Consider the following 70,864-nt stretch of genomic DNA (forward strand, 5'->3'; position numbering starts at 1 on the left):
TGGGCAGCTTTCCCTCTGTCTTTCTATATTAAAAAAAAATAAATCTGTTTTTCAAGTAGAGAGATTCTAGACAAAAGTGAAAGAAAATTTTCCCACAGAAATCCTCTTGGAACTGGAACGAAAGAGGGGGAAATCCAGTAGTAGCAGCACCCCCTCTCTGTCTGAAGGGGCTGGACATCAGACAGCAAAAAAAGGTTCAACTCCAGTGAAGAACATTATTCTCCTGATCTTCTCAAACTGTGCCCTTCATTGCTGGTCTTTTGGGCACCTCCTACAAAGCTGAGGGGACCATGCGGGAATTTCTCCTCCAGATCAGGGCCAAGCAGGTGCGTAAGGTAGGAATGGAGCTCACCAACAACATTCATCCCCAAGAAAATGTTCCTCTCCTACTCCAGAATTTGTGCAAAAAACCTTCCCTCCTCTTGTTTTTTTCATAGACATTCTCCCCTATTTTCCCTTCTTGTCCTTTGGAACTTAAAACTCTTCATTTTTGGACTTCATTAACTCTTCAGATAGGGAGTGATGGGTTGAAAAAAGTGTCGTGCAGTGCCTGTTCCCTACAAAGAGTGTGGGAGATGAGTGGAGGTATCTGTGTCTGGTTGGAAATCAAAAGGGTTTTCCCAAAACCACTGAGTTACTCAAAAAGTGCCGGGGACCACAGGGCTGTGGCGCACACCACTTTTTGGATGAACCAGAGCCTCCTGCCCTCAAAGCCTGTCAAGGCCAGCGATGGGGAGGGATGATACAGGAGCAGCATACACCATCTGACCAGCACCTCTGCCAAACACATACATGCCTTGTTTGGAGAGCACTGACGGGCTCGTATGGATCCAGGATGGCTCTAAGCATGTGCTTAGCGTGAGATGTGGAGTCGGTGAAGATGGCAGTGAGCTGGCAGACACGGGCTTGTGTTTTGCCCTAGGCTGGGGTCTTACCAATGCAGTGTGTCCCACAAGGCAGCTGCCTCTACTCTCACGAAGCTGGACAATATAATCATAATTTAAAAAAAAAAAAAAATAATTTATCACCAGCTTCTACATGATAAGAAGTAATGGAAGACTGAGGAGCTGTATCCTATGATTGACCTGACGTTCAAAGACATCTCTCCAAGCTGGAACAGCTCCAGGACCTGCCAGTGCACATCCTCCCCCTTTTTCGGCTTAATTCTTCCTGACAGGCCACCTGAATTAGCAGCCCTCTGGCAGTAATTGTTCTTCAGCAAAAACACAGACTAACAGCATGTACAGAGCTTGTTGCGCTCCTTCCCGGGAAACTCCCAGCTGTGCCTTGAGGCATGAGGCGAGGGAAAGCCAGAGAGAGAACACTATGAAATAATAACAAGCAAGAAATTAAAAAAGCAATGGCTCTGCCTCCAAGGACCTCGTGCTCCTCACCCTGGGTTGGGATTATTCAGATAAAGGTTATTTTATATGGGCAAAGCACGAGCTGGCAAGGCACTGCGTTGAGCATCCTGAGCATGAGATTAGTCTCGCACAATTTCTTCCAGTGGGACTTCGTCGTCCTTACAAGTAACTAATGCCCAGACAAACAGCACAGGACATGTATTTGGCACCAATTTACTGCCTCCAGCCATAGTCCAGACCCACTGTTTTGTATGGCAGCCAGAGGATTATTTTCAGAGACTGAAAAAAAGCTGAGAAATTTCCTTGCCAGATTATGTTAAATTAATGAGACTCTCTACCCACGTGTTTGCCTTGAACACCGCTGACGAGTCCTTACTTCCTGAGCGTTTCCATGCTGATCTGTCAGAGGTCACTGCAGACCCTTGTACCAAAGTACAGAGAAACACTACAGCATTGCAGACGTTACACGAGGGCAAGGATGACCTCTGCAGACATATATGCTCAGGTTAATATGTAGCCTGTGCTGGATTTCCACAACTTAGAAATATTTTTTGCAAAGTAAACCCCAGATTTTTGTCAAAAGCCAGACTGGACCACAGCTAAGCCAAATCCGGTTTTATGAAGCATACCTGAGAGACCCTGGAAAATACAACTATGTTCTTTTTTTAAAAAAAATTCAGTTTTCTTCAACAGTCAGACAGAACTCAGTCAGTGTTGGGAAGCGATCTCTAACTTTTAAACGTCTGTCTCAGATGTATCACTGGAGTTGGCTCCAGCAATTTGCGAGTTTTAGGCCCGAATCAAAATAACCACACACAGATCAGGTATTATTGCTATTATTGAAAAACCTTCTCAAGTAAAGATTACTTATAGATGAGATGAATATTGAATAAATGTAATCCATGGATTAATTAGCTAAAGACCTATGTTAATCAGAAAGCAAGAAAGGGAGAAACACTACCTCATTAAGCATTTAGAAGCATGTTGTGTGTGCTTCCAAGATTCAGTTACCCTCTCGCCATAACACAACTGCTTTTTATTTAACACTCGGAAGTGTGTGAGAAGTCCAACGTCCTCGCACATTAAAACTCAAAACTGTCAAATTATATAGCGTTAGTCCCCAACGTGAGGAGAAAGAAGCTGAATAGTATAGGACAAAAAATTAGCACTACAACTCCACAAATTGCTCGCACTCTGCATACAAAGTCTGACATTTACATACGTAATAGCTGGATTCGTGGTTGTGCATTACTTATTCATACCTTGTGTGGAATAACTCAAGGTAAAAGACTAATTCATTAATCCCCCCCGATCCATAATCCTAAGAAATCATAAACCCTGCAAGACACTTTATCCTCTTAAGAACATCAGGCTCATAAGCTGAGGGCAACAGCGCGCTCGGTGCTGAAGAACGGCAGCTTTTCCCCATTGTACAGTTATGGAAGCTCAGGTCAGCCCTACACAGAGCTATTTTGGGACCTGTCATCTGTTTGATACACATGCAGAGACACGGAGAGTCTTCATGTGCGACCTCTTCTCACAGCACACGAGACATCTCGTTGCTCTCCCAGGCCTGCCATCCTTGCGGGTTGTTGTGAATTTTTTGTATAGGTTTCTTTTAACTAAGCACCTTCTAATCTTCAAAGAAAGACGGGTGTCAAAAGTACATGAAATGAAGGATATTTTTTTTACTTAGAATCGCAGAATCATAGAATAGTTTTGGTTGGAAGGGACCTTTGAAGGTCATCTAGTCCAACCCCCCTGCAGTGAACAGGGACATCTTCAACTACATTGGGACACTTTATAGAATATCCCGCCTTAAGTTTTTTCCATAATATTTTAATGTTTCATATAAACAGCTATATGGTTTTTTATTTAAACTTTATCTTTTTGACCAAGAGTCTTCTGTGTCCAGCTGGGCTACTGCAAACACAGTATCACACATGCAAAACCAGCCCAGAGGTACAGTGAGATCTCCACCAGCCTGATTCTGGGGGGAAATGACAGATCTCTAAGCACTTACCAAAAATCACAAGAGGCAAACAAGGCTGACAAGTCTGCGTTTTGGCAGACCATTTTCCTGGTCTCAGTTTGCATGACACCACTTTGTTGCACTGATCCCTGCTCCTGGAGGCTCCTCAGGCTCACCTGCCCAGACTGACTTCTCCATAGCACCCTCTGGCGCTGCCTGGCCCACCTCAAAAGTGATGGTGGCTCTGCTTCTCCCCCCGAGGACATGCGCCACAAAAGACAAAGACCTTGAGGTTTCTCATCATCCTTGTGTGGCTGCACATCAGCCACAGGTGGACCCTTGCTTCTGGAGGAGGAAGACATCAGCTAGGGTGGGTTATTTTGTTTATGCTGGTATTTTGTTCTAAGGCAAAGGGAGCAGCAGATCATACACAAAGCGGTTTGTTGTACCATAGGCCAAGTCTGAAAGGTAATGCAGGGGTTTCTCCTTAAGGGTAAGCGCTTGGGGCAGGCACTTCAATAACCCTCTTCATTAGGAAATAATTGCCAGCCATTACGCACCTCCACCCTCTCCGTGTGATGGAGTCCAACGAAGCCGGCATTGTGAAAGATGATGATCCCTACCCATGCAAGGGTAAAATGCTGCCAACCAGCCTGTAAGAGAGCAGGTTTGGCAGGGCCAATCTTCCTACGTTTATCAGCATAGGTATGGGGGGGAAGCAACATCCAAACAGAGCTTACTGCAAACACCTACAGCCACTGAACAGCCACACTGATGTGTTGCCTCACGAGCACTGTACGGTACAGCCACTGTTCCTGCTCTGTCCCCTACACTGACACCCCTCAGCTATCTCTGCTCCATGCAGCAAGGGGGGACACGTGGGAGCCACAGATTTCCTTTGAGTTTGTGGTGCCCTGGGTCCCTGGGACTGCATGAACAGCGATCACAACCTTGCCACCACGTCCATGAACCGGAGCGCAGATTGTAAAATCAAAGGATGGGAGTTTGGCCTTGGAGCAGGGGGCAGAGGTATTACCCGGCCACATATTTTGGTACTTTGGCATCCCATGAGCTGCCGTTCTGGGAGGCAGAGTATTTTTCATGAAGTGGGCACACAGGTCTCGAAGACGCAGCAAACTGCAGCACAATGAATCTGCAGTCCCCATCACTTTTCAAAATCGCGTACTCGGTACCCATGGGTATGCCAAGTGGCACGAGCAGGTCTGGAGCCCGCGGCTGCCCCAGCTGCAGTGAAGATGACAGATGGATTACTGACCATGTAGCAGGGTAGAAACCAGGACACTCATCTCACTCCTTCCTGAAGCGTTTTGCATACCTCTGGCAATGAGACGCTCACATGAGCATACCCTGAGCACGCAAACAGCATCTGAGTTTGCCTTGGTGGAGAAGAAGGATGTCCTGAGGCAGAAGCGGTGCCAGCACTGAGCGCGGTACTGCAGGGGTGTGACGGGCATCCACACCCCTTTCACCTCTTACCACCTGATTCTCCAGAAACCTGGCTTTCATTTAACAAGGAAAATTAAATCCTTAGATCCTCTGTTTGGGAAAGAGATGCTTTGGGCTGAGGCTTGAGGAAACTGAAGCAGTCTGCAGAAAATCAGTTCCAGTAGCCTCCAGCAACTGTGAATTGCTCCGTTTTGCCTGAAGCAGTATTAATGCAATGACCTAGTGATCACATTTGGAACAACTTTTCAACCCACCACATCGACACATAGGACTATAGGTGAAACTTATTCCCTGGCAAGACCTTCAAGGACCACTACTGTTGTCTTCAGCCCCAGTCAGACCCACTGGTGTGGGGACCACACAGTGGAAACGCTCTGTGTAATGAACTTGTACAGTTAGAGTTGTTAATAATGTATGGGTATATAATATACATTATATACTTAGCTCAAATGAGCTGAGCTAAAGTCAAATGCAGATCAAACAATCCATGGGATTGGACTTAAAATACTTGAAAGGTGCCTTTGGACCAAAATTCAGAGATCAAAAAGTAGCAGAGAGTCTCCCGTTCAGGCTGGCACCTCCTCGGGTGCTGCACCCAACCCAGAGCAGGAGTCATCTGCAAGGGTCACCGGTGGCAGCAACCTCAAGTTGATCTCCTCAACATTCCTTGATTTTGGGAGGGAAGGGGGAATTAACTCTCTCTGACAACACTTGGAAAAAAAAAATCTTTGTGTACCATCACCAGTCCAGATCTCCCAAGGGATGCCAGCACGAGCCAGGGGTCCACAGCAGACTTCACAGATAGTTTTCCTCTTTGGAAACTGTTCCTGTGCAATCCTGCAGGAGAAACCCTGTGCTGGGGATGCACCGGCTCCCTGACAAAGCTACAGCCGGGGCAGATGCTGCAGGTTTTACACCGGAGGTTGCTCAGACAAACCTATCCTTGGCCCATCGAAGGACTGCAAGCCACAGCATGCAATACAATACTTTGCGGTACTAAAGGACCTTCTGAATGAGGGTCTCGCATTAATTAATTAAGCCTCAGAGCACCTAGAAGGAAAATCTATCCTATTTTACCAGCAAGTGCAATGAGTATACTAAGGTCACACAGAATAGAGGAGCAAAGGAAAGAGAAATCCTGGTGTTCTGACTCCTGACTCATTGCTGCATCTATTAGCTCGTGAGTCCCCTACAAAGGACACACATGGAGGACAAAAGGTCACCCACAGCCGTGCCCTGAGGGGCACCGCACTGAGAGGTTTGATAAGGTGCAGGAGAATGAATAACAGGGTCACACAGATTGACGCAGGTCAGTAAAGAATATGGCATTAAGAAAATTGATCCTTTCAAAGCCTCCAGCCACATGCTTATGTCAGAACCAGACGTGACTTGTGTCTGTGTTTCATACGATACCACCAAGTATCCACCAAAGGGCTTTCCTTCATGTTTAAATAATGAAATGCAATGTAATGCCGACAGGTGCTTTTTCACAGGGAGAAGGGAGACGAAGGGAAAGTGTTTGGGTGGGCTGAGGCAGAGCCCGGGTCTTCCCAGCCTCTCCCACCCCTCCCTGCCCTTCCCTGCCCACATGGCTTGCAAGCCAGAGGTCACCAGCGGCTGGACGTGCCCATCAGTCTGCAAGGAGACAAGCACATGGACACTGGAAGAGAGAATAACCCGTATATGATTGGCGTGTGCGAGCCCAGCATAGCAGCTACGGTGTCCGTGCAAAAGACGGGAGGCTGTCATGGGGAAGAAAAAGAAATGTGCTTTGCAGGTCATCATGGAAGACGGTTGGTATCGCTATGGGATCATTTCAGTTTGGATGCTGCTGAATACTCGAGAAAATATCTCATGACTTTCCAAGCACATAGTTTTGCATCTCTCAAAGATCATGCAGTTTTCGTTTGCTCATGCAGGGAACTTTTGTCAATTTGCCAAACTAAAGTAAATATTAAGAGCGTCACTGTAGTAAAAGAATATAATGTATAATCAATAAGGGACATTCTGCCAAGCTCAGCTGGCACTTAAGGACTAGCTGTGTAAAGCATTGCGCATGTAAAACCCAGCAACAAATGCAATTACTCTTTGTTCTTTGTCTTGCAGCTGGAATAGAGATTGATGGACAAATCGAAAGTGACACAGAGAGTGAAGGTAACGTAGAGATTAAAAAATGTGGTCTTGTTTGAAATACGGGAGGTGATACCTTTTGTTTTTCTCTCTGGCTTGTGACTTGCTCTACAACAGGAATCACTTCATGAGCTACTTGTAAGCAAGCAGATTTTTCCCTTGAGGTTTGACTTATAATAGTGATATGTAAACCACTGTTCTTGAGCAGTCTGTCCCCTTTCAGCCATGCTCCTAGAGCAGGAGGGAGGCTGTCGGAGTCCACATCCCTTGGTGGTCATCCCTAGTGAAACAGGAGTAGCAGTAAAGTACCACCCTGTGCAGGGCCGGGACTGCTTTGCCCCGTGCCGAGGTCCCGCTTGCCCTCCCCGTACTGCTTGCTTAGACCATAACACACTGGTATCTTGATTAATCATGACCACGAGAAGATAAAAATAAAAATGGGTTGGAGGCAGACTGATGGCTGTTAGGAAACTCAGGAAGAGCCAGTGACAGGATTAAAAACCGCTTTAACCCTGGATATATAGTAAATAAAAAGAAATAGCTAAGGGGTAGGATTGTAACACCCAATAAAGCTAGCTAGCTAATAGGTAAGATAACAGCAGCACTGGATAGGTGATATGAATGTAGACACTACTGCAAAAATGGTTCACAGACATGTCTGTACGATCCATAAAATATGAGAAAGTAATTAACAAATGGCTGGGATGTATTTTTTTAATCATATCCACCTTTCCCATACAGGCAAAGAAGGAAATAAGATAAAAGTAACAAATGAACGCTCCACATTTATCTATTTGATAGATTGCAAATGAAAACCATGATAGTTGTCTGCCTAAAATGAACATTTTAGGGGGTGGTCTTTTGACCTTGATCACTAACTGAAATTCAGCTGAGATGCAGCATTTTACATAGTAACTGAAACCTATCGAGTTTGAGGCTCTTGAGAAATAAGTTGAAAGCTCCTTCACATTCCCAGAGACAAGTGTGACAACTACCTCCTACTAAATTTTTACCACTATCAAGCAAAAACTATTTGCTTGTTATTAATTTCTAACTATTCACCAAAACAAAAATGCAAATACTCAAACCCTTTTTGCTTCCATTTTCCTCACCTTTTAAGCTGCTCATTCGTCACTCTGGATCCCACTCCAGCACAATTTCCTTCTTCCATTACAATTTCTCCAACACTGGAGAAAATGCCAAAATTACAAATTTCATGGTTTTTTTGTTTGAACGTTCTATTTTCATCAGTAAGAAATTTTGGAAAATTAGAAGCCAAAAGAGTCTGGAAAACTTACTATTGATTTTAATGTACTTGCTGGCAAAAGGGATGGAGGGGCTTGAGGTTTTTTGAACGTATTTTTACCCTTTTCATAATATTCTGCAATTAAATCACACTCCATTTCAATCCTTCAAACTGGAAGCACTTCTGACTTCTGGTCAAATGAGGTTTTTAGCTTGCAATGCCAATAAGAATGAAATGTGCATCAGAGACTACCTGGTTTTGGTTTTTTTTTCCTCTGGATGTAGACCTTCCTATTGAAACGAAAACTCAGAGAAATGAGACCTGGTGCTGCCTAAGCTGTACCTTTTCTCTATATAAATAGAATACCTCCATCCCCAGCCTTGAAAAGTAAACAGCTTTCAAGGACATTGCACCAACAAGCACACTATATACTGTTTAACTGGCTGCAATTTCTCTTTCCGTTCCTCTGGTGTGTTTACAGGTCAAGAAGATATCTGCCTGTGCTCTCTGACAGATGGGCTTGTGCATTTGTAACTAACTTCCAATTTTCTTACAGTCACATATCAGTCACTGATATGCTGAAGTTAGTTGTGCAGTATTACTACATAACCAAAGAGTTGGATGTCGTTGTTGGATGGGGCATAATGCAAAGCCCACCAAGGTCAACAGGTATCTGCTCATTGACTTCCCTAGGGTTTGAATCACACATCCAAGCTGCCTGTGCTTTTCTGACGAATCCTGATTTTGCCAGCATGGAAAGCTAAGTGTTTCCCAAAGTACTTGTTTTTATCCCTTGCAGAAGATGAAGAAAAGGACAAGATGCCCAAGAAACAGTGCTGCAGGGAAACCAGCAGAGCAAGCAGACTCGAAGGGAAAATGCAAGAGAAAGACAAAGAAGATGAGAGCAAAGAGGAAGACAGTTGTAGCCAACAAAACAGAGCTTCTAGGAGAAAAAACTACCAAAGTAAAAACAGCGATGGAAAAAAGGCAGGAGAGGAACAAAGTCAGCAGAGAGAGAAAGGCAAAAAGGCTCCTACCAAAGATCAAAAGGAGTCAGAAAACAAAGGAAGGAGAACAAATAAGAAAGGAAAGGAGGGGGAGAACAAGCAGAAGAAAGACAGGAAAAACAGGTAATTAAACAATCCCTGAGTATGGTGCCTTGGGTCAGTCTGGCAGCGGTATCGACATGCCAGTGGCGTATGGGTCACAACTGCAAAACCACAGACTGTGAGACACTACTGCTTTCCCAAAAGAGATAAAACAGTGGAAAGCAGTAGTGTAAAATGCCACACAGCCAAACTGTTTCCAGGGTCTTCTATCATTGTAATTTCTCAGCCAGGATGAGATCCATGCATGTAGTGGAGTCCTAGTGGGGTAGAAAAGCACTCTTAAAGAAGACAGCTTGAGCGACTCGGATCCGGCCAGATTTTTTCGGTTGGTCTATGGAAATGTTCAGGTTAAAAGGGATCTCTCATGTTTCCAAGTCTCTTCCTCTTCCAAATCTTGCTTGTCCCAGCCCGCTGCTTCTCCCCATATCTTCCCTCTGAAGGTGTGAAAAACATTTCTCCAGAGCTAGCTGTAGCCCTAGGCAATGCTTCCATAGCTGAATCATGGTCCAAAGCACAATGTCGGGTGAGTTATGGTGGGACGCAATGGCCTCTTCGTTATCCTGGCTGGAAGCAGCCTCATTCTGAGCATGAAGGGGCCGCGCTGGCATCGCACCGAGCCAGGGGACGGCGAGGCACTGTGTCCACGTCAGAGGGGGATCCTTGGGGGCCAGCGTCGCTGTGCCCACCCTAAGCAAGACCTTCCCTCTCACTCCTGTGAGATTTTCCACTTTGTGCCCTTTATTCTGTGTCTCCCCCAGCACTTCTTCTGCTTCTTCCAACTCATCCGATGAGGAGTCACTCTCGGAGGAAGAGCTCGCGATGCTGATGGAGCAAGTGGAGCAAAAGAAAAAACTAATTTCCACCATGAGGAACAAACCCTGGAGGATGGTGAAGAAGCTCTCAGTGCTCAGGTACCCACAACACCTGGAACTCACACCCCTGGGGTCTTTGCTGACTGTCAGATGCACATTGCCTCTCCTAGAAATTGCATTTTTGCTGCTGCTACTGTAACACCCCCGTCTCAGAAAAAGCTATTGGCAGAGCCTGGCCAGCCTGTCTGGGTTTAAATGATCACAGTTAAAATGGGGAATTTGATTTTCAGCCTCTGTAACCAGAGAACGGACAAGGTGCAAATCTGTTCAACTGATACCCACAGCCAGGTCATCCTACCCTTGTATTTAAGACCAAACGACTCACTACCGCCAGGCTACTTGTTAAAACAAACTCTGTGCCCTGGTTTGCTTAGTCATGCCTACTGTCAGACAGAAATCAGAGCAGCAAAGTGCCACGTTACTTCACACTTCCTGAGACAGTGCCACTTGGAAAAAATACTGTATTATTTGCAGAGGTTTACGGAGCAAAGATAATACTGCCAGCCAGTCCCCACTGAATGTGGGAACAACTCAGGCAGCTGCAGAGATCCTTTAGTGCAGAGCAACGGGGGGCAGCGGAGCAGGGATGACCAGGATCATTCCCATGTCAAGGCAATATTTCAAATCCCAGCTCTGTTGCTTAAAAATCACCTGAAATTGGGGAGCTTTCAAAATAGCATTGCAAGGCACGCACAGTCCCACGGGGAGTGGTGATGTCCCCCCTCTGTCTTTGCCAAGAGGCTGCTCGGAGCTGCAGTGACCAGGCTGTGAAGGCTGGCTGTCACCGTGTGTCTCTGCTTCTCTCTTTCACACCCTGAAGGCCAAGACCTGCTCCATCTTCCGTTAAAATCAGGAGCCTTGAACACTGCCAATTATTTCTAAAAATCTGGGTAAAGATCGATGCAGGAAAACTGTATTAAAGCAGCTTTGCTAAATCACAGGCACGCTATAAACTTGAGCTCATTACAAATAAAGTCTTATCACCTTAAAAGTGCAAAGTTCTGCAAGAAAAGAGAAAAAAAAAGCAAAGCACTACTATTTCTGACATATTTTGCCTTTGCTATGGGATCCTGGCTAAAATTCTGCCTGGGATTGTGTTTAATAACATACCTCCATCCTTTCATCTTATCCCTGAGCCACGGCAATCCTTGCCACCCGCTAATGAACCTAAATAAAATTGTTGCATTGCTTGTGCAGAGGTCTCCAGAAAGGCTCTCAGAGTGCAGTACATTCATTAGTTATTTTGGCTGCACAAACTCAACCCTCAGACAAGAAAAGATTAGCCCCATTGCACAGATGAGGAATGTGAAACACAAGGAGAAGAAACAATGTGTTCCAGACTTAGAAATCTCACTTAAGGTTTGCAGATAAAGATGCGGATGAACTAGCCAACTATTCCTAAGAAGTAGATGTCCACCTTCCCCACAGGCTTAGGATTGCAAAGGACCTCCCAACTCCTTAAATTTAATCTCTTCTTACGCTGGATCAATGACATCAATACATGATATAATCTTATTCACAAACTCAGCATACCCTAACAACACCTACCTGGTTCTTTTCTCTGTATTTCCCTTAGAAACCTATTCTAAAACTAATTTCAATTTGCAGCTTGATTTTACTCCTGACCAGCATACACTCATTTCTCTGGCACTGAGATTATCCTGTTGGGCCAGTTGGATGCCTCTGATATTTATACAGGGAAGTGTTCATGACGGGAAATTCTCCATCCTCTTGGAGTTTGTTTCACTAGAAAATGTTGGTTTTTTCCTTGATCAATGCACCAGGAGTGAAAAGTTATAGTAGATATGCCGGGGTGGGAGAGCTCTGGAGCAAGATGAACAGGTGGGCTTCTAATCTATACCCAGGGAAAAGCAGGGAGCAAGATTTGGGACACATCTCTGCATGAGCGCTGTGGGGGCCTGGTAGCTAGCCCTGGGTTGGCTTGTGAGCTCTGCTCGGCACAGCAACACCACCAGCAGATAGCAGCTGGCACCCCAGACACAGCATGGGGCACGGAGAGCCCAAACCCCTGCCTTCACGCAGGGAGGGCAGCGCGGCTGCTTTCCCACGGGCGCGGGCAGAGGAGAAAAGCTAAAGACCCTTCTGCTGTTCCAATAACCCGCTTGTTTATTTCCCAATTAGGGAGGCACAAGCTTTTGTAGAGAAGTTTGAAGGAGCTCTGGGAAAAGGGAAGGGCAAAAAGTTGTACGCTTATAAGATGATGATGGCAAAGGTAAGTGCTGCAAAGATGTCAGGGAAAAGCCTGGGTACCTCGTTATGCATTCAGCCCATTTTTTGTTGGGTTTATTAACCCATATTTGGCAAGAGAGACACCAGGAAATCAGAATAAAACTTCCCACCCACATTCAAAAATACTAGCCAGCTTCAAATCTATGACGTTTACAGAAATAATAGCGGGAAATTTCCCCCAACCTGAATCTCATTGCGACCTTCCCTGAAGCAAGGGAGGTTTTGCAGGGGCAGGGAAAAACACTGCTTTCTGGTTGCACTCTCCAAAACCTTGAAGTGTGGGACAAGGTAGCCCTAAGGAGGAGAGAAGCTGTGCCAAACTCTTGCCCTGTCCCGTGGACTCCTGTAATATTTCTTCTTCCCCGTTAATGAGACAACGAGGAGGATGATGACTGTGTTGCAAGTTTTAAGTTGTCAGCCAAGTTGCATGTTGTCATGGAGATTATATAGAGAAGCGAAAAACGGAGCCAGGTCTGAGATCATGAAATCAATGGGAGTGTAGCCGCTGGTCTGATGAGGAAGGATTCAAACTCAGTATTTTATCAAATTAAGTTTTGTTTTAAATACAGTTGGTTCTGTGTCAATTCTTTCAACCCAGAGCTAGGTCTGAATTTTCTACCCCTACATAATATGGTAAACTCATAGCACAACTGCAACTTTCCAAAAGCCTGGGAAGGTTAAAATTCAGATAATGAACGTGAATACTTGGGGTGGGGGGCTTTTGGATTGAAGGTAGTTTCTGAAATAGTCCAAAAGATCAGACCCAGACCAGAGTTTTTGCTTTTGACTTTACACTCATTCCTAGCAATGCTACCATACCCTGACATTAGAAAGCCCTACAGCCTCCCTCTTCGCTCCTCTCTGCTCACAGCAATCTTGTCTTGTTTCAGAAATGGGTGAAATTTAAGAGAGACTTTGACAATTTCAAAACCCAGTGCATACCCTGGGAGATGAAGATAAAAGAAGTGGAGAGTAAGTGGAAGTTGCTGCGCAGTGGCAGTGAGATGTTTTGTAAGACAGCTTTGTCTTCATCCAAACAATGCTCCTGGTCCCGTCTCCGCCCACCCGGGGCACCGCTGCCAACCTCGGAGCATGCACCCCAGGCAGCTCCGGGCTTTGCCATCTCCATCAGTGGTGGGGACTGTTGGGAGGGTCTTGGGCAACATGCTGGGGAGACCTAAGGTTGAAGGGGTCCAGGTCTTGCTGAGGATAGCTTAACCCTCCTAAACTCCTAACCGCTAAGTGTCTTCTGGTTCAAGGTCATTTTGGCTCCTCAGTTGCTTCCTACTTCATATTTCTGCGGTGGATGTACGGAGTAAATCTTGTCCTTTTTGGGTTAATATTTGGACTCGTTATAATTCCAGAGGTAAGTCTTTAATTCTCCTTTCAGTAACATCTTGCCTGTTGCTTAAGAGGAACGTGAGATTGACAGCACAAACAAGTGTCTTATGAGGTTTAGGATGGGTATTAGGAAAAAATTCTTCACAGAAAGGGTTATCAAATATTGGAACAAGCTGCCCAGGGAAGTGGTTGAGTCACCATCCCTGGAGGTATTTAGAAGATGGGGACAGGGTTTTGCGGTGGTTTTGTTAGTATTAGGTTAACACTTGGACTTAATGATCTTAAATGTCCCTTCCAACCTAGACAATTCTATGAATCTATAACAGGCAATCCTTTAGAAAAATGAAATGTATAAGGACAATTATTTACATAGACCAAGGAGCAAAAGTCGGAATGCAATCAGGAGACCTAAAATGCTATCAAAGATCCTGCCCATCCATCAGCTAAAACAGGAGCTCAAAAACCTAACCTGAGGCTATTTTTACATTTTGACTGAAGTGTAAAACATGATGTATGAATCCTCCTAGGTACAAGCTCAGCTCCGTAAGAGCCATAAGAAATGGACTGTGCTCTGAAACTGATTAAGAAAACCCCCATGACAGTATGGGACCTCCCCAAGCATTTTCTTCACCTTTCTGCATTGCAAAAATCACAATACACACGATAAAGTAGGATTGGTTATTCCCACGCAATTACCAAGGACCAGGGCCACCAGCTGCAATGCAGTCCTCACTGGGTGTGTTGAGCCCAGTTTTCACTAACATGCAGTTGCATGAGCTTTCACAGACACGAGGATAAGGTGAGGGCGGAAAACCCTGCTTTCTGATGGACAGTGCCAATGCCAGGACCCTTCCTCAGGCTCAGGAGCCCCTTTTGGACCCCCCTTGGCTCACGGCCCTGGGGGACAGGCACGGCAGAGCCCCACAGGGGGAGCCATTGAGGGAAGAAACAATTTCCCAAGCACTTTGCCAGCTAACATTTGTTTGGGAAATATCCCTTTTCTTTACTTCTCATTTAGATGATTCCCAAGGAGGAGTTTTATTTTTAGTTTTTCTATTTCTCACTGTTCTTGGAGAAGAAAAGGATCTCATAGTCAACTTTATATGATCGTTTATTCAATAATTTTTTAATGTAGCCATTACAGCCCTGGCTAAATTACTCAGTGCGGTCTTCAAAGGCTGTGCAATCCGCAGACAGTGGCATCTGTTCAGTTCAATGCAGATTTTTATGAAGCAAAAATGTAGCACAGAGTCTCTCCTGAGGACCGTGCTTTTGCTCTCCTTAATGTGGTTGTTCACACTATCGAAAGTAAAAGCTCTGTTTGCTCCCGTGATGAAGAGACATAACCATTAGCACTGAACAATACAAATGTATTTTGTTAGGAACTATGCATATGGCAGACGACTAAACAGCTTTCGTCTTTAAAACACACATACTGTTACTCATTGCCTACTGAGCTGTTACGATATGGAGAGTAGCAGGGCAATAAACATTTAATCATAGAGGATTTTGAAATTAATTAGATAGCCCTAAAAAATAAGTGATAGATGATATGCTAGGGCCTTTCTAGTCTATGAATGCTAATGAGATATTTTGGTATGGGCACCAATCAGAGTCTCCTTGTAGATATATAAACTCTCCATAGCCCTTGACGTTCTCTGTCTGGACTGCAATAGCCGCTGGACTTACTGCAAGTCCTGCTTTGCGTGGCGCCATCAGGAGAGGCTGCGCCATGAAAACTGTTTTTTGTGTCCTTTTGTCATATGCTTTTTTGCCCAAACCTAACTGCCCTTCAACTCACCTTGAGATCATTTTTCAATTCAAGACTATATAATACAAAATACACCGCAAGCTCGACCCAGTGCTCTTTACTTCTCTCAAAGGAGGAGTCCTGCATAAATAGATAAAGCTAATCCCTTTATTGCGTTAGACCCATGAAGTTCAAGCAAAGAACTTCTTGCTAAACTAAGGACATTTAAACTGGAGCTGTTCATTGAGGGATAGAGTTCCTTGGCAAAGCAGTTCCTGTGCAATGGATGTTGCCAGGGAAAGGGAACTCTTCTTGTTATTTGGGTGAAATTAATTCTAAATATTTAAAACTGCTGCTCCAGTATTAAGAAATTATATATAATTAAAATCAACCACAATGAAAACCGACCAACAGCAAACCAAAAGACTCATTAAGAAGAAAACTGCTAAAAACTGTACAGTTATACTATACATGCGTCACTGTTATTAATGTTCACCAGGTCCTGATGGGAATGCCGTACGGGAGCATGCCGAGGAAGACCGTACCCCGGGCTGAACAAGCAACAGCTATGGATTTTTCAGTTCTTTGGGATTTTGAGGTAAGCACAGAAGCGTTAATCATAAGACATCGTTTTCATACCTCGCAAAACCCTTCAGAACTTAGTGGCACTACAGGCACAGAATTGTTCCAAGATAAACCAGCAATGAACGCACCTATTTCTTCCAGAAGATGATGACACCTGCTGCCACAAAATCTTTATGGATCTCCAGAAAGTTCTGGCCAAAACAGCATGTGCACACACAGGCACCTGCATATGGATTTGAACCACTTCCATATACAAATGTGCTGGCTGGTGTACATCGCGTGTGTGCGCATACACACAAACACACACAGACATAGATTTCTCAGCGTGGCGGGAACAAAGTACGTGGACTTTTATTCCAAAGGAGACATATGACATCTCAAGGCATCACCCGAAATGTGCCTGTCTGGGGTCAGTGACATGCAACAGGACAAAGTAAAATCCACTAAGACCAGTGGAGTTATACGGTTCCACGCTGAAGGAAGCCAAAGGAGACTTAGGAAGCCCATGTCCTTTTATCTACACAGTATTTTCATTCATGAAGCACAAGAAGCCAAAGTTGGGTTTTTCTATGAGCATTAGTAGAAGCAGGTGACTGTGCAAACTGCCCAGTGGTGAGCTCGGTACAACTCCCTTAAACCATGTTCACAGAGTTGCCTCGTGAACTCAGACAAAAGAAAAGATCCTTTTTCAGAGGAAAAAAAAAACCACCCAATAAATACTTTTCTGCTGTATTTTAAATCTATTTAGAACAACGTATAGAAACCTATATCATCAACTCACATTCATAGTGTAGAATTTTATTCTGAAAAAAAACCAAAAAATTTTGTATGCACAAGAGCCGTTTTACTTCTAACTAGACAGGCAACCGGCCCGCAGGTGAAACGCAAGACCTACTCCAAAGCAGGCAGCCAGAAGGTCAGTTCAAGCTGCGGACCTCGCTTTGCGGGCAGGAGCATCTTGCCATACCACTGAATTTGCTCATAGCCTTGGGAAAGGGATCGCTCCCCATGCCCCTGCCGTCCCTGTTCCCCTGAAACATTTATGACCCTGAAGCTGGAACCAAAGACTAGCACTTGCACCCAAAGGGAAAGCCCCAGTTTCCAGCTGCCTGTGAGCACTTGGCTGCAACCCCGACTCAGACCCTCCCCCCTCCAAATACTCTGCCTTTGAAGATTTAGGCCAAAGAGATCAAGTGGTCTTAGGGGACGTCCCAAAAAAGAAAAAGATGTGTGCACGGGGTGAAGAGGTTCAGCTGTGGCCAGTACCTTGGGATCTGACTTCCAAAGCTGCTAATTCTGGAAATATTTTAAAAATGTTTGGTGGTGACAGACCATATTTTACAAGTGTGGGACACAGCCCTTCTGCAATAAACCGCACCACAATTTTCTTAGCTAAAAAAAAACCCAAGAACCCTCAATTACCCTAGTGTAAAACAGATCATTAAAATTAATTCATTAATAAGGTTTCAAATACTGGTGTATCCAGGAACCTGATAGGGTCATACCTTCATTCACCATCCATTTCCTGCTGAGGATCCTTTCAGCTCTTCCTCTCGCAGCACTTCCACCCACTTGCCAGAATCCAAAATTCAGAGGTGACGCTTTGAATAAAGTTGCACTGAATGAAAAGCTCATTTGGGCATCACACTGCAAAAATACAAGCAGCAGCATTTAATCTCATTCGTCCAGAAAAAAACCCGACAACCGAAAAAACAATCCTGCAGGAGTGTTGCTGAACTGCAGATGCCGATTTTGTCTGGGAGACCATAAACTATACACATATCAGTAATGAAATTTGCTCTTGGATGAGGCTGTACCATCGCATGAAAGGCTGGCTACCATGACCTGTCAGTCTCCTGCCTGTGGCTTGGTACATACATCTACATTGCCCTGCTGTCATACATCTACATCTTGGTACATACATCTACATTGCCCTGCTGTCACCGAGGGCTTGATCCTCTGAACCCTTCTGCCATACAGGTCCCCATCCTGTGCCCATTTTCTTCCTACTTGATACCAGGGAACAGTCACGCCAACTGAAGAAGTAGTCTCCAGCTATGGGGCAACAATATAGAGCTACACCCTCTGCAGCCAGAAGATGTCAAATTAAGCCCTTCACAGAGGCTTGCCCTTTGAAAATGAATGGATGCTTATTCCAGCGTGCTCCACAGGAGAGGTGCAATGGGGAAACATATTTCAGAGCAGGCAAAAAACAAAGAGTCAATACTGTGATCCTGAAAAACACATTTCAAGAGAGAGAAGCCAGGTAAATGTATGCTTTGGCAGCAAGGAGGTCAGTCACATCACGGATTTCTAGAGGAGTAGAAAGGAATAAATCTCACTTGGACACCAGACACCATGTCTCACAAAGGGAGTTTAAAGAACATACTGGATGATGCGAGCAGAGAAACTCATTTTTCAGTCCCCACCATTTGATGAATCAAAAAGACAAAGACTTGGGATTACAACCTGAGAAAAAAACTTCACTAGTACCTTCCAGGAACATAATCTTTATATTTTACAAGGCTTTTTTCATTACAGCTCCCCAGCACACATTATACATAACACGTTACGAGCCCCAAGCAGCTGTGCCACAGTGTGCCAGCCATGGGCTTGCTGCATTTCCCGCCGTAGCTCAGCAGCACTGGCAGAAACACACGCAAAATTGTCCTGTGGCACTGCACTTTGCGCAGGGCAAACACGCAGCTAATGTGGCACCCAGGGATACCAAAGATTTATATCAGGTAGGAAGGAAAAACTTAGCGCTTTGGGGGAGCTTAGTGTAATTGATTAAATGAAAGTGGTCAAACACCAGAAGAGAGGCCCAGAAGAGAAGTTGTGGGATCTCCGTCCTTGGAAATTTTCAAAACTCAGCTGGACATAGCCCTGAGCCACCACCAATTTTGAAATTGGCTCTGCTTTGAGCAGGGGGCTTGACTAGATGACCTCCAGAGGTCCCTTCCCATGTAAATTATTTAATATCTCTAAACAAGGTGCATTACACAGCCTCTGATAAGAGCTCCAAATCATGTCTCAATCTTGGTCTTTCCAAAGGCTTGACTGGAGGGGAGCTTGTTCAGCTCTCATGGCCAGACTGATTAACTACACTTAACTTAGGAGCTGAAAGACAACAGGCAAAAAATAGAGAAGTACAATATGCAACGATACACATCAACTTGGATGAGATATGACAGAAAAATAGGGAGAGATTGCTAATGCAGATTAGGAGATCTGCACGCTTGTTGAATGCCCAACAGTTTGTCCAGCAAAAAATACATCTACTTGAGACAGCATGGTTGACGCTTTGTCTGAGCTATACTTTCCACAGGAAAGTAATGCTTTGATCTTAGTCTTTAGTTATACTTGCTCTGCGGGTGGTAGCCAGTAAAGGGATCTAAATCTGCAGGGTACTGAGCATCTGCTGCCTCCTAGCTGAAAGGAAAAGTTTCTTCATGTTGGGAAACCCCTTTGCCACAGCATTTCTACAAGATCTGAGTGTCTGATACTGGCTTAGAGAAGCAGGTGGGCTACAGCCACAAAGAGCAGTAAGGTTTTTCTGTGAGGGATGAAACAGTGATGGATAAAAACTGCATTTTAGTTTTCAGCCAGTATCCTCCGACGTGCTCTCCCTGTTCTTCCCTCTCTTAGGAGGCTAAGCTCTTAAGACGATGGCTCTCAAAGGTGACAGAGCAGCAAACAGCCAAGAATAAGACACTAAACATTTTTCGAAGTTGATTTTCCTTGTTTTAAATCTTCAGTTTTTACCAGAAACCTCTTCCCTGCAGAAGAAAAGCTGCACGGCTTACACAAAGGCTTGCTTTTTCTTTTCCTCCAGGGCTACATCAAATACTCAGCTCTCTTTTATGGCTACTACAACAACCAGCGGACAATTGGCTGGTTAAAATACAGGCTACCGATGGCATATTTCATGGTCGGGATCAGCGTATTCGGCTACAGCCTGATGGTTGTTATAAGATCGTAAGTATGGCTAGCATTGCCCTTTCTGCAAAATCCACCCAGATGTGTCTCACAGCTGGATTCCCCTCCATGGGCACGGCTCACGGCTTGGTCCAGCCTTGCCTTAATGGCTGGGGGAGCGTGGGGCGAGGGGGCTGCCGTGCCTGCTGCAGTCACGCAGTCGACCTCAGCATCCACCACCCCTAGCTCTGGTGGGCTGGGTGGACCTGGGCAGTCCCTTGCCTCAGCCGTGTGCTCACATGCATTATTTTGAACCCTCCCACCTCCTTCTCCAGCCCTCTTCTCCTCTTCTCCAGATCACTTTAACCTTTCCTCTGATATTACTACAGGGCTGCCAAACAGGTGGACTTTGTACATGAAGGAGGGTTTTACTTACAGTAAATTTCAAAGGCTCCTTTTCCCATCTTTTTGTTGTAAAAACAACATCCCTGGAAGCCAATGTGAGTCACACAGATGGTGCAAGGGGTGCACAGAAGAGCCAAACACTACCAGACTCTTTTTTTGATGCATCCCCAAACCGATCAGCGGAGTCTTAAAGCAGGGCCGCAACCTCCATGCCCCTGGCGCACTGTCCCTGGGCACCAGTGAGGACCCAGCAGCACCCCCAGGGCACCAAGGATGCAACCAAGGCATGCCTTCCTGCTGAGACAGTCTCTGCAAAGCCAAAAATAAACCCCTCTGTCTCTGTCTACAGGCCACACCATGCAAAGGTTATCCTTTCTTTGCAAGAAAGAATAAGCCCATGGCTTTGTATCGCTATCAAAACAGGCCCTATTGCTGTCCAGCCTCTTGAGCCTTTGGCTGGAGTGGGACATGGGGATTTGCTGTACATTTGCCATGAAATTGCAGCATCTGTCGTCTCGCCTTCCTTGAGGGACTGGTGCTAGGAACTCTACTGGGAGTTACAGAAGGATTTCAGGGATCAAATAATAGAGAGGGAACAGCAGAAGTCATATCTGCTCCTACGCTGATTAACAAAAATAATCCTTTTTCTCTCCCTGCATGGTTTGCTGCAAGCTCTTTGGCTTCAGCATTGTGCAGCTACTGAAATCTCACAAAAACTTTGTGTTGCAGTGGGCATATTGGACAACACAAGTGATTTTTGACTAAATTTAACTAACTAAAGGTAGCCATAACCATATACTGCACCCTAGGACCCAGAAGCACTGTAAATAGACTTTCTTCATGCACTAGCTGGTGGAAGCAGTCCTTAACCTGCTTTAATCACCTATGCTAGGTTACATTACTGTTTTTAATACAAGACCGGCAGACCCCTGAAGACCCCTTTTGACAGTTCAGTTTTGCTTAAACCTAAAGTCCCACAGCACATGATAGACAGTCGCACCCAAACCCCAAGAACGGTCACCCCGCTCCTTCCTTGCCCACCAGTAATCCCAAACCACCAGTACTGCTTTGCAAAGCTGAAGGACACGTGGTGGCTCTGTGAAACACTCCCTGACCTTGCCACCACACGTGTCCTTGCACAGGATGGCACGCAATGCCAATGAAAGTACAGCAGATGGGGACGATGACAACTTCATTTTCAGCTGGAAAATGTTCACCAGCTGGGACTACCTCATTGGCAACCCAGAGACAGCAGACAACAAGTTTGCATCCATCACCACCAGCTTCAAGGTAACTTTAACTGGCATTTCTCTGTCTGCTTCTGAGGATGCTCCCAGAACCTACCACGGCAGAGGTTTAAGGGGAAATCTGGGTACCTGCACAGCACCTCTCCATATGAACAGGGTATGGAGCTGAATCACAGCAGCTCCAGCTCCTGTGCCACAGGTCACCCCAACAACCTTTTCTAGGATTTGAGAAAAATCTGGTTTACTTCAGAGCACAATTCCCCCACCATGTTCCCCGGGGACACGGCTGACTGTTTGCCATTTGATGTTTTTCAGTCAAACCAAGATGCCTGTATGAAGCTTTGTTTGAGCTTAACACAAACTACCAAATTCAATATAGCAGAATAGCATGGGATTACGTTTCATAGGGTAGAAAACCACCCGATGTTGCCTTAGGCTTGGTGCTGCAAGATACACACTCCAATTCTGTAAGCATCCCTGTTTTTTCAGGAGTCTATTGTGGACGAGCAAGAAAGTAACAAGGATGAGAACATCCATCTGAGGAGGTTCCTGCGGGTTTTGGCCAACGTCCTCATCATATGCTGCTTGTGCGGGAGCGGCTACCTCATTTATTTCGTGGTGAAACGCTCCCAGACATTTTCCAAAATGCAAAATGTTGGGTGGTATGAAAGAAATGAGGTAAGGAAAACTTGCTTCCAGTTTTCTGCTGTGATAATTTGCCTTGGACATCAGGATAATCGTTGCCACAGCTTCAGGACAGCATTCAAGGCAGAGGGATTCCCTTCCAGGGCACAGAAGTCCCCTTCAATACCTTTGTGCTTGTTTTAGCTGGGAAACACATTGGTCTCAGTGAGGACAATTTAACAGCTCCTGCAAAGAGGGGAAAATACTCTTACAATAAATCACAGTAAGTCAATGGGCTTTCAGCACTTACATCATTGGCCATTTTTTAAAGCATCTACCTCAAGTCACATATTAATGCTTACAAATTCTGTTGTACTAGAAAGCTCTCTGAATGGTAGGAACGTCCATGATCAGACATAAAGCTAAACTCAGATCTTTATTGTCCATCTTGAAGAATGGGAATATGACTTTACAACCTGCAGAAAAATTTCAGTTGTCAAAGTTTTTCTGTGTCTAATTTTGGAATGACAATTTTAAATCTTGAAGGTCTTTGCACACACAAAAAATTTAGAAAATTGTTTCAGCCTATGGAAAGGCTTAATTTCAATGTACACTACATTATCATGTATTTATATATCAAAGCCAAATTAAATTCAAAGCCATGCATTTTTATAATTCCCTCAGAAAACATTAGCAAGACAGCACTTTCTCACAAAATGCTTTGATTTATTTCAGTGAACTTTTCCCAAAGAAAAAAAATCCTATTTAAAAAAAAAAAAAAGATTTAATGCCTGAGATTTTCCTGGTGATAACTTGAGATCTGACTATATACAGTCCTGGGTACTGTTCCATCTCCTGGGAAGAAAAGCGCAGGAAAGAAACATGTGAGTCAGAGGCTGCCAGCAGCTGCACAGACACAGTCCTCTGCAAGCCAATGGGCACTGTAGGGCTGTAAAAAAAGACACAGCCTGCAAGTCATGCCTGAGCTAATGCTGACTTGCCAATGACCTCGTTGACCATAGTACAACTTAGGATCTTGCACCATATAGAGGGACAAAAATACCACTAAGACGTATTTTCTTAAGCTGCAAAACTGAGTCCTTGATGTGCTTCCATTCAAACCTGTAATTGCTTATTGCAAAAGCAAAGGTGCTGAATGCGGAAAATAAACATTAGCATCGACTAATTATCTTCATGCACAGAAGCCACGTCTTGCGCTTCCTCCGAAACTAAAATAAGAACCTCAGAGCTGATGCAAGCAGTGCTATGAGGGACTTGAGGAGTCTAAATATTCATGAGCCTGGACTGACAGGGAACAAATTCTTCAGAGCTCATCCCTTTGAGATAACACTAAAAGTGCTCCTGCAAAAGCAAGCCGTGCCACCCAGCCCTGAAGTCTGACGCTGTGCTGCCTGCACGCTAAGCAAAGCCAGGAGCAGAGCTTGCTTTGCCTCCCTCCCCTTTATAAATCCTTCAGGAAGCTCCAACCAGTTGCTGATAAGTTGCTGGCAGCCCTCGCTCTGCTCTAGGGAAGATTATTTCCATTGTTACTATTAGCAATAATCTTGTTTTGCTTGTGTGGCAGGTTGAAATTGTGATGTCCTTGCTGGGTATGTTTTGCCCTCCACTGTTTGAAACCATCGCTGCACTAGAGAATTACCACCCCCGCATCGGGCTGAAGTGGCAGCTGGGGCGGATCTTCGCGCTCTTCCTTGGGAACCTCTACACATTTTTGTTGGCCTTGATGGATGACGTCAATGAAAAAGTAAGAGCTGAGCCAAAAAGCCACATCCACTAGCCTTGTCCAGAGCCAAGGGCAAGTAAAATCCATCCCCGCAGCCAGCAGGGACGATCATCCTCTTTACAGCAAGCATTTCCCCCATCCCTGATCCTCTCAAGCCCTAGCTGCAGTGCTCCAGGGACTCACAACACAGAGGGGTTTCCAGAGAGCCTCCAGCTTCTCTTTACAGCCCTGAAAAGAGAGTGGTTATTGTTTCCTATAATCACAGCATATTAGGACAATTCGATTTTTCTCTCCATCTGACACCATTTGCAATTTCTATTAACACAGGCCCCGAGGATATAGTTTATAATCCTTTTGCCCCTGTCCTCCCCTCTTTAGCATTATCCTGGTAGCATGTTGCAGGCAGATAACTGCAGGAAAGGATAAACGTCCCACTGATCTGCAGGAAAAAAATTAGTCTGTTTTAAGCTGAGAAGAACTGGAGGAATCAGGGAGGTTTCCTCTGCCCTGAAAAAAAGATGAAGAAAGTGAGGAAGGAGGAGTCAGTGGAGGCTCCCTCTGCACACACGAGGCTTGCAGGAGGTCTAGCTCCTCCGTACGCAGGGAGCAGTCTGCTAGGTCCCTGTCATGGTTTGGGCTAGGTTGGCCAATGACAAGATGACAGATGCACTCCCCCACCTCTCGCTCCGAGGAGAGGAAGAAGAGAGATAAAGAGAGTTATGAGTTTAGAAAAAACTAAACTACTTTAATTAAATATTAATAATAAAATAAAAAGGAAATAATGAAATAGATACAATATATACAAATATACACAAAACCTCAAGCTCCCAGGGAGATGGCACTGGGGAAGTTCCAGACTGGACTCAGTGACAAATGGGAACTGGAACACACTGACCGGGATCAAAGAGGCAGATGAGCTGACGGGGTCCTCCTCAGACATCAGTCATTGAGGAAAGAGAGTCATTGAAGGAGAGCCAATGGAGAGGAGCCAACCTGACCCCTCTGCTCCCTCAGCTGTTACACTGAGCATGGCAGATGGGATGGAACACCCGATCGGTCAGTTGGGGTCCCCTGACCTGCCCACTCCTCCCCACAGGTGCAGACCCTCCACGGGGTAAACAGCCCAGTCAGGGACCCTGGCTGCCACAGCTGAACAGAAAGTTGGCTCTGCTCTACGTCCAAACTAGGACAACCCCCCCCCCCCCCAAAACTCACAGTGCCCCAAGCTGCTTTTGGTCTGGAGGGGCTGCTGCTCCCCCGCTCCTGGCAAAAGGGAAGGAGTTTCTGTGCTGTTTCCCTTTCCAGTGCCAGCATTGCAATTCTCCTGTAACCAAATGCTTGTATAAAGGGTGGTAACTGGTAGGGAGGATGGGGAAACCCAATACTTTGGGTCTCTCCAAACACATCCTCTCAGGGCCCCCATTTCCTGACATTTTTGGCTGGGAGGTCTCCTCATTGCAGCTGGCTGAAGAGGACGCGGTGAAGAACATCACGCGCTGGACACTGCTTGGCCACCACAACTCATCTGCGGGGAATGGCAGTGCCGCCACCCCACCTCCCCTTGATCCTGCAGACGTGCCCAGGGGACCCTGCTGGGAGACAACTGTTGGCATTGTAAGAATTTCATTATGTAGTGAGTCTCTGGGCTGGTTTGGGGTGGGTTTTTTGTTGTTGTTGTTGATGTTTTTAGCACTTCTAGGCTTGAAGCTTTCCTTGCAAGTGGCCTCTCCTTTCCCGACTCTCGCATAGCAGCACCAAGGCAGTATAAATCCTTAGCCACAGTTCTCAACCCGTGGTGGTGAAATTCCCAGCTGCACATGGGAATTCCCAGGGCATGCACAGCTCTGCAGCCCTTTCCATGTGGGGCACAAGAGGCTGGGTAGTCTGCAGCCATGCCTGCATCGCGTTTGGTTCAGATCATGACTGCGCCTTTGAAAGGACCTGTCTTGTCCACTCACTGCTGCACTTCAGTTCACATTGCAGGGAGGCTTCAGAGCACATGGGTAAAACCCAATCAGAGGACATGCCCCAAGGGGACTCCTGACACATCCCAACCACTAACGCATCATGAAGCCATGGGATGAGAGCAGAATTAGGCAAAAATAACCTCCTGAAATGCGTGCAGGGTGGCCTTCAAGTCCTCAGAGTTTCACCCCACAAACCCACCCTGCAACCTTCCCACTTTGTGCAACTTTCTTCATTCACCGAGAAGTTCTGCAGCCAGACTATGCACAACTTAAAAAGTAAAAGCAATTATGTATTGGCTGATATAGATAGCTAGGGCTTAAGCAAGCTATGAGGCTATGCGTTAGGGTGTACACCCAATGGGTCTTCACTGGTCAAGCAGTTTTCAGTCAAGTGGGAGCAAACAGCCACCGTCACTCCCTGGAAGAGGCTGACCCGCAGTGCAACTGAGCAGTTATCCTCCAAATCCTTGGGTTTTCCCCCACCTCAGGCTTTTAAACCTTTCCTTGTCCATGTTTTTCCTTTTGAATCCTTGGGACACCAGCTATCCCCATCCTACAAGCCTTACTTCTGCCTGCAGTTTTACCGCTTACACATCTCCTCTCCCTACACTTCCTCACAGCTCTTGTTTACAACTGAGCAAATTCCTCAGGAGTCCACGGGAAGGTTATGGAGCTGAGCCATAGCAGAGCTATCCACAATCAAAATTACCCTCAGTGTATGTATGTTTTACAGCAGCATTAACATTCTGCTTATGTTTTACGTGCTGCCACAACATACAGCGCAGTCAGTAAGACTAGAAACAACTATCAGGATTAACGGCTCTAACAGAACTCATGATTCCCAAGCACTGAGGTAAAGCTTAGGCACCGCCGAGTGTTTGAAAACAGGCCGGGAGTATGTTCACAGCATGCCTTTCTGAAGGTTACTGTCATATAAAGATGAATGGCTTAATAAAAACCACAAGCCCGAATGCACTACTGAAATTATAGGAGCTAAATGTTTTTTCTTTGTTTTAAATTGCAGGAGTTCGTAAGGCTCACCGTGTCCGATATCCTGGTGACCTACATAACCATCCTGGTGGGAGATTTCATCCGAGCTTGCTTCGTCAGATTTGTGAATTACTGTTGGTGCTGGGACCTAGAGGCTGGATTTGTAAGTCAATGTCTTATAGCTGAGAAGACAGAAGTGATTTAGGTCAATTTGTTCAAATGCTACAGATTTGTTTTGAATTATTCCACTGGTTCTCTGGTCTTGTCTGGTAATTTAATTGGTGTAAGTAGTGTCTGCATCACTTCTCTGGATCAGTTTCATCCCAGAAAGACCCTACAGAAATGTAGTTCTCTCTCCCACCTGAGGACTTTAAAACATGAAGTTGAGTTTAAAAAAAATTAATCTAATCTTCATTCAGTAGTTATAACCCCAAACCTTTGGGCCCTTCTATAGCTCTTCTCAAAGCCCTTCCTGCTTGTTGTCTGCCCCACAGGCAGTAGCGTGCTTTACTCACAGCATCGTCTTCTGATCAATGCTGGATGCTGGTGTTACTTCTGCTGCAGTGGAGCAATTTCCTTCCTCCCTCCTGTACGTGTAACACACAACAGCGCTGGACTCTTTGGTATTCATAAAGGCTACGTTACCAAAGCAGGCAGGACTGGAGCCGCACAAATACAGAACAGAATAATGGGGAAAACAAATTCCATTGTTTCACATAAGAAGCAACAAAAACAGATGGATTCAGACAGAGATGGGAATACCTGGCAAGAATACAATTATACCAGTGCAGTATCTGCCTAGCCGTCATACTGGGAGGGTTTCCAGGATGGGTCTGGAGGAGAGCAGAGGTGGGCTTTGCAGGTGTCTACAGGGACCTGGTCAAGTAAGGGCAGTCAGGGCACAGCAGGCATTTTTGCTGCTCATGGAGCTTTTTGCATTTTTTGCATTTTTTCCTGGAGGAGGCAGAGGATATTTCCCAGGGTGGCTGAGGGATATTGGAGCTTGGAGGAAGCCCCCGGCAGCCAAGCAACACACAATTACTCCCATTGCATGTGCTGACAGAACATGGTTTTGTTGAAGTTTGTAGTTTCCTCCTCCTGAACACCTATTCCTCTTCTCTTTGTTAGCTGCCTTTGATTTTTATATTTTTTTTATACGCTTTCCTCAAAATAACTTTTAGAAATACCACATGGGGTTTTTCTTCATTCTTAAGATCTCCATTGTACAAATAGCTGTAAGTCTCTTCTATCCCGTAGGCACTTCTTGATGTATTTAAAAAAAAAAAAGTTTCCTGGACATCCATCCTCCACCTTCTCAGTGAAATTTTAAAGAGCTGCTTTAGGGCTTATTCTGCACCTCCCTCTCTCCTTTCCTGTGTTGTTCAGCATCAGCCCAGGCAGGCTGCGAGGTGATTTTGCACTGAGAAACAAACCCCATGCAGCATCTGTCAGGGGACGACCAGACTAACGTGCTCCAGCAGGTCAGTTTTTGCAAACGAGCAGTCCAGCCCAGCCCCCAAGGAGCCAAACAAGGCCCTTATTTATTAGGACTGCTATTTATCACTGACGTTTATTAGTAGCGTTAAGTTACAGCCCATAAGATGAGGCAGCAGTAGAGGGTTTGCACTCTGTGATCTGGCAAAGGCAAATCTCTCCTTCCATGCCAAGCAGCTCCCATGGTAGTAACAGAAAGAAGAAAGCACCGGGGCTTCCCTTCTCTTTTTCTCCTACTTCCTGGGGAGATTCACATGTTCGGTGTATTACTCCACTGATGCTCAAGCAGGGGTTGGTTTGTTTTTTTTTTTCCCCTGGACCAGGAACGAAAAAGGAGTCAAAAATGGTTTGGTAAAAGCCACCTAACCCAACTTCGCCATGGGCACCAGCACAATTGTATACGTGTTTTTCTAATGTGTGTGGTGAATGAGTCTCTTATTCAGCGGCCTTCTCACACAGAAGTACTCAAGGCAGAGGACAGCAGGCACTGAAAATTGCCTTTGTTTTCATGGGGGAAAAAGAAAGCCAATATTAACCTCTAGCTAAAGATTTGAAGTAGAAACACACTGGAATCAAAAGAAAAAAGAAAACAATGCTTGCACCCGTCCCTTCCCAAAGCTGTGAGCAGTCAGCTAAGCAAGACTCTGACTAGGCTCCTTTTAAGTTTTCATCATAAAAGACAAACATCTTAAACCTCAACTTGGTGAACCAGACATACTGCGCAGGACGTTTCAAACATATAAGGGCATCACCCATCATTTCTTAGAACCATGTTTTCTGCGTTGCAGTGGGGCAAAAAATATTTTTTTCAAGAAAATGTAAAGGAAGAACTTTGCACATAGTTCAAGCTGCCACAAAAAACTCATCTGAGTTTTGTGTGCACAAAAGTGGATATATGTAGAAGAAACAGCAGATTCATCATAGGCAAGTCTAACAGAATAATAATTTATAAAATAACAAATACTGTCAATAAATTAGAGCAGGCTGTTCTGGATCTATCACCATTAACACGCACATCAGACATGTTACTTCATATAAAGCAGTATTTTGACTACTGGCTAGTACAGAGCAAAATGCCACCAAGCACCCACCAGGTCATATATTCCCTCATCTTTCTCTCCCTTTGCCCTCTGTTTCTGTTCTTCAGCAGCCCGCGGCTGCAAGACCTGAGCACGTGCACATATCTGGCATAGCATTTACCCTCCAGCTCGTCATTATCACCATTTAAACATTCAATATTTTACCAGGGTAGAACCGTAAGCCCATAGCCAGATGCACCAGCTGGAGTGTAAAACCCAGTCCCATGCCGTGGCTACTTTGCTCACAGCTGGCTTTGTATTAGCGGGGAGAAGATATAAACACAGAGCAACTCTAAGCACCTCCATATATCTTTCCAATTTTCAGCCAGCCAAGAGAGAAGCAGCAGCCCACAGCGCAGCAGCTCCGATTTTGCTTTCACTGCGCTGCTGATGGTCATTCAAGCAGTACGTGCGCAGCAAGAGCCCTCCCAGAAATCCCTTCATACCAGCTTTAAATAAGCGTCCTTATACCCAGCAGCAAACAATAGCAGGTAGCTCTAGCACCAGCAAACTCTCCTTTCTTTCCCCATGCAGCCATCCTATGCCGAGTTTGACATTAGCGGCAACGTTTTGGGTTTGGTCTTCAACCAGGGAATGATTTGGTAAGATATTTCTCGGGGGGTTGTTTGTTTGTTTCTTTGTTTTTTCATTATTTAGAAAACCTGACAGTGGAGTCAGAAATCTTCCAAGCCAGCTAGAATAACCTTTGGGTTTTGGTTTCTCTGATTGTTTGGCTTTCTGTGCGTGACTATAAAAGTGGAAGTTTAAAAGTGCTGGCTTACTCATCCAAGAGTAGGAGCAGTGGCATAACTGCAGCAGAGAACAGTCTTGCAAACCCTGCCCCACTCTCACTTTTGTAAGTCCATTATTTTTCAGCCGTAAAAATGTGTTAAGATGGTCCACGTACTGTGGGAGGAGATCAAAAAGGGCTTTGGGGTCACCACGAGCTCTCATGTCAATGCAAAGATGGGCATGGAGCCAGCTGAGCAGGTTGGGCAGGAGGGGCACGTCCCAAAACTGCCCCAGGGGAGGGCAACCAAGATTGGTTTTGCTGTGCTGTGACAGCACAAGAAGCAATAGGCAACAGCACAAAGCACCCTCAGCTCCTCTGGAAGCAGGGTTTCTTTTGCCACTGACTAATGATTTCTGCCCGTTTCCCTACTACAACATCCCTGCAGGCTCAGGGAGGTCTTTCCCTGCTGGTTACACTCGCCTGATATTTTTCAAGCACGGAGGGCTCTGAGACCTCACTGGTCCTCAATGTATGGTTACCATACCCCAACATGGATGCAGGCGGCTCTTCTTCCAGGTGCACAGAGGTAGCACAAGCCAGCCTGCTCAGACTTTGTCTGTGGGTAAACATGCCACCACATGAACACCTTTTTTTCCTGCCTCTGGGAAAAAACAAAACAAACAAAAAAAAACCCACACACAACCCTCCTAGTCTGTCAAGAAAATATCACCTGTCCTCCTTTCCTTTTCAGGATGGGATCCTTTTATGCACCAGGGCTCGTGGGTATAAACGTGCTGCGCTTATTAACCTCCATGTATTTTCAGTGCTGGGCTGTCATGAGTAGCAATGTCCCTCATGAACGAGTCTTCAAAGCATCCAAGTCTAATAATTTTTACATGGGACTTTTGCTGTTGATCCTGTTCCTCAGCCTCCTGCCTGTGGCTTACACCATCATGTCCCTGCCTCCCTCCTTTGACTGTGGACCGTTCAGGTACTAGCAAAACGCCCAAAACACCGGTTTTCTGCTCTGATACATGGGATTATTTTCATGAAGTCAGAAGGCCTGGATTCCAGCAGAGATGGTGAAATGCCTCCATTGTCCACCTGGTTAAATCCTTAATGGTGCGAGGCAAGGGGCTGTGCCTAGCTGTGGGCAACACACGCCAATGAAAGCACCGGAGGACAGCAGGGGTGGGACAGTAGCTCCAGTAAAAAAAAAAAGCAATGGGAGGACCCCTAAGGCTCTTAATAACATTGTGGGAGCAAAATAGGGGTCCAAAGCCTCCTTCTAAGACCTTCCATGGAGCCAAGAGCTCCCACAGCATGAGATTGATTTTACGTGTTGAACTTTGTTGGAAAATAGCAGGAAATGGATAGGTCTGAGCCTGAAGAGTTGCAGCTTTCTTTTTTTTAAATGCTCTTTTTAAATTAGGACAGAATCAGCACTGCACAGAGCGTTCAGTGGACCAGATTAACATGCCAATAAAGTCTAATTTGATTGAGTAATGCCATTTCCTGTGCCCGTTGATTCTGACTCAGCAAGGAGCCAGCTTGGAACAAATTGTTCCTGTAGATGCACTGTTTTAGGTTATCCACTTCCTAATGGAGAATGATAATAGAAAGCTAAAAGACTCCAGGGAGAAGGCAAGAGACCAAAATTTCCTCAGTTCTGTAACAAGGACAGGCATCAATGAGCAATGTCAGAAGATCTGACAGGAAACTTGTCACATGCACACTATCATTTGGAGATGACTAATCTGCAATGTGAAAGAGCTATTTCAATTCCCAATCAACCCTCCAAAAGCCACTCAGCCTGATTCAGACCCTTGGCACACCTCGCAGCTCAACTGAAAGCTCAGCTCTCCTGGGCTTAAGGCAGTTGATGAAGCTGGGGATACCCTTTAGCCAAGTTTGTCTTTATTGACTCTCATCCTCGGGACAGAGTCCAATGCCTTCCTGAGCAGAATCCTGCAAGACCCCAGGAGGCAACAAGCCTAAAGATGAGGAATAGCACTCTCTGGGTTGAATTCACAGACCCAGAGATGCTAGGAGAAGAGAAGGTCAATTATGTAACCCAGCCCTTTACAGATTTTTTCTCCTTTCATGCAGAATACTCTCATCCTTTTTATCAATCCAGTTTGAAATGACTCTTTTGCTGACTTTCCTATTAAGCAATAATCACAGCTTGCTATTTTTGTCATTACTTAGCAGCTCTCCAAGTTGGCTCGTTATTTCAGAAAGCCGGAATTTGCGTATGGAAAGTCGTCTCTACCATGAAAAGGCCGTATTTAACAAGATATTGATCAGAAATGTATGGTTACTGCAGTCTGTAGGGTTTTATACATTTCAGAGGGGTAAATGCAACTCATAAAGGAGACACACGTAGAAATAAATATATTATCTCCAGGCGCAAGTTGGCCTAGCAAAGATTATTCTTATAAAATCTATGGGGGGTGGCTGGGAAATGGATGGACTAATAGATAATTTAAAATGAAGTCATTCCAGTAGAATTTGTTGTCAAAATCCTTGGTGGCAAATCACAAGCTGATGCTCACTGAAAGACAGGGGAAACATGCTACTCAGCATCATTAAATTAGGGGCTATTTTGTCCCTTCAGGAAATACCTACATCCTTAACTGGCCATTTGTCTTTCCAGTGGAAAGAAAAGGATGTATGAAGTCATTCAAGAGACCATCGAGCTCGATTTCCCACTTTTTGTTGCCAAGATCTTCAGCTATGTGGCAAATCCAGGACTGATCATACCTGCAATTCTGCTCATGATGTAAGTTTTCCTTATAACATATGTGCCTGGCTGGGGGGAGCAGGTTGGAAAAAATCGCTGGGATGTCAGTGAGATCTGCATACAGCTTCTGCTGAGATAATACCCCATACAAGGGCAGAGGCATTCTCCCTAACCTCCCCTTGCCCAACACAGTTTCCCAAAATTTAATTTCCTGACCCAGTTAAACAGAACCGTGTAGACGAAGCACATTGCTGACAGAGGCCTTGTGGCTATCATCAAAGCCGTCACAGCTTCCACAGGCAAAAATTTTCAGTAGCCAGCAGGAAATAAATGGACAGTCTCAGCCTGGTGCCTTGTGGAGAAGCAATTTCTGTCACAGCTGGTGGTATTTACAGCACTGCCAAGCCAGGCATTCAAAAATTACACATTCCAAAAATATGAAGAGGTGTCGGTTTGGTTTGGGTTTTGGGGTTGTTTTTTTTTCCTCCTCCCTCTCTCTCTCTCTCTCTCTCTCTCCCTCCCACCCCACCACCCCCACCCCCCCCGGCAATAATACATCTGGAATTTATTTCAGTGCTATCTGAACATTTCCGTTTTGAAACCACGCTTAATTCCTAGCACCCTCAGCAGCACTAGGACCAGGACGGTCCTCTTTTTTTCTTTTTTAAAGAGATATTTTTGGCATTGTTCCCAGGATTTCCATAGCTATCAAAATGAGCGTGAGAGCTGGCAACAAATTATATAGGCAGCTTTGAACACTCCAGACTAAACAGTGGGAGACACAGGGAGGTTTAGGGAGCATATTACATATGCTTGGCCTGCTCAGACTCTTCTTCGGGCATCCACACACATCAGAGATAAGCCTCTGGGCTGATCCAGTATAGCCACTCTTGGGCACTGCGGTCCTTCATGCTGAATAGGTTACACTGAAGATAATGCCATTATATTAAATCAAATACAAGTTCGCATGTTATGAAGTTTCTTATAGAAACAGCCTGAGAAAAATCCCAATTAAACTGAACATGACCTGTCATCCTTCTACCTGCCTCAAATTACTTACTCATTTTAACCTAAATAAAGATGATCAGATACTGTAACTCATGTAGGTAGAAGAATCAGATCAGAAACATGTAGGAGATGAGAAGTCTCACATCACATCTCTAGTATGGCCAGGCATATTATTGAGTTATTAGCTCTGTTCCTGAGGGCTTCACAGTAGCACTAGCAGATGCTACCACAAAATGAGTTGAACACCACAGAACTAATCAACCCAAATGGATGACCTTTGCAAGAGGGCTGCAGGTCAGGTTTCTGAGGCTTTGATGTAACTCAAAAAAAGAAAGAAAAAAGAAGGTGAGAGAGCAGTAGACCTTTGAAAAGAATGTTTTGTTCAGTGACAGTCTCCTGCTCTTTCCTCCATTCACAGCCAGGACAGGCAACAGCACGAATCCAGTTTATGTGCTGAAGAGACACCTTTTCTCACCCTTTCCCAGTCTGGGCTATTCCCACACCACAGCCTTCCCATCTGCCTGTCTCTCCTCAAGGCACCATCTTGTCTCTGCCCTGATCCCCTCTGCAAACTGAGAGATACCCTATGTCCACATTGCCTAAAACATCCCCGTTTCCCACCCAGATACACTGCCTGTACAGCCTTTGAGGATATTAGATATTTGTGGTTTCCAGTCATTCATCTACACAGTCACAGCCCTCAAAAAGTCGGTGCCCCCACGGTACCTGGACAAGTCAGACGAACAGCCCCCCGGCAGACAATGATGGGGTCCAGCAGATGACATGGGTGTCAAATTTACTATCATGTTTCTAGCTGCTTGAGGACAAGGGAAGAGGGAAACGGGGCAAGAATAAGCAGAGATACTTCACACGTAGGCATATAACCTAATCCCATTTGGGTCAGGAGCAGGTTTTCAAGCCACGGCTTGCAGAGCTTCCTGGCAGAAGCTAGAAGCACCTCACTGCGTCAAGGGAAAGGAGAAAGAGATTCTGATCTACTGTGCAGACTAGAGAAGGACAGTGACCCACTGTCTCTCCCCAGCTCTTGGGAAGCAGTAAATCAGAGAAGAGGGGTGCCAGTGCCACACAGCATCCATGCTCAGCAGCTCAAGCATAAGGGTGAATCCCCAGGCTCATTTTAGAGGTGGTAAGATCTAAAAGCCCCCATTAAAAGTGGATAAACTCCATTTGCTAATGCTCACTTGAGTTACCAGCAAAGTTTACAGCTCCTCATGCTACTGCTCACAGTCGGACCAGGACATGGCTTTGCTCTGCCTTTTCTGGCAGCTGGACTAAGTAGCATGCATCAGAAGTTCAATAGCAAATCCAGCACATCTGTAGGACCTGCCCAGGACACTGGCACGCACCTTGGAGGATCACCCAGGCTGCTTCAGCATTGCTGAGTCCTGGCCTGAACAACCCAGTCCAAATCTGCCTGACTGCCTGCAGATTTGAACCGCAGCAACGGCATCCCCCCAAATCCCCTTTCTGTGGCACTATCCCTTCCCCTCTCCCTCCCAAGACCCCATAAGGGCAGCTCAATCTCGGACAAATTCAACCTCCCTTGAACAACAAGCCAAGGATAGAGGAAACTCAGGCTTTGCCTGCAGACAGAGCAGGCTCATGTCTCACAGCATCTGGGAGAAGGACCTGGTGAGTTCACACCCTCGCCATCAATTCCCAGTTAAACATAGGATTCAGCAGGGGAGGAAGCTGTGGTGGTTGGAAACAATGCTGGCTGCTGATACAGAGGGTGAGAAAGGACTGAAAAAGGAATGGGAATGGATTTGTTCAGCTACTCAATGAACTTTAGAAGGCGGCTCAGTAACAGAGCGCATGGCACCCCAGATGGCTTTCAACAGGCAGATTCAGTTATCTTTATGAAAACAGGGGTGGCTCCAGGCACTTGTGTCCTGGCTGGTCACAGCAAAAATAGCAGAGCAGCACCAAAGCCCCGGAGTACGAAGCAATATGTCCTAGGCAAGAAATAAAACTATTGCATCCTTAGAGAAGATCAAAAATAACAGCTTCCAAACTCATCAAGACTGAGTTTTGGGTTAGTACCAGGCAAAAAGAAGCAAATGTGTTTCCTCCAGACAGACCCCTGCAAAAAGCCTCAAGAAAGGCCATCCAAAATACTCCCTCCTGCGCTCTCACCTGGAAACCAATATGCTGGTACATGGTGCCTTGTTGGGCTTAGAGTCAGGCACTCTGCTGACAAAATCCTTGAGCCTGGTTTAAGGATGCTGAATCTGGGCTGAAGCCACACAAGCATGTTACGAACACCACCAAGGAACCCTTTTCTTTTTTTCCCCTGCCTTTTTTTTTTTTTTTCTTTTTTCTCTCCTTCTTTTACAAGAGAATTTTCTACTTTATTTTTTAAAAAAAATAAATAAATCTAGTAGTGAACTGAACGGCTGGTGCCTTTCCTGGGAATGGCTCAGAGTTGCTGAGCAGATGATGTTTACAATTTAGAAGAATAAAAGTGCTCTACAAAAGCAGGAGGAGACATTTTTGACAACGAAAATATTACTGGCTGGCGAGTGGCAGCAGTGGCGAGACAAGCCCCAGATGCTTGGGTGGGTTTTAAAACACGCGCCTCTCTGTGCGCCAAAGGCTGGCTGCCAGCACGCCCTCTCCCATCCCGCTCGCCTTTCAGTTCCCTCCAGCTTGGCTCAGTTTTCCCCTGGCTTTGTCCTGCCCTTTTTGCAGAAGAAAGGATCAAAACCAAAGCCAGCGGCTCTGCTTCGACCTGGCTCCTGCTCACCCTTGGTACCTGTCTCTGCTTGCTCCTGATGGCTGCTTCCCGGGATGCGGGAGGCAGCTGGTCCTGGTCGGGGGGAAAGGCAGACTGTGCCTCGAGGACTGTTGCCTGCCACTGTTTTTCTTGTTTCCTAGTTGGTACATTTTCTTAAGTGACTTGGTGCCTGTTTTGTTTTTCCTTTGAGCCATTGAGAAAGCCACGTGTTTTATCAGCTGAGTTGGTTTTTCATCCATGTGTTGAGTTGAATGGGCTCACCACCAAGGAAAGACCCAAGGGCCAAAGCTGGTGCAGAGGAAGCAGAGGGAGCCCATGGCCAGCCAAGGAGGAGGCAGGAGAGCAGGGTGGTCATTTTTCTTCTGAGCAGAACTGAGCTGCTGGACTGGCTCAGCCCATCTTAGCTGACGGTGCCACAAGGCAGCCTGAATTTTTCCTAAGCCTTGAGCCCCTAAAGGCAGTTCAGAGACAGGTGATGGGAAAACTAGGTATTAGAAGGTAGGCAAAAATTAAACCTTCCCTGCCTGTGAAACTTTCTCTCTCCCCTGATCCTGTCACTACAGCAACACGTTTGTTTTTGCAGCCTCGCCATCTATTACCTAAACGCGGTGGCTGAAGCATACCAGCGCGCCAATGCAGAGCTGAAGAAGAAAATGCAAATGGTAAGTATTGATCTGGCAAAGCCATCTTTGAAATACCACGCACTTCAAGTTTAACATGCAACATATGCTTTTAAATTGCTCTTCACTTCTGAGCACATTAGTGACAAAAGGGGAAGGTGCATTTTAGGCTTGTTCAGTCCTCTCTGACGGCATTTAATGGCTAACTGCAAAGAGTGGTCACATGCCATAAGAGGTTGCTATTTCATACATCAAAACTGCAGTGAGTTTTCCCATAAACTGCATTTTCCACCTACAAAAATAAGTTACCTCAAAGTTCAAGTAACTTTTTGGAGCCTGAGATTTCCCAGGGACAATGATAAGCCTACCAAAACCACAGCCAGATTTCGTACGAGCTGAAGAGCAAAGAGCCATAAATAACAACACAGCAATAACATTTTTTTTACCAGTAATTCTCAAAGCACTTTACAAAGGAGGCTGGTGTCTGCCTCTGCCACGCAGACGAAAAAAGCAAGATACAGGCAAATGCAATGACTCAAATTAGCAGGGTAGGATTTGGACCTCATGATATTCAGAACTGGGAGAGGCTGCAACACGCAGAGGGCCATAACGCAGGCACCCCTGAACCAATATGAATTAGGTCTGGCAGCAGAATAGCTGCAAAAGCACAGCTCTACTCAGATAATGAGTCCCAATGAGGAGCAGCAAAGGTGTCCTGCTACCAGGGCCTGCGCTGGTGTGGCAACACCAGTTTCCCCCAGAGTTTTACTGGTGGGTCTCTATACTCTGTGCTGTTTTCTACTACATAGATGTGTCCAAAGTTTTCAGCCTTGCATCAGGAGAGGATATACTGCCATCAAAGGATTGGTATCAGCCATTTTACTGATACAAGGCAGGATCCAAGCCAAGGAAGCAATGCCACATTAAGCAACGCATTGCTTAAAGAGGAGATCGGTGCAACATTAAAAGCAAGGATGTGAGCACTGAGAAATGAGACCCCATAAATTACATCTAAACGCTCAGATTCTATTCAAATTCAAACTAATCACTCATGCACGTGGCTTAAAACAAGGATCTTAGCGCCTAGGGCATCCTGAAGTGTTGCAAGAGTTGAACAAATGCTACAGCACACTCAGACTTAGGGTCTCGTAGTCTATTTCAGGCTGCACAAACTGGTTGCGATCAGAGTTTAAGGGAGCACAAAACCCCACGGAGGGGTCACAAAGCAGGGCCCGGCGCAACCCAGAGGAATGGAAACATCTCCAGACAAGTACCTGCCTTTGCACAGACCTCATGTATCTTTGTCCTGCAGGCACCTTAGGTTTGCTGAGGCAGCCAAGCCTGGCGAGAAGGGTAGGGTACGCAGCAGGGCAGGGGGAAAGAGAGGGCATCAGCACAGCCCCACTGCTCAGGGAGTGAGGGTTGGGAGCTGCCTGGTCATGCCAGGAGTTGAGAGCAGTTGGAGCCCACCAGAGACCTCCACGCGATGACCTGCTGAGCTCAGAGAGATCTGCTGTGGCTGCCCCCAAAGGCTGCCAGGTTTGTTGAATGGAAGGAAGCTGCTCTGTGGGTTGGGACCTCTCAGCTGCAGCAAGGCCATGAGCCACCTTGGACCCCGTGGCTCCAGCACGCGGTCCCCTCCATTGGCAGATCACCCTTTTGGGAGGAGGGATGGAGATGGAGTGGAGTCCATCTAAGCTTTCTCACTGCACGAGAGAGGGCTGCCTCCCCCTTCTCTATCCAGCATGCTTGTCCTGAGCAGAAGCAGCTCCCAGGTATTTTCTTCTCTCTGCCATCCAGAAGGAAGTCTTTTGAAGATCTAAACGTGTGCAAGTAAAATTGAAGACAGCCTTACAGCCCATCCCCACGCTGCCATGCCTTCTTCCTCCTCCTCCGGCATTTATCACTGACGCTCTCCCTCCCAAGAGGTCCACATTTAAAACAAACCAAAACCCTAGGGAGGGCAGATTGACAGTGGCAGAAACAACAGACAGCCTGGTAGACCTAAACCATGTTATCAGCAAGTGTTTTGCCCTAACAGGAACAGAGCTGTCACTTCCCAGGCTCTCGATCCTGTCTGGGATGTGCTTTCTTTCCGTAAAACCCTTGGTCACCGGACCAAGATTCAGCAAAACTGAACTTGGTAAAGAGATTACATTCGTACCAACAAACACCTAGACAGGCCAACCATGACACCAGGCCACCATTTCATGGATTGCGTCTGCAATTTCAAACTAAACCTGATGCTTCTTATCAACGTAGCAACGCGAAGAGGAGAAAAACAAGAGAAATAACAAAGCCAGCACCAACCCCATGCTGCAAGATCTGGAGGATTTACTTACACCAAGTACGAAGAACGAAACTCACCCCAAACAAGCAGAAGGTAAGAACTAAACAACACCGTTCCCCCACCCCCACCCCACCCCCATCCTTCCTGAAAAGACTCCTTTTGTCAGCAAATGATGACTGGGAAGGACTGGGAAACTGGGGCAATACACATTTGCAAGGGATCTGACGAGTCTAGCACAGATTTTGTGTGCTTACAAGAGGCCACCTGACAGTGGACATGCAGGAAGGGCATGTTTTTAGATTGGATTACATCTCACACAGGCTTATCACAGTGTGGGAATTGTCATCCAAAATTACAACTCAAATCCCAGTTGTCAACCATGCTGATCATGATTATTTCAACCAACAATTTATTCTGGAAACAATGCTGAAACTCCAGCACTGTTTCTGGGCTGATGAGTCAAGACAGACACAGACTTTTTCCGAATTGAGGTTTTCATTGGAAAATTCATTATGAATGAGACAAAAGCTTTTGTTAGGACTGCATCAGTCTTAGGGCAAATAAATGCACGCAGTAAGCTCTGCCAAGAAGGTCTGTGGCTGGGCAGAAGCATGCAGGAGGGGGCATTGGCACCAGGGTCCGGGCACTCTCAAGGAAGGCAGATCCTCCAGGCTCGGTCTGAACAAGCCCTTTCCTGACCAACAGAGCCTCCTGCTCTCATTTGTGAGAAACAGTGCAACACATGTGAAAGATCTTTAATTTTTCTTGGCGCAGATGAGGAAAGCAGACTAGTGTCATCATAACCATCTGGCATTTAGATGGGCTGTTTCTTGGAGAGGCTGAGACGAGCTGGAAAGTTCAGGCCAACCCAATACAGATTCCCCCCAGAGCAGACCCATGGCACTCGTTTACATGGAAATAGCGATGGCAGCATTATGGGTCCATTGAAAATAGAGACTAAAATCACCAATTACTCATGATGCTCACAAGCCTAGATGAGTACCAGCATGGCTGGTAGGACTATCATCTCTTATAAATGCATCAGTAAGAACCTGCAGAGAGGACTCGGGCAGCAGAGGCACGTACTGGCTGTTGGCCAGGGGCTAACAGTCTTATTTATGCTTTCTTCACTCAAACACAAATCTCCAGACACTTGGGTTATTGCAATGCAGAAGAAACAGCAGCCACTGGGGAGAGGAAGGCAAGCAGTGTTTGCTCTCAAGAAAATAACATTCATAATCTTTGCTCTAGACAAGAAAATAGAGTCACCTAATAAAACCAGCCCTGCCGGGAAACAACGCAAAACAGCAGCCCTGGATGGCAGCTCCATGACTGGTGGGAGAGGAGCAGCATTTGCCCCACCGCCGCACGTGTTCGTTACACAGCCACCGACACTGGGTGTCCGACCACCCTACCCTGGCCAGCCCAGGCCAAGGGGGCACCCAACGGGACCAGTCCATGGAAGAGGGAGAGGACAGCCACGCTACTCACATCCTGCTTGATAAACTCAGCGATGTTTGTCCTGTTTGATATTAAAAACAGAGGTGCTGCATGAACTATCGTAGTTTTAGTAGGAAATGATTACTGTATGTTGGGCATCCACTCGTGACTGGCTCTATCTATCCGACACTGGCTCTGTCTAAATCAGCTTTGTTTAGAAATACTTTGCAGTTGAAACCCTTAATAGCCGTGCTGATTTTGATCATGAAGGAGAAAGGAGGAGATCAGGATGAGAAGTCAGCCATGGCATTGCTAAATTACTACATGCAGAAGGCAGCCCTGTGGCCACAAACAGCGGCACGGTGAGCTCGCTCTGGCACGACCACTCGTATTCCCCTTCAAAGGCTTCTTTAGTTAATAAAAAGTAGCATGAGTTTACCTAGCATTTCAACAAAGGTGGTATTGTGGGGGTTTTTTTTTCTGTCCCTCAACATGGGGAATTAAGAATTCTTTTTAAAACGTTAAGCATCCCTTCCCAGCTGCACAGCAGCCAATACTAGGAGTAAAGCACTCCTCCTAGGCCAGCACGGGAGGAGGTTTTGTCAGCTGTATTTCCTTCAGCCTACCACCTCCAAATGTTCATCTTTTTTGTTTGAGCCCCACTGCGTATCTCACTACCGCTTTCCCCGAGCTCCCGTTCTGCTCCTCTTTTCATAGTCTGTCAACAGTTAATGCACCATTATTTCAGTCCCTAAGACTTCTAATTTAGGAACACCACCCAGCACAATTGAGAGACTAAAAGTGCTTTGGCCTAGTTTCCAATTGTAATTAGTTAGAAATTTTTGGTGCAATTTAAGCATCATATCTTCCACATCTGCAGAGCTAAGACCTAGGACTTCCCAGGACTCCATGGCAGATCTTCTCTGGGTTGTCCTGCTCTTTTACGCCTAAATTTGTTCCTTTTTTTGACACAATCCCATCCCAGCCACCTTACATATGATGTTCACATATGTGGTGGTATTCTTAAAAATTTCCATGAAAAATAAACTCATGTTCATCAGTAAAAACAAATCCATAAATACAGCTTGCAACAATTCCACTACAGCTGAGATATTTGGGACTAAAAAGTTCTCACCTTGCATTTTCCCACTAAATGCAACAAATATGTTCAGGACAGGAAACTTAGTAACTTATTTCTCCTCTATGGCTTGACAGAGCACAGAGCATTTGACCTTCAGCATAGGAATTTCCACCTTGGAGGAGTGGGGCAAAGGGGTCCAGTTAGATGGAATGTGAAGCAACACGGAAAAGGATTCCCTTTTTCAAGTCCAAACCAACAAAAGTATTTAAGCTTTTAAATTCCCTGTAGGAATTAAGAGCTTAAACGTTGTGCTGCGCTTACTTGTAGAGACGTAGCTCGTTTTTTGATGTCTGTGCTTTATAACACAGACCAGAACCCTAGAGAAGTACTTCCAGGAGACACAAGTGAGAGCCAAATAAAAGGAGAATCCAGAATTTCGTCAAAAATGAAATCATTGCATTTTGCTTTCAAATACAGAAAAGTCAATTAGATATTTGTAGAAATAGCTGTCCCTGGCCGTTTGGCTGTTCCCAGGCATGCTGCAATAATCAGAGTTGGTCATTCTCCCAGGGAGCCTCCACGTGGGAAGCTGCTCATCAGATTTGTTTCCTAGTCTTGGAAGGACATTCCTCGGAGCCAGGTCTCACAAATAAAGTCTTGTCTTGCCTCTTCTCTGCAAGAGTTGCTGGTGCAACACGGCTGCAGTTGCCTCTCCTGACACCTCCATCTGCAGAGATACCCAGTCACTGAACTGGAGAAAAGTCAGACAAGAGAAGGCCTTTTTTCAGGAGACAGAAGCTGTTGTCCCCCATCCTTCTCCATGGGTGTCTGTAGAAAATATTTGTCAGAAAGCGCTGGGGAAGGTTTTGCCAGCCTGCTAATCCAGGAGGACGTCACAGAAACAACCCAGTGCCCTGATTTCAGCCCAGCCAGTCTGCCCTGCAGACTCCAGTATCTTAGGGAATGGATGCATAACAAGGAATAGGATTTCCCTCCTCTTAGCTCCTCATCTCACATTGACACATGATTTGTAAAGGGGAAACATAGCTTCAGATCTCACTCACCTCTGCTAGAAAACAGAAAGGGGCTGGAAAGGTGCACGTGCCCATATGTGCGCACACGTGGAAGAAAAGTGGAAAATACATCAATTTATTTATTTGCACAAGGAATATAAGGGCAATAAGAAACATTACGAAGAAGACAGAGAACTCCAGACAGGTTTTCAAAACCTGAGAAGCTGAAGCAGACTTACATGGACACCGAGTAACTATTCCAGGATTTCCATGCTCTCTGAATCAGGCCCCCGAGACCTGCAATAATACTGAGCATTACAAAGAACTTAATCATCTCTGGAGCACACAACTGCCCATTAGCTAATTAATCTTTTTAAGGTTTGGTCACCTCTAATTATAATACATTAGGTTCACCCATTGATCAATGTCTTTTGCAAGCTCGGAGGCTTCAGGATACAAGGGCGATGGTATCAGCTAAACAACGATTTCTGCAGACCAGTCACAACTTTCTTCACCAAGTCCAATTCACAACGGGGTCCTCCGTTAGAGCACACCAGTTGTGAAGGGTGTAAAAATGCCGATCCTTGGTCTTCATATTGACTGACATTATTATTTGTCTCTCCGAGTTTTGAGCCTATTTACCAGTTACTCACATGCAACTGGAGGTTAAACCTCACAAACTCCCAGGAGCATTCAGTAGTGTTTGGTTTCATCCCTATTTTTCTATTGTTAGGAACTGCAATATGTACTTGCCTGAGAATTCAGCATTGATTTTAATTTATTTTTTTTTTCCACCCCTCCTCCCCTGACATTTGTTGAAAGACTGAAAGCATCCCAAGCTTCTTCTGGGGCTCAGACTAACTTCAAGAGGAAAGGAAAAAAAAAAAAAAAGAAAATCTCAGTGGAGTGTAGTGGGAGCCTCTTAGTAACATCTCACACAGCACACAGTTTGCATTCATACATGACTGGAAAAGCCCTCTGCATTGCAAATTTTTCACATCTTCTATTGCCACTAGCTCAAATGCTGCATCCAAAAGGTTTTGGTAAAAAACAAGGAAATACCTCAGCTTAATTCTCTTATTATTCTTCTCACCGAAGGCTTGTTTTTAAACAGGCAGCTCTCATGGGCATCAGTTTTTAGTTTGCATGGCCAGACAGAGCATGGAAAGATTGAGCACCTGCTCAGCGCTGCTGATGAACAGGAATCTCAACAAAATAAAAAGTAAAATTCAAAAAGGCAATTTTTCAAAACACATGTGGCTAAACACAAACTGTGAAAGGGATGCCAGCGTGCACACTTCTCTTAGGGTAAAGAATGCCATTCAACCATTTCCCTCATACTGTGCTCGGCCGTGGTGCGAGATAAACTGCTTTCTGAACTCATAATGAACAGAAAATAGTAGACACTACAAAACAGGTTTGCTCATAAAGCCAGAAAAGTGATCCAAATATCTCATGTACCATGCAAAGAATACACTGATTTTTGCATTCAGGACAACAATACTAGGGCCTTGGTTTCTCCAAAGCAGAAAAAAAAATAAAAAAAAAAAAATCAGCTTTTCACTCCAGAAGGAAAATAAGTTTCTTCCGAAAGAGAACTTCAAAACATTTGAGCCTGTATTTTCAGGTTGCTTATATGAAGCTTTCCAAGGAGAGAAATATTGCACAGCACTGCTCGTGGCAGGGGGAGAAGGGTTTCCTCATACCACCTAACTAACCAGTGTTGTGGGGAGAGATTTTTGGTGTCTTTCAAGATACCAAGGAGAGATGTCCTCTGCACGTTAAAGCTAAAGAAATCACTCAACCGAAAAAAAAAAAAAGGCTCTACACACTGCAACAGCCACCACAGGAGCAGGAGCCATGAGGTGCACCAGCACCCTCAGAGACACCTTCTCTGACAAATCCAGGTGAGGAAGACAACTGACAGCCGTTCGTCATGCACAGAGAAACTTCCCAGTGATAGAGAGCAGTATTTTTGCAGCTTATCCCACCCCATAAAGCACGCTACGCAGCACACCCGGTCAAGCAGGGCCTCTGACAGTGCCAGGAGCACCACAGTGGCTTCCACGCTGGTGAAGATGCACTAAGACTCGATCTAATCATAGAATGTATTGGGTTGGAAGGGACCTTTAAAGGTCACCTAGTCCAACCCCCCTGCAGTGAGCAGGGACTTCTTCAACTAGATCAGGTTGCTCAGAGCCTCATCAAGCCTGGCCTTGAATGTCTCCAGGGATGGGGCCTCCACCACCTCTCTGGGCAACCTGTTCCAGTGTCTCACCACCCTCATTGTAAAGAACTTCATCCTAATGTCTAATCTAAACCTAATCTGCTCTAGTTTAAAGACATTGCCCCTCGTCCTATCGCTACATGCCCTTGCAAACAGCCCCTCCCCATCCTTCCTGTAGGTCCCCTTCAGGTACTGGAAGGCCGCTATAAGGTCTCCCCGGAGCCTTCTCTTCTCCAGGCTGAACAACCCCAGCTCTCTCAGCCTGTCCTCACAGGAGAGGTGCTCCAGCCCTTTGATCATCCTTGTGGCCCTCCTCTGGACCCGCTCCAACAGGTCCATGTCCTTCTTGTACTGAGGGTCCCAGAGCTGGACACAGTACTCCAGGTGGGGTCTCACAAGAGCAGAGTAGAGGGGGAGAATCACCTCTCTTGACCTGCTGGCTGCTGTTCTTTTGATGCAGCCCAGGATGCGATTGGCCTTCTGGGCTGCAAACACACATTGTTGGCTCATGTCCAGCTTTTCATCCACCAGTACCCCCAAGTCCTTTTCTGCAGGGCTACTCTCTATCACCTCATCCCCCAGCCTGTATTGGTAACAAGGATGTCTGACTTGACCCCAGCAGGCCACCCACCTCTCTGCACCCCAGCACGCTTGGACACCTCTCCGTGACTATATATCAGGTGCTTTTGCTGCCACCGAAGCAGGTCAGATGCAGACCTTTGAAGCCTGACCCCACTGCATGTTTAAACCACGTCTCTTCAAAGCAGCGATGTCCTGACAAAAGCATGAAGTGCTTACCGAAAGGCTTTAAGGAGTGATCCCCCCATTTTGATTCATGCTGCATGCAATGTTATCAGCTCTCTGGCCTGACAGCCATGGGGATTTTTTTCCCCCCTCTGTCACGCTTTTCTTGCCACTTGCCTAAGCGCCAAGGCAGCAGCTTGTCCTTTGGCAGGTGGCAGCCCGGTTTCATCGGCAGCCAAGGCTTTATAGCCCAGAAATGCTCAAACACAGTTTTTCCCTAGGGGGGGAAAAAGGCATCTCTGGAAACCAAGGATTTCTAGGTCCTGGCCCGTTTCTCACACAACATAGTCGTCATTGCTGAACCTCAATCCAGCATCATGTTGACTACACCAACACAACACTATGCTGCGGCAAGCTGACGGGGGAAGGCTTGACTTTGCTGCAATCATTCATTTCCAATCACAGGACACAACTCCTGGGTCCAACTCAGCCATCTATAGACATGCAAAACCAGCAGTGAACACAGCCTCTAAATCTTAAATTGGTACCACAACGTGCTACCCAGGAATACCCTTCTCCTCCATGCACTCAGCAAACAGAGGCCAGTAAGCGCCCGCATGTCAGAACATGGTCTGCACGTATCCACACAGGCACTGAGATAGAGATGAGCAGATTTTGAAATGTTTCAGGATTGATACTGTCTTCTGCACCACTCCTTCATGATTCACAGCAAAACTGAAAAGCACTGAGGCGAGGGGATGCATTTGCAGCCGGTGAGCTGAGCATCCTCCCATGGCAGCATGCAGGCAGAGGGAGGAGAGCCCACAGCTACCCAAGGACAGACGGAGAGATGCCATTTCCCAGTAGGCAAAAGCTGAGTGTGCGTGTATCAGCATCAAAACCCCACAAAGAGACCAGATGGGCAAAAGCCACCCGAAGGTGGTAGAGCAGCGACCACAGAGGGTCTCCCCCACCTCCTGGGAACCAGACCTAGGCAGAAGAGCACCAGCTGGACACGAGAGCCCCCAGAGGCTCATGCCCAAGGGAACCTGAGCAGGGTTTAATGTCATTTAACCCAGCTCACAGAGCTGGGAAATCATGAGGGTTTGGCTCCAGGTGTAGCAAGTGGATGGGTTAGAAATTCAGCAGCCCCACGTGCCCCTCAGGGCCAGCACAGAGGTATGCACTGCACCCACCGCTGCTGCTGCATACACACAATGAAAAATTTTTTGCAAGGAAACAGCTGTAGGATGTTAAAGCAGGAATAGAGGCAAGGGGAGCTTCTCTGGTGGGAAGCAAGCTATGCTTGCAGAAGATGCCAATGCCATCTCACTCCAAGCAATGTGGGAGGGAGAAAAAAAAAAAAAAATAACTTGAGCTCAGTTGAAGATAAAATAAAAACAACCACAGTGACATAGCACTGTTACCAGGACTGCTCAAGGATGGGCAAACCATAACAGGGATGAAATGTGCAGATCAGGTTAGCAGTAGGTGGAACATTATTAAAAATGAGTTAGTAACCCCATTTTACTGGGGAACAGCAGCTACAGAAACATCCCAAGCAGCTGTTTCCTCCCCCTTTCTCCATTTTCCCTCCTTCAAAGCAAATCTGTTTAGGTGAACCTGCAAAAGGCTACCGATCCTAACCTTCCTCTAATTAAGAAACATTTGATAAATATGGGACTTTTTTTTGCATAGCAGCTGCAGTAAGTAATTCAGTGCCTAAGCAGATGTTTAGGATCCTCAAAATATGAAGGTTATTATCAGATTTATTTAAATCAGGTACTGAAAGGACTCAGGGCCAGGCAGAGAGAAAAAAAATAAGCAAAACCATAATAAAAAACATGCCTTCCTCATTAGCCGGAGCACTTTCCTACAGCAGCTTGGGCACAGCTGTACGACCACTGCCTGAACACGAAGCGGAGCTTCTCTGCCATCCCAGCAGCACCACTGCAGCTTGGGGTCCCCAGCTCCACCAGCAGCTGCTGCGGCGGGGGAACGGCCCCAAGGGCTGCAGGGATTTTGCAGAGGGCCCCACCAAACCGAGCTACTGCTTCCCAGGAAGCCCAGCACTTTTTGGAGGAGAAGGCTGCGGAAGCATTTGAACACTGCATATGCAGATATAACTAATGAGCCACTGGCAAGCTTTCCCTTACAAGCAGCTGCAGCTCAGCTCAGCCTCGGAAGCTCTCCGCGGCTCCTGATCAATTTTCCACACATCTGCCGTTGTCCCCGCATAGGATGGGCTTCTGCCACAGCAGCAGAGAGCCAGCAGTGGGGAAACCTCTGCCTTTGCATTGCCCTGAGCATTGTCCTATGGAGACAGAGCCAGTTCCCTCACGCAGAAGCAGTGGAAGTCTGCTGTAACCCATCTCCAGGGAAAGCCAAACGTCTTGCACATGCCCTTTCAGCCACTTACATCCCCTCAATGCCGGTAACATGGGTGGTAAGTAGCTTTAAAGACCTTTTGCTGGCTCTGAAGGGCTGATGTAGCTCTCCTGGAACAGGACAAGTCTCCACCTGGGTATGCATTGCTGCCAAGGTGCCACCGAAGTAAAAGCCAAATATTGTATTTGAATCTGTTATCCACCAAACAGCCAGAACCATCACTTCATCAGGGATGAACCAGACATACATTGCTTACAGCACTCCTCCAATGTAAAGTCCAGAAGAAGAAACAAATACCCATCTAAAAACATAGGTGGGTTGCATGTAGCTAGAATAGGGGGTTTTGGGTTGGACTTTGGCGCGGGCAGCATGCAAAGCTCTCATCTCTGCATTCCCACTCCAACAAGAAACGCAGCAAGACCTCACGGGCACAACCTGATCCTCTTCCTTCCAGCCTGCCACACAGCTACCATCCCCTCGGCACAGCCTGCCTGGGGACAGGCAGCCCTGGCTCCCTCCCACCTGTCACCAAATTATGCACCTCTTGGCCAAGAGGACATCCCAACCAGGTGCTGATTCAACCCCTCTTAGACACGGTTCATTTACTAGTTGCATTTCAGGTTATTATCCTCCTTGGGCGAAGGGGAGCCAGCGCTGATGCATTGGCAGCCACAAGCCGCCCGCAGATGGCACGGTGCCCCTTTCCTGGCGCATCCCGGCCTCGCCTTCAGAGGGAATAATGAGGGATGAATGAAAATAATGTCTTTTTAAATTGCTCCACCTGGCTGCAGGTGAGAAGGGAGCCTCAGGGTGTTTTGGGGGACAACAAGCCACCAGCCTGAAGCTCAGAGCCCCTATTGCCAGGGATGCCCTAAACAGGTCCACAAACACCAACACAGTGGGACAGATCTCCTTGCCCCTGCAGTAATCCCAAATCTACCCCACGAGAAATACACTCCACCAGCACTGGAGAGGTGGGACATGGAGGCTCTGCACCTAGGCAGCCTCCATTATACCTCACCTATCCCAGGAAGATGTACCAAGCACACGCTTGCCGCAGGGGTCCCTATGGTACTAGCAACACGTTGCCCGAGCAGCTCCCATGACAGCTAAGCTCACCCCAGCCTCAGCAAGGAAAGAGATGGCTGCTCTGCGCCTGGTCCCTACACTATTCCCCTCTGTCTTACAATGCCCCAGAGGCGGCACTCATTGTCCTCCTCCATATTTTGTGTTGCAATTATCTTATTAGCAGAAGAGCCCCAAGAGTCACTAATCACAAAGCCACAGTCCCAGAAGACAGCAGAGCCTTACAGCAGCCCTTGCGTCCCGGGACACACGTGGAATCACACGCAGCCAGATGGGAGATGCGCTGCTCTAACACACGTGCCTACCAAATGGACACTAGAAGGGAAGGTCAATCTACTCTTCTTGTAATGGTAGAAGAACAGACTCCCAACGTTTAAAATAAAAATTAAATAAATGCAAAGACTTGACACTTACCTGAGCAGAGCAACCTCCACCTTCTGGATCCCAGGGAAGCAGACCCAGCACAGACCAACCTGCCATTGCAAAAGGACAACTCCACAGAGTGCTCATTCCACCTGGGCACCATGCAGTGTTGATAACTTGCAGCATTTTATATCGTGAGTCTCAGATTTGATGTTTTAATGAAGTTCCTGCTTCTATATTCAAGGTATGGTTTGAGAAATCCCAGTTCTCATTTTGAAACAAAACTACACAGCTTTCACAGAAGTAAAATAAAATTTAAAACAAGGTGCAGGAATACCCTAGAAGTCTAGGAGGAATCCAAGCCGCGCTTAGGGAAAGAAAAATCAAGCCTTAAAAGTAACCTCAAAACTTTTCAAAGGGTTGAACCCTCGAAATCAGAAAAACTAGTTGCTAGACTTCTCAGCCCCCCTGAAGGAGCTGATGGAGGTTGCTGAGGCTGCTTGCAATATTCAGACAAAGCGGGTTTGCCTCACAAAGCCAAGAAGAAAAGCCAACAGCACACTCGCTCCTACCCCACACCAGTCCTTGTGAGCAGAGGGGAGGAGACCTCCAACCCCTGGCACCTGGAGCTCGTAAGACCTTACCCAGCTGGGAGCAGGTGTGTGGCTTAAAGGAGCCTCCAGAAAAGATGCTGTGGAAAGAGAAGTGGTGGTGTTTGGTGCTTTTTTTTTTTTTTTGTATACATCTTCCCTCTCAAATTAGAGTGTCTAAGAGCAAAATAACAAGTGAGGGAAAATGGTACACACTCCGATTCCCTCTTTACATGTGCTGCTTATTTTTTCTCTATTTAAGCAAAGCCAACAGGTGCAGGGAATTGTACACCTGTGAGCTTTGGGAGTACTAGGGAGAAGACAAGTCACTCTAGAAATGCTGGAAGCAATAAACCAAGCAGGACGAGCTAGAAAATTTCCAAAGCATCTTCAAGTAAGAGCACTGTGTTTCTCTGCGCTGGAAGCCAGCAGCATCCCACATTTGCTCCCTTAGGGAAATCCAGAAGCAAGATCAAGGTTTGCAGCTGAGCTCGGAGACAAGTTTAACACTCAGACACATATAGAAAAACAGTAGGTTTGGGGTTTTTTTTTTACAAAAACTGTATTATGTTCCCTGTAAGAGGGCACCATCCTGCTAAAGGGAAGTGAGAAATCCACGGGGCAGGCAGGGCACGCGCCGGCTGGACCAGCTCCAACGCCAAGAGATGGAGGCTGGTGCTGAAGATGCTTCTCCACTAGTCCCCGTAGCCAGGGGATTTGCAATGGTATTAAGTCTCTCCTACAGCACTGAATAGCAGCTGGGATATTTAGGAGGGGCAGGCGATCTCTTTCACCACAGGGAGTCATCCCAAAAGGCCCAGGTGTGCTTACAAAGCAGCTTTTGACCATCCTTCCCCCGCCCTGGTGTCCGCCCTCTTCATCTCTCCAGCCAGGCCGCCAGCAGCAGCCGAAACGCGGACAAACCAGGGATAACAGCCCCATCTACCGGGGCTTTGGGAATGATCCACAACCTCGCGTTTTGCAGATGGGCAACCCATCACCGTCATCCACCTGAAACCTGAGAGGCAGGGGCGACGCTCGGGTGTTTGCCTGCCCCTAGAAAGCCACTTTTTTGTTAACGTGCCTACGTCTGAGCAGTGAAAGGCTGCTATGGTCGTCCTGACCCAGTTCAGACCCAATATCCAGGCTGTCTCCTTCACCCTCAGCATCCCCTCAGCTTTCCAGAGGTGAGCTGTCAAACAGCCTCTGGGACCAGAACCAGCTTCTTGGGCGATGCTAACAAATTCAGCTTTACAAGTGATAATTAAGAAATTTTACGGCCGCACCGCAGGTTTTCCAGCCACGGCGCAGGAATGAGCAGTGCCGGTGCACGTGGTTATGGCAAAAGTTCGTACCAGCCTTTGACACAACTGTCCTTGTGGCAGACCAGCTCCGAATTGTGCAACATGCCACCCTTCTTTCCATGCTGAGCTCCCTGCTTTGCATAACCCTACATCAAAACCTAACCTCCATATAGGGTGGGTAGGTGTATAGTCCCTTCGAACACCTGAAAGGTTAATTTTTTCAGTCCTCAGCTTCCAACTCCAGCCCATATCATATGCCCCATCCCCTCTTCTTCTGAGCTGCCTGCCGTTAAAAGCCCAAGCCCCCACAGTAAGGGTGGTGGGTGGACGATGCTGCTGAAAGGTGGTCTGTGCTAGATGCACGTCTGCTGTGGTACCCCTTGATCTGCCCAAGAGTCACTGGCAAGACTGAAAATGAAGAGTAAGCTGCGTGACTCAGCCCAAAAAGAGACACACTAGGTAAACTCACGCTTTAGGAACTTCATAAACTGAGGTTGAAAACATAGAATCGTCTAGGTCGGGAGGGACCTTTAAGATCAAGTCGAACCATACGCAGAAGCCTAGAAAATGTATGTTCTTTCAGCTACAGAGGAAACTAAAACAAAAAAGTATCTTCATTATGTAGTTTTATTCATCAGTGACGGATGAATGTATACAGGAATAGGTATAATGACACACTTTCAAATTTGGACAGTAGAAAAATGGCAGTGAGTATTCTTAAAAATACAAGTGTTAAAAGAGCAAATAAAAACAGCTTCAGGAATCGATGTCCCAGGAGGCAAGCCATTCAAAAAACCACAGTTGTGGATAAGATGGTACATAGCAAGACCACGCCCAAGGTGTTTATTGCGGGGTGGCAGGTGTCATGGTTTAACCCCAGCCAGCAACTAATCCCCACGCAGCCACTCACTCACTCTCCCCCAGCCTACAGGTGGAGAGAGTGGAAGATTTCTCCAGCCTGGACTTAAGCAAACAGAGCCGAGTCCGTTCGACTGTGCATAAAGCCCTTTGCTTCCTGTAAAAGAAAAGCTTTTACGTAATCCTACACCAATACTGTGGTACTAAAAATATCATGCAATTGTTTGGGCAAAGAAATGACTGGAGAGGAAAAAAAAGGAACATCTGTGAACAGTGGGGGCACATAAATTAGGGAGGGAACTAGAAACCACGCATCTCATGCATGAGATTCATGGATCACATAGCAGCGTATTAGCAAAGAGGACTCTTCATCAGCTCATTTCTCCAGAGGGATTCTGTGATGCTCAGCAACATCAGCTGGCTCCTGCTGAAACCAAACATGGAAGAGAAAGGCTACCCCAAGAAGCATATCTAGCCCAGCGTCCCGGTGTCAGCTGGGAAAGAGTTCATTTTCTTTCTAGCAATTGCAGTGAAAGGACTGTCAATAATACCTATTGTATTTAGTTGTTGCCAAGTGATGTTTACACTATTCAAGGACTTTTTCCAGGGATTCCAAGGATGGAATGGCCAATGAAATATTCCATACCACAGACATCATGCTCAGTAGATAAATGGGGGTTAGCCAGGAGGTGGGAATCTGTGGTCACTACTCCAGATAGTGCCAGTTCACCAGGCAGTGAGTGATCTCTGTCATTATTGTTATTTTTCCTTTTCTGTTACTGTTTCCAATAAACTGTCTTTATCTCCACCCATGGGGTTTTTTTTTCTCCCTTTCCCCTCCTTTTTCCATCCAACCAACCCAAACCAAATGCAAAGAGAAGGTTGTGGAGAAAAGGAACACTGACAGACCTTCAAGGTAAAGGAGACATGGAAACAACCTCGGCCTAAGCCACCTTGGGTCAAATCAGATCAATCCATAAGAAAATGGTTACAAGTTCTCTGCTGTCCTTTTTCAACATCAACACCATCGCTGCATTTGCCAGAAAAAAAATGCAATAATAAACAAACCATTGTCTCTAGGAGCTTCTATAGTTCCTCTTCCTACCCCTCTTCACTGCCTGAAGAAATCATATATGCAAGGTATTTGTCACATGGGAAGCTCTCACAGATGCAAGATCTCCTGCCACGTCTCTGCTGCTGCCTCCAGCCCCGTGCTGAGACCTCTCCTCCCCTGTGCCCCAGGCATGCTGAGGAACAACCTTCCTGCAACGTGCCCTCTGCCGCTGCAGCCAAGGCTGCCTGCTTTTCTAAAGGGCTGCTATTCTCCCCTATCTCCCCTGCAGGGCTCCAGTCAAATGAGCTCTCCTGCCCCACCTCAGTTATTCCAGAAAGGTAATTCTGAATCCACATGCAGAGATCCGGCTCCTGGCTATCTTTTCCCAGGCTGCATGGATGCACCTCTTACTGGCAGTCCTTGGGCCTAAAAAAGATGCTTACCACAAAAGCCAAAGTGAGACTTGAGGAAATCCTCAGATGAAAACAATTATACACCAGAAACGTTTCAGTAACAAGTACTCAGGTGCAGCTATGGTTGATTTAAAACAGCCCCATCACCTACACAGCTGTCTGGTGATTACCATATTCTCAGTACCTGGAACATATTCACATGAAGGAGGTTACAAAACAGACAAAAAAAAGGGACAACGGTGAAACAGCAATAGCAGGGATTCAAACTACAGAGGGGTAAAACTGTGCTCCGAGTTTGGAAAGTTTTACTGTGGAAGGGTGGAAAAAAAAAGACCAGGGCAACAAGTTATTTTGGGCAATCTCGGAGCTGGGGAGCGAATCAGCAGCTGCTGTACAGGCTGTCCCTGGTCCAGCCACGGCACCCACCCCAGAGTCCCAAAGCCAACAGGCTCTCACCCCACGCTGAGGGGTGACAGGTGGTGCCAGACCCCAGGTGGCAGGAAGAGGCCTCCCACTGCTGGGTGCTGGAAAGCAGAGGACTTGAGGATGTGCCAGAATGACACATCTGAAAAACACAGCGCACAGAACAGAATGGAAAGGGCCCTTTCAAAGCCAAATACTAAAGTGCTCACATACCTCTGGGCTAAATGCTGTTAATAATTAACATATCTTTAGCTGCCTTGCATTTAATAGGTAAAGACACCAGGAAAAAAGATCAGCTTCCTTTGCACAGATATTGTGCAATACACATAGCTTACTTTAGGGTTTTTTACTGTTAATATGCATCTTACAGTAAAAGCAAACAAGTACACGTGCTACAGGACAACAAAGTTAATACATTCTTTACAGGCTGATTGTCATGGCTGAAGTTAGAAAGACTAGTGAGACCACAGCAACATGGAAAAGGGGATCCAATCTGAACACTTCTCCATTTCCAACAAAACCTGTTTCTCTTGGTGAAGAGTCTGCCTCCCATTACTGCTATTAATCACAGAAATCCTATAATCCTCAAAATAGCTAAAAGCAGACGAATTAACCTTTTTTTGAGGATTACTGCAGTATTTTTGAGGCAGAAATCAGTAACACTGATGCTAGAACAGGTGTTTCACCACAGGAGCAGCTGCCAGCTCAAGGGCTCTCCATGCCACACAGCCAGGCCACAACTCCCACCCGGCACCTGGGACCACCTCACCCTGCAAACCGGTGAAACCCTGGATGGGGGCGATGGAGCGCACCTGTCTGGGGTAAGCAGAGATCCATCCGCCCACTGGCCCTGGCAGGAAAAGCAGCACCACCCCAGACGTCACCCTGTGATGTCCACCCTCGCCTTCTGACAGCAAACAGTGAGCCGCCACGAAAGCAGCAGGCATGGAGCCAAGGAAGGCCGGAAATGGGAACGCCACCTCAGGATGGTGCTGTAACTCCCTGGGGAGGGCAGGCAGGAGCCTACAGCCCCCAACTCCACCCAACAGGGTGAAACAGCGGTTTGCAGACCCTCCCACCCCTTGGCCAAGGACTGTGCCCCATGCTACCCACATATTTCACCTGCCAACAAGTTCTAAAAAAGCAGTAGCATGCACGGTGTATATTAAACCAGTCTTTATTTCTCTCGCAGTACAGCGGGACTGAAATTATGACCACTCCGTGGCAGTGCCGACCCACTCAGTAGCCTGGGCTGTGGGAGCTGCTGACCAGTCCTCGGTGGCAGGCTGGGCACTCCAGTCCTCTGCAATTACAAAAACAACGTTTAACACACCCCAGCTCTTCCCACCCACTACAACACATACCCCCACTCCCCACAGGCACCCCCCAAACTGACCGGTGGGGAACTGCTGGATGGGCACAGACGGGACCTGCACTCCCTCAGACCAATCTGCAACCTCAGGCTGAGGAGGAGCAGTGAATTCAGGAGCTGGGGCCGTCCATTCTGTCTGGAACTCCTCCTTCGTAACTGCTTTCTCAGCAGCAGCCTGCTCCTCCTTTTCGATCTGCAACAGAAGAGAGGAGCTTAAGTCTCCCACCAGGAACACCTCACCACCCTCACACTATCACATACCAGACAATATGCACCAACCAATAACAAGACTAACAAATCACCACCCTAACTGTGAAGTGCAATCATTATATTGGCAAAACCTGTCCTCAACAGCAGGCACACAGGACCACAGGGCAGGAGCACAAGGAGGACATCTCACACAGCCACACTTCCTTCCTGAGGTCTCCTACCTCCTCGGGATCCCTGTAGAAGTACAAGTCAGGCATGACTTCCCATGGGTGCTCACGGGAGATGGTGCCACGCATGCGCAGGACCTCCCGAGCCAGCATCCACCACATCAGACCCACTGAATGGGCTCCCTGGAACAGAAGAGAAAGTAAGACTTCCTGTAAAGCTAAACCTTTGAAAACACCTTTTTTCTTTAAAAGAGAAAAAGACTTATTTGCACTCAATCCAAGGTTCTTGCTTGGGCAAGGGAAAGGCATTACTTGATAATGCCCAGACTTATGTACTTGGACACAGGAAAGGGCAACTTTTAGAGTTCCCAGTGACATTTTCAGGTCTCTGCAGAAATGGCAGCACACTTTCATCACCAGCATCTGAATTTGCTGCATACAACATAGCCTGAAGCAATTATCCAGCTACGGAGTTTCATACTGCTCACGACCCCACACGAATCTTGTCCAAAAGACGGGGATTATGCTCATCACATATACTAAAAGAAACAGAAAACTTGACTGAATGAGCAAACCTTACACACATGCTCAAATTTGGCTGACATTAGTTTTGGTGAATGACAACATCTAGATAGAGATCAAAGATAGTTTCCCATCTCCCCAGACCTTACCTATCAGGTGGTTTCTCGCAAGGCAATGTTTCAGAGCAGTTTTTTCATCAGATAACTTTATCTTTCATTCATACTCATAAACTGTGGCAAGCTTGATTACCAAAATCCACTCATTGGGCCACAAAGACCCTCCTGGGGTCAGTGAAAAGTCCTGCCAGGTTACTATAGCACACATCCTACACTTGAGAGTTCCTTGGCCAGAAACCGGCCTCAGCTCCAAGTTCCAACTGTGTGCAGCTCACATCCTCCTCCCCACCCACCTGCTAGCTTGCAAGAGGCCTTGATTAGCCCTCACCCCAGAAGACACATGAGATACAAGCCAACCCTCCCCTGCAGAAAGCATCCATCTTGACACCTAGGGCATGCTTTGGAGGAAGCAGCTTTGAATGCTACAACAAAGCTGTTACCTTATTGTTGCAAGGAATAGCAATGTCCACATAGCGCAGCGGGGAGTCGGTGTTGCACAGAGCAATGGTGGGGATGTTGACATAAGATGCCTCTGTCAGTGGCTGATGATCAGCCCGGGGGTCCGTAACAACCAGGAGGCGTGGCTCACGGAAAGCTGCTTGGATCTGATTTGTGAAGGTACCAGGGGTGAAACGTCCAGCAATAGGAGTAGCCCCAGTAGCTGCAGCAAACTTCAGAACAGCACGCTGCAAAACGGACCACAGCAAAGGTGAAGCAGGAAAACTGCATTTCAACCCAGTCACCCAGGTATGCTGTCAGTGAACACCCAGGAAATTTAACTGAATTTACTTCAACTCCTGTGAAATCAGGGCTCACCAACAGCTCTGCATTCAGAAGGACACAAAATAAAAATGCTTTTAAAAATAGCTACACGGACACCAAGAGTTAAAAAGATATCCACCAGCAATGCAAGCAGTCAGGATACAGACCAAAAAAAAAAAAACCCCTTTTTTTCCTCTGAACTTAGTTGAAAGCTCTACAAGCTCTACTCCAAAGTCTCATAATGAGATCATGAAAGGGGGGATAAAACAAACAGCTTATGAAAAAAGCAAAGACAATTTTCTTCCATTATTTCTACATCCTTTCATTATCCAGTAGCATAACTTCAGGAACTACAGGAAAAGCTCAATCATAAATAAGCACAAACCGTAGCTGTATCCATTAAAATTGCATTTGGCAGTTCTTACTTGCAACAGCCTTCAACTTCTCAGGCATCAGCCCATTGGGCATGTGGCAGGGCCTACTATCAAACTCCGTTCATAGAGGGAGCCCCTCTCCTGGTGTTAGCGAAAACCCTGCCATCAGTTTGCTGTAGCACACTTCCGACACTTGAGAGCTCACTGGCCAGGAACTGACCTCAGCATCAAGCTTTAACAGTGTGCAGGTCAAGCCCAGAGGAACCCAACCTTTTCCTCTGCAAATCCACCCCATGTCATACATAGTCTTCCTATATTTTGCAGCACCACCTGCATTACTTCAAAGAAACTAAGGTCAGAGATAAACTTCAGTGGCCAATTAGGTTTTATTTAAAGGTGGTGTTTGCCTTCTATGGCAGAATTTTTTTGCTGAAAGTCTAGAGACAAAATTAACAATATACTAGTTACTATACCTTGCTTAATAACAGAGTAAATGATTTCTTTGAAAACTTTGGTATCAGGTGCTTATTGTCCCCAAAAAGCAGTGCCAATGACTCACAGAATTATTGGGAGGGGGGCCACTAGGGGACTCACCACTAATACGCCAGAAATCCAACAGGAAGTACCCAAAGGAGGATACGAAAGAAAAACAAGTTATCCAATCCACTGAAACTATGGAAATGGGGGGTGGGTTTCAACCGATCTCTTCTAAGCTGCAAGTGCAACACAAGAAACATGCTTCCAAAAAAGTGTTCCTACAGTCAAAATTTGTGTTACTTCCTTTTATCATCAAGCTGCCACTGGCAGGCAATGACGCATGGCAAGAGAGTCCTCCCAAGACTGCAAGCCTCGTGATCAACAAATGTCCATACCTGTCCAGTATTTCTAGAAGAAATGACGCTCACATCAGCTGGGTTCTCAATGGCAACAATGGCACGGGCTGCCAGGAGGAGCTTTTCCCAGGTCCTCTTCAGATTGATGATGTAAATACCTATTGGTGACAAAAGGCTTTAGGGAAATCAGCAAATACAAGATCCTAAAACAGGATAGCACTCTTCTAATATTGAACTTGTCACATGGCTGTGGTTACTCCAAAATTCTAGTCAGTGGAAAGCTATTCCAAGGTAAGTCCTCCCATATGGTTTTAATGTAGCATACTTTCAGCACCTATCGACATGAACCACGGCCTGGTATAAGTTTTAGTCATAGAAAAGTTTTAGGTTGGAAGGGACTTTAAAGATAATCTAGTTCCAACCCCCCTGCCATGGGCAGGGACACCTCCCACTAGACCAGGCTGCTCAAAGCCCCATCCAGCCTCCAGGGATGGAGCACCCACAACTTCCCTGGGCAACCTGTTCCAGTCTGTATCTCACCACCCTGATAGTGAAAAATTTCTTCCTGAGATCTAATCTAATTCTACCCTCTTCTAGTTTGAAGCTGTTACCCCTAGTCCTATTACTACATGCCCTTGTAAAAAGTTCCGCCACAGCTTTCTTGTAGGCCCCCTTCAGGTACTGGAAGGCTGCTATAAGGTTTCCCTGGTGTCTTCTCTTCTCCAGGCTGAACAACCCCAGCTCTCTCAGCCTGTCCTCATAGCATAGGTGTTCCAGCCCTCTGATCATCTTCAAGGCACTCCTCTGGACCTGCTCTAACAGGTCCACAGCCTTCTTGTGATGAGGGCTCCAGAGCTGCATGCAGTACTGCAGGTGGGGTCTCACGAGAGCAGAGGGGCAGAATCACCTCCCTTGACCTGCTGGCCACTCTTCTTTTGATGCAGCCCAGGACACGGCTGGCTGCCTGGGCTGCGAGCGCACACTGACGGATCATGTTGAGCTTCTCTCATCTTTTAATAGGGTGCAGCTCAGATTGAGGAACAATGCAAACAAGCACCAGAAATCACTAGTGAGATATTAAAACAATTTTATTACTATAGTCAAGAACTATCAGGAGTGCCCATGTCCAGCTGTGATTGATTTACCAACTTCTAAAATCCGTACTTCGTCCTACTTCTCCAAGTAACATGATTCAATCACTTAAGGCGTCTGCACCTTTCAGGCCATAGAGGAACTGCTAGGGAGCTCAAGCATTAGCACCTTCCTGCTTTCCGCAGCTGTTCCCGCAAAATCCCTGGTGCCCACCCAGGACTACCCATCCTACAGGTTTACCATCGCTTTTCCTTTTGTAAATATACTGTTCCATCTGGAAGTCAAGGTTGGTGCCTCCCAAATGGGTCCCGGCAGCGAGGAACTTGAGGACATCCTCCTCCTTCATCTGCAGGACATCGAGACCTCCGGACATTGTGGGGTTTCCCTTGGGAAGCGACGACAGGGAACCTGCGGGCACAAGCAGGCGGCTCAGCCGGGCGGGGATTCCGAGCTCCCTCCGCCACACGAGGGCCGCCAGGAGCCCCAGCCGCCATCTTGGCCGCGCCGGCCGCCCTCTTCCTCCCCCCCAACACCCGACAGGCCCTGGCCTTTCCCCGCGGCTCGGCTGGGTCCGGCACGGCGAAGGGGGGCGGAGGGGCGCGCAGAGACCCACAGGCCCCGCCGCCGCAGCCCCCGATCCCCTCCCCGTTCCCCGAGGCGGCGGCCCGGACTTACACTGACAACGCCGTGTGGAGGCCGGGGCGGAAAGGGAAGGGATTACCGCGTGACGTCTATATATAGCCTCGCCGGCCAATGGGGAGCGGCGGGAAGGGCGGGGCTAAGGGGGGCGGGGCCGGCGGTGAGCGCGCCAATTCTCCGTCCTGCGGCGGCGCCGGCGCCGTGATTGTCCCCTCGGGGGGGCGTGTCGTGTCTGATTTTTGTTAGTTTAGTTTAAAAAGCAGCGGAAAGTGGTCAGGTTTCATGTGTTCCGTCATCTTTCGCCTCCCCTCTGTCACGTCCGACGCAGGCCTGGGAGCGGGGGTTGTTAAGAAAAAGGAAAGCGGTGATATTTGCCAGGGCCTTCTGCCAGTCGTAATTCGTGCCCGTGTCTTTCTCATAACAGTGCTCCTTTAGTTTTCTCTCGACTATTTTAACCCAATATGGCTATGGCAGCGTGGCTGGGCATGGAGCCTCCTGAGAGCAACAGTTGCGCGCCGAGTTGTTCCAGAGGAGCTGTGCTGGGTTTGGCAGGTGTAGAGTTAATTTAGGTACCTAATTAGTAGGTAGTACGGGGCTGCGGTTTGGATTTGTGCTGGAAACAGTGTTGATAACACAGGGATGTTCTGGTTCTGGCTGAGCAGCACCTACGTAGAGTCAAGGCCTTCTCTGCTCCTCACACCACCCAGCCGGCGAGTAGGCTGGGGGTGCACAAGAAGCTGGGAGGGGACACAGCCAGGACAGCTGTCCCCAGCTGACCAGCGGGATGTGCCATGCCATGTGACGTCATGCTCAGCATATAAAGCTGGGGGAAGAAGAAAGAATAGGGGATGTACAGAATTATGGCGTTTTGCCTTCCCAAGTAACCGTTAAACGTGATGGAGCCCTGCATTCCTGGAGATGGCTGAACACCTGCCTGCCAATGGGAAGCTGTGAATTAATTCCTTGTTTTGCTTTGCTTGCGTGCATGGCTTTACTCATTAAACCATCTTTATCTCAACCAATGAGTTTTTCTCACTTTTACCCTTCCAATTCTCTGCCCCATCCCACCAGGGATGCAGCTGTGTGGTGCTTAGTTGTTGGCTGGGGTTAAACCACACCAAGGAGATTATTTAAGTAGCAGGTTACAACATCAGCTCACCGATGTGCGTCTCTTCCTGTCAAATGAGACCTTGATCTGCTTTGGTGAGCAGCGGTTTGTGCATTTACTGTCAGCCACTTTCCATCATTCCCGCAAAACTTCAACCTGCAAGTTGTCAGGAGCTGGCTCTCACACTGTTCTTGTCTTTTGTGTGCTTGTTAGATGATCTTAATTAGCAAGATTACCAGACCAGTTGTAGAATATTCTTCGGAGAGAACAATTCACACATTTGCCACGTGGTGGTGACAAAAGCAGGTTAAATGAAACTTAGTAAATGGGCTCTCAGCAAGAACATGAACTATTACAGAGGTACCTAACAGATGATGGACTTGTGTTGCACCTTGGTAAGCGTGCTTTGGTAAGATGACAGTGAGAGATGACCTTTTGTGGCCATGTACAACATGCATCTGCTAATGGGAGCAGGATGTGAATATTAGCTTGGAGGGGTGAGAAGAGCGGGGGTGGTGGTGTTACCATAGCGTGTGCAAGGGTTTTAGTCTGGAGAGGTCTCCTGCTTAATCAAAAAACAATGGTGTTAAAAGTGCGTTTGAACATAACAAAGTTCAGTAATGAGTATTGCAGAAAATACAATGTTATCAAAGGAGTGCCGCTGGTAAGCATTCCAGACTCCTCTGGAATCTCTGATCATAGAATCATAGAATTGTTTAGGTTGGAAAAGACCTTGAAGATCATCAAGTCCAACCGTTAACCTAGCACCGCCAAGTCCACCACTAAACCGTGTCCGTAAGCACCACATCTTATTTCTTGTTGTTAGAGTTTCGGTCCTTTCTGGTAGACCACGAGCTGCACAGCCCACGAGGGGCTTGGAAGAGCCATGCTAAAGCTTGACAGTAAAGTATTCCTAATTATTTTCTTAAGCAACCTGCAAGTTTGTTTTATTTTTTAACTGTGTGCTGAGATAGTTTAAAATAAATCTCTGTCGCTAATGAACATGTCCCTCAGGTAGAAGTGTATCTGTCTTACTGTGTATTTTAGAACATGTCTCTCCTGCCACTGTTCACACTGAACTTGGTTACATCATTATATGAAGTGTAGCATCATTTTTTAAAAGTTGAGTCGGCTTCAAAATATTCCTTAACTGAGAGAAACTTCTTACACCTCAGACACCATATCTGATCACAAAGATATTGGAAACTGATATTAAGTGTAATGAGCTTGAATGTGAAGAATAGTGATGTTCCTACTTCTGTTGTGCCAACTACTGTCAGTCACCAACAGTGATCGGTGAAATCCTTGCAAGAGCCCCTGGAGAGATGCATCCTACAGTTGTGGGGAACAGCACACCCATGGAGATTGACCCACCTCCAGAGAAACTGCACAATACCAGCTTCTTTGTAAATACCATCTTGGCTTGCGTTTCAAATGTTTGTTGTTATTTCTTTCATGTTTTGGCGAAACATACTTCAGCAAATCTATTCCCTTCTTCTTTCTAGTTCTACAAAGTTAGAATTGCCCGATATCTGTCACAGAAGTTGTGGAGGTGTCATTTTAACTCTGAGGGTTTTTTTGGTCATTTTTACTAAAATTCCTTAATGCATTATGATAAAATCTCCCAAAGCATTCTATAGTGGTTAAATTGGAAATTAAGAAACAGTGAATGTAGTAAATACTCGATAGTAGTAGCTTTGAAACCAGAAGCAATGCCAGAAGGGGTAAGCATATTCAAGAGCTCCACACTGGTTTTGCAAAAGTACACACATATATGCGTGTGTGTGTGTGTGATGAGGAATATCTTCTGCACAGCACTGGTGTCGGTGATCACACATGTCATGTAATACATTAAAAATAACAAAGCAAGCACAGCATTTGCCTGGGAAAAGGGAGATCTGTAGTTCAGTGTTTTATTACAAGGACAGTGCCTTTAAACTCTTCCTTTTCTATCTTTCTCACCCTCCACCACCCAAGAGGGTTAGGGAGCCTGTCTGCTATCTCTTCTCACAGCTGGGGTGGAGGTGGTTCTCCAAGGCAGCAGGAGAGCTCTGGGGAACCCTGCGTTTAAGAAAAGGCACTATCACCAGCCTAATTCGGTATCAGGTACCTCCACAAGCAGCTGGGGTCCAGCTGGCACACAGCTGCACAGCAGGACTGCCTGGTAAGTCTGTTACACACAATTTGTCGTGAAAATTGCTCCATATAGGAATGCATCATCTAGGCAACATCTGAAAATAGAGGAGAGGTTTGGGATCTTCACATCTGGAAGATGTACATCTCACTATCAACAGTACTGATGTTTTGCTTAGCGCAACCTGCCTCCCACTGAATCCCAGGAGCATGCTGTGACAGCAAGAGGAGATCTCAGCAACCCAGAGTCACCGTGTACTGCACCTCTCAGCAGAGAATGAAGTCCCAGGCACAATTTCGGGTCCCCTGCTGAGATCCGACTGCCTGAGTAGCAAAGACCTGGTTGGCAGGAGATTAAAACCAGTCTCTCCCCAGAGTGCTCAAAACCCCACTGTCCTAAAGGCAGGTATTTCACAGCTGGTACAGAGATTCAGTTTCCATCAGTCTTTACGCACAGCAGGCAGGCAGGCAGGGGAAGCTGTGAAAAAGGCAAGATTCTGTGTTTTTTCCATTAAAGCTGTGAAAAAGACAAGATTCTGAGTTTTTTTTCCATTTAAGTAAAGCTGATTTACGTTGTACGAGCACAGCCTGTGTATGTTACACCCCATAAAAGAGAGAATATGCATTGCCTTGTATGGACCCTGAACTCATCCAATAGTCCTGTTCTCTTGGGAAAATTCTTTTGCTTTCTTAAGCCTCTATCCATCCCATCCCTTGTGGGTTTGATTGCTTTATTTTAAGAAACACTGACGAGATGACATGCTTGATTTTGGCAGTTTTTAATAGAAACATATAATACACCTTCTCACATAAATATTTTATATAGACACATAAACACTCACAATGCTCAAACCTATGTGATGTTCCAAAGCTCCAGTTCTGTTTAAACAGTGCAAGGAAAAAAAAATAATAATCATCAGCACAGGAATAATGGAAACGAAAAGTTTCTGAAGCATAAATAATCAGATTATTTCTCTTGTGTCCTTACACTCCACTTAAATACTGACTGCCTCAATATGTTAACAGCTGTGTTCTTACACCAGGGTTGCAGGGGCAATGCACATTCACTAGTAGCGTACTGCCAGCCTCGGAGGTCATTCCAAAAGGAATCCGACTGCCATCCTGCCATATACAGAAGGGATCACACAACCTTCTCTGGAATGCCGGCTAAGATGGCTTTGTAAATTATTATCTAATAGGATTGTTAGTGTTGAATTGCTGGCATGATGCAGATAGGTGGTTACGCACCTGCATCCAGATCTTTTGATTTACATTGCATTTAGGTTGTACAGTGACCATTTGTCATTAATTAGAAACAGACAACCTCAAGGGCAATATATCAAAACTTCAAGTCCACACATTTGTTTTTCTTGACTTGCTACAGCCATCAAGAAGTAACTTCAGTAAACCACTTCAGAAACAGAATGTTTTTGAAGGGGGGAAAAGGGGGAAGGATGGTAATGATCAGAGTTGAGAAATAGTCTCGTGCCTACCTATGTGATACAGCTTTCAGAAGACACTGAAACAGAACTTCAGGCTTTCCCTTCCCCCATATAAGAGAGACCTGACACAAGAAATAAGAAAAACAAACTTGCACCGCAAAACTCACTCGCCCCAGCTCACATGTAGAGAAGTTTTTGGATTTGCAGCACCAAGGGTTGATGAAACAGTGCAGTTTAGATTCTCCATTTCTTAAACTCAAAGGTGCCCAGGAGAATTCACAAGTCTAAAGCACTGAAGCATGTAGTTTTTCACTCTACTGCAACAACAAAGAGCCTCCTTATTCTCCACAAAGTAAGGGGAATGGAAGAACTTTCCCAAAGGAAAAGCTAACACTGCTTTAGGCCTGAATCCAGGTTTTAAAAAAATAATAAATAAATTGTTAGACTTTAAAACACTGGCACACCAGAATAGATTCTCTAGTTCTTCCTTTGTTACTTGACCAGGCAGGAGCATAGGGCATAAAAGCAACTGAGGTGTTCCCGCATTTTAGGTTTCTGATGAGTATGTAACTTCATTCATCACCTGGCATTCTTTGCTCGCTTGCCTCATTTTTAAGAGCCTAGAGTTTCTGTCTGCACAAGTTGCACACTTCTTTGCCATTGCTAAATCAGGAACAAAAATATTCATAGAACACCTTGAAGGCAACATTATATATTGGCCCTTGACTGCCACAGCCGAGGGTGAATAATAGATCCAACTCACCACATTACGAAAGCCCCAAATAAATTCAGCCTTCCAGTATAATAAGTTGGTTTGATCCCATGCATAGGGAAGTAAAAGACATATGAGGTAACTCTCATAATTGCCACCTTATTCCATCCAGTCAGCAATCCCAGACTTGGTTCTCCAGCTCCGTGTGCCAGTAGTGCTCAGGATAACAAACAGCAGGACGAGCAGTTACCACTGTTTCATGCACCCTCACGAGTTCACGTCACTAAGGGTAGAAGGGACAGCAAAAGAAAGGAACAATTCTTCACATTTGGGATTTGGCAAATGATGTGCCCACATGCCTGACAGTGAGAAGCAGCAGAGGGAATCTGACAGCTTGTCAGTCACAATGTGGAATGATTTGATGCAGTGCTCTATTATTAATATACACACATGGGCACACGGGACCCTCCACCACCATTCTTGGAGACTCCTGCACTGCCTAGCACCAGTCTCCCCTCGCAGATGGGCTGAGGCTAAAAACATGCACACCTTCCAACTCTCCAGCCTGTCCCCTTACACTTTACTCAGACTTTACTTGCACGTCAGTCATCAAACCTTCTTGGAGTTGGAATCTGGTAAAGAATATCTTTTACAACCCACGTCCCCTCTACTCTTGTGCTCAGGAGGTTGCCAGGGCAGGCAGTGATTGTGCAAATTACACTTTAAATTCTATGAACAACAGGTACATAGTACCGATTTTTCGTACAGCTACAGTGTCACGTCTTCATATTTAGAGTCATCTGCTCTGCTTCTAAAGTGAATTGTAATATCCCTAGATATTTAAGAAAATAAATGCCAAAGCTATGTTTTCTGCAAGGCACACTACAGAAGAGGATGCACACTTCTATGCCCAGCTCTGTGGCAACGCCAATGGAGCTGCAAGAGTCCCAACCCAGCCAGCCAGCACAGAGGCACAAGTGAAGAGGGGAGCAGGCTGCACCCAAGTTTGGATGGCACACACTACGAAGTCTTTGTAACAAAGTAGGAATGAGGAAGAAGGCACAGTGGATGAAAAAAAAGTATATTTATCTCTAAGACTAAACTCAGGAATACTGAAATATGGACTACCTGCTAAGAGAAAATGATCAGCTGGGAAACTGAAGGGTCTGTGTGGAGCCCAAAGAAAAAGTTCCCTACCAAACACTCACAGGTCTCAAACTTTGAAGAAAGCTTACAGAAAAGAGCAAACCCAAAGACACTCCACATGCAATCAGCAGCAGCTTTTAAGGGAAATCTGAAGTATCAGTACCTGTATCTGCTTCCATTACACATTTATGAGCTTTGGTGCTAAAACCTACATCTAAGGAGCAGCTCACACTGAGGGTGTTGATCCGGGATTAACAAATGAATAACAGGAAGCAAATAAGTTTCTAGTACAACTGGATAAAAAAAAAAAAAAATACTGAGTGTTCCTGACACAGCCAGACCAGCAGGAAAAATGTTTTTCAGAGAACTAAGTAGAACTTTGGTAGCAATCAACTCTAAAGTGCCTTATGCTTCTTAATTCCTGTGCAAACACTGCTGTAGAGGCAGAAGAACATTTCAAGAGTCTTAAGATGCTCAATTACATAATAACACATGACACAGCAAGGAGGTTCCAGTTAGCTTCTCTGCTATCACGCACAGTACAAAAGTGACAACAGAGACTGTGTTCCTAGCTTTCCTTTAGCACTTCATCTCTCTTCCACGCACTCCTGCAATATAAGCATTAAGAGACGCATCCAGCCTCCCACCATGGCCTGCAACGTTCCCCTGTGAGAACAAAGCATACGTAGAAGGAGGATCTACATCAGACAGTGGGTCATTGTGGCCTTATTGGCTAGACCAGCAAGGAACAGGCTGGCGGGTTCTGCAATCACTGTTTTCTCCTCAAACACTTTTGCTCAGCAATGTCTCATTGAGTAAAGGTGGTGAGCACGGAGCTATTTTTAAAAGGGGCTTTTCTCTCAGCGTAGTTACCAGGCTGTAGAAACCCTGCCATTTCCCATGGCAGTCTGCAGGTGCAGTCCTTCTGGAATGCATTGATCAAATGATGCAAAGATCGGATCCTTCTTTCCTCTATGTGCCAAAAGGTCTAATCCCCTGTGTCAGAAGGGCTTTCTTCCTCCCAGATGAGCAAGGCTTACTCCTCTGTGGAACTGGGAACTTCCTAGTGCCAACTGGTCTCAGCAAGCAAGAGAAGGAGTGAAGCTGGTTATTTCTTGTGCGAGTCAGTCAAGATTTCAAGCCCATTTTTTCCATCATCTGTTCATACACTGTCCATGCCATTGCTGCCATCAGAGTCCGCCTGAGGGCACGGGGCACACCACCTCGGAAAAAGCCGACCAACCCAAAGTCCTGCAAAAGGAGATAAATAAACAGCAATCCATCATAATCTGCCTGTAGTGTTTTAATTTCTCATCATTTATTACATGGAACAGCACAGGATATATTTCAGCTCAGATCCCAGACCAGTTTCTGAAAGACACAGGCTTACATAGCGTTTAATGTTTAGGAAGAACCCGTAGCACTGTGCAATTGTAGGGCTACCCAAGAAAGGAAGAAGAGCAGTGAGTGGAGAAGGGGATGCCAGGATGGGGAAAGCCACACTCAAGCCCAACAAAGAGAAGGTGAGGGCGTAATGGTTTCGAGACATTTCAGGAAAATTACTTGTCCTTGGTTTAGAGTTTCGTATTTACAAAAGTCACTTAACTATTCTGTAAAAACTGAGATTTGTAAGTACTGAAGTAAAAAAACCATTCTGATATGAGACAAATGCACCATGCACGAAAAAAAATACATGCACAAATAAAGATTCCTGCTTAGGAACAGAGTTCAACATGGAAACAAAGACAAACGTGTCAAGATCTGCCCTTTTGAAGGCAGGAAGGGAAAGGTGAGCTTTGAGTACATCTCCGTCCCATTCCTGTGATATGGATCTGGGCATTTATTTCTCTTTTAGTGTCCAAAGGGCAAAGAATTGTTTTGTAGCTGGCTTCTAACTGAAACTGGCATTTCACGCTACATACTAAAAATCCCTTTGCCCCAGTGTGGTAATCACGGATGTGCCTACACTGATAAACCACAGGCAGCAGCAACTCTAAGTACAGCTCCTCCAAGTCTACATACTAAGCTAAGCTGAAACGAAGTTAAGATGAAATAAGCTAAGCACTTTCCATCACCACCAGTGTAAGAATCAATACATAACAGACAGAACTGAAGTGAAATCATTCACCAGCCTGAAACATAAGGCAGGCCTGTGTGGAGAGACACTTGCTGGAATATGCCACCTTTGTGCTCCAGTACTCTGAGCTTGCTCTCCAGTTCCCCATCATCTGTAATTTTGTGAAAACAGATGAGAACAGCAAGAACAACCGTGGAGCAAGTTCACTACCTTGCAATCCATTCAAGAAGAGCAAGAAACACATCAGAATAGTGACAACAGCCTCTCTAACTACAAGAAAAAGCAACAAATGGAGTTCAGCCTCTGACTGCTTTCAGACCATCAACCAGCGTACTTTCCAGTTATTACCGAACAAATCCACACATAAACCAGTGACAAGAGATTCAGCCTCAGTCTCCCACAGCATGACTCACCTCAGCTTCTAGAAATGCTGATTAGCCTGACTACAAAAGCACATCCAGTAGTCACATTTGTTCACCTCCTTTAAAAGGCAACAACTTTCTTATCATAGCTGTGCTTCGGGTGAGGAGACAGCAGAAGGGATTCACCTCACCTTGTAGATGAAGGCAATGGCCTGGCTTGTCCTGCGGTACTTTTGGGGGGACAGTTGCATGTGTGTTTTGATGACATCAGCAGGCTGTGTTGCCAGTGAGGCCAAGATTCCCGCAAAGATCCCACAGCCAAAATTCAGCAAGGGTATGAGCACTGGATCTAGCCGGTCTGCAACAGAGCAAAGGGAATGCACTCAGACACAAAACGGACCAGGAATATTCATGCTGCGTGACAAAGTGAAAAGCTACTGAATGATTAAATCAACATCGGGTCTAAGTTAAAATCCACGCAGGATAGGGAAACGTTTCAAGGGGAAAAGTGGCTACAAGTCAAAAGTTAGCACTATTAAGAAGCCTCACTGGCTGGGGAACCGAATTTGACAGAGACCAGAGATGTTAATATTGTGCAAGTGTTGCCCCAGCCACTTCTAATATCAGAGAAACCCCAGGTTAGTGGAAACTGATCAGCATACAAGACAACTAGCAACAGAAAGGACAGCTGAACATATGCTCTCTTTCAACTGTTCACTAACCCATCTTATGCATCAATCTTAATAAAGACAATCAATTTAGGGCCAATTTCCATTTCTGCTCTTACCTCAGCTATAGGTCTGCAGCTCTCCACAGGACAATGTGAATGTCCCACCTAAAGCCCTACAAGAGACTAATTTAACTACTTGAGGTAGAGGACAATAAGCAGAGCGTGCAAGCAGTCAACTGCAGGGCAAAATGCAAGAAAAGAAACATGTCCCATTACAGCTTCCAATGTTCAGCCTTACCCTGAGGTGTGAAGTTTTTGGTCTGTGTGTAGAACATCAGGTAGATCCCAGAAAAGGGTGCATCCCTCAGCAGCGTTGCAGTGAGCCCACTGAACATGCCACGAGCCCCTTCCGTCTGATAGATATTCTTCAGAGCTCC

The 70,864-nt window shown here is 46.2% G+C and overlaps 3 protein-coding genes and 2 non-coding genes across 9 annotated transcripts in view; 1 reads left to right on the top strand and 4 right to left on the bottom strand.

The window, feature by feature from the left end:
* Positions 1-6,550: 6,550 nt before the first annotated feature.
* Positions 6,551-41,208, top strand: TMC2 (transmembrane channel like 2). Its single transcript, XM_074573533.1, has 20 exons — positions 6,551-6,596; positions 6,910-6,957; positions 8,979-9,309; positions 10,047-10,199; positions 12,303-12,393; positions 13,301-13,382; positions 13,670-13,776; positions 16,001-16,099; positions 19,922-20,064; positions 21,552-21,699; positions 22,146-22,334; positions 23,866-24,045; positions 25,486-25,638; positions 27,016-27,144; positions 30,089-30,156; positions 31,039-31,278; positions 32,944-33,069; positions 37,380-37,458; positions 39,679-39,799; positions 40,958-41,208. The coding sequence occupies exons 1-20, from the start codon at positions 6,551-6,553 to the stop codon at positions 41,206-41,208; spliced, it is 2,784 nt and encodes a 927-aa protein (XP_074429634.1).
* A 14,643-nt stretch (positions 41,209-55,851) lies between these two features.
* Positions 55,852-60,891, bottom strand: RPSA (ribosomal protein SA). The gene is made up of 7 exons (XM_074575273.1): positions 60,814-60,891; positions 60,379-60,546; positions 59,086-59,204; positions 57,518-57,763; positions 56,494-56,622; positions 56,087-56,255; positions 55,852-55,993 (listed from the first exon to the last, which is right to left on the bottom strand). The coding sequence occupies exons 2-7, from the start codon at positions 60,509-60,511 to the stop codon at positions 55,899-55,901; spliced, it is 891 nt and encodes a 296-aa protein (XP_074431374.1). The 5' UTR covers positions 60,512-60,546; positions 60,814-60,891; the 3' UTR covers positions 55,852-55,898.
* LOC141739915 (small nucleolar RNA SNORA62/SNORA6 family) lies at positions 57,190-57,348 on the bottom strand. Its single transcript, XR_012585830.1, has one exon. It is a non-coding gene; the product is annotated as a small nucleolar RNA SNORA62/SNORA6 family (small nucleolar RNA).
* On the bottom strand, positions 58,304-58,462 carry LOC141739931 (small nucleolar RNA SNORA62/SNORA6 family). The gene has a single exon (XR_012585846.1). It is a non-coding gene; the product is annotated as a small nucleolar RNA SNORA62/SNORA6 family (small nucleolar RNA).
* Positions 60,892-64,781: 3,890 nt separating the features above from the next.
* Positions 64,782-70,864, bottom strand: part of SLC25A38 (solute carrier family 25 member 38) — a 10,088-nt gene continuing 4,005 nt past the window's right edge. For 4 of the 5 annotated variants that reach the window (XM_074575274.1, XM_074575276.1, XM_074575277.1 and 1 more), the window contains exons 5-7: positions 70,726-70,864; positions 69,949-70,115; positions 64,782-68,569 (exon numbers count right to left, since the gene is read on the bottom strand). The exon at positions 70,726-70,864 is cut by the window's right edge and continues 30 nt beyond it. In XM_074575274.1, coding sequence (XP_074431375.1) covers positions 68,447-68,569; positions 69,949-70,115; positions 70,726-70,864 — 429 coding nt within the window. In that variant the 3' untranslated portion in view covers positions 64,782-68,446. The remainder of the gene's footprint in view (positions 68,570-69,948; positions 70,116-70,725) is intronic. The other variant, XR_012585553.1, reaches the window with a different exon arrangement.

This window comes from Larus michahellis, chromosome 2, assembly GCF_964199755.1.
Source record: "Larus michahellis chromosome 2, bLarMic1.1, whole genome shotgun sequence".
Lineage (NCBI taxonomy): Eukaryota > Metazoa > Chordata > Aves > Charadriiformes > Laridae > Larus > Larus michahellis.

Bases quoted from the DNA above. Each gene is read 5' to 3' on its own strand.
- TMC2 (XM_074573533.1), top strand. From the start codon at position 6,551: ATGGGGAAGAAAAAGAAATGTGCTTTGCAGGTCATCATGGAAGACG. The intron at 22,335-23,865 runs GTAAGGAAAACT...CTTGTGTGGCAG, and splicing joins GGTGGTATGAAAGAAATGAG to GTTGAAATTGTGATGTCCTT. The intron at 33,070-37,379 runs GTAAGTTTTCCT...TTGTTTTTGCAG, and splicing joins CCTGCAATTCTGCTCATGAT to CCTCGCCATCTATTACCTAA.
- RPSA (XM_074575273.1), bottom strand. From the start codon at position 60,511: ATGTCCGGAGGTCTCGATGTCCTGCAGATGAAGGAGGAGGATGTCCTC. The intron at 59,205-60,378 runs GTAAACCTGTAG...TGTCACCAATAG, and splicing joins TTACAAAAGGAAAAGCGATG to GTATTTACATCATCAATCTG. The intron at 55,994-56,086 runs GTCAGTTTGGGG...TTGTAATTGCAG, and splicing joins CATCCAGCAGTTCCCCACCG to AGGACTGGAGTGCCCAGCCT.